The following is a 72089-nucleotide window of genomic DNA, read 5'->3' as shown; positions in this document are numbered from 1 at the left end:
AGCCATTAGTTATAGCTCACATCTAGTGTTACAACTTCCATGAAGACAACCTCTCTTAATTCTCACTCTAAAATTTGCTAATTACATGACATTTTTGCTCAATAAATTTTGGGATTTTGCTAAGTGAGAATGGCCAGAGACAATTTTTTCACTCAGTGAATTCAGGAATTCGCTTGACAAAAATACTCATCGAGACTTCTCTTCTTCTCTCCGTATACAAACTAATAGCTCGCTAATCTGCACAAAAAAAAACCTTTTCTTTTTCTCCAAGCTTCACCCTTTCAATTATTTTCGAACACAAAATCAAAACTTTGAACATTTCTCAACAATACTAGGTTGAGACCCTACACCCTATGAATCATTTGCAGCATACCTAAATTTATTAATGAAAAAATGCATTAAATAATTTTTAGCGCATAATAGCAGCAGGGTTTGAATTGAAAACCTTGTGCATAGTATCCAACCCGCTACCACTAAGCCAACTTCAAAGCTTTTAAAACTCATTAAAACCAATCGTTCACTAACTATTGTTTTTTTTTTAAAAAAAATTAATAAGTTACGATGATGATAAACAAAAAAAAAAAATAGTTCTTCAATAAAATAACATTTAGTATTTGAATGGTTTTAATATGTTTAAAATTTAATAACTATATTAAAAATTAAAATTTCAATTTAGTAGTAATATTTTAAATTAATCATTAGAGTCAATAATTATAATAGCTCTCAAATTAATATCATATTTTAATCTATTTCTTATTTTCATATAAAAGTACACTATTTCCTCTTAACTTAAATATAAGCAACAAAAAAAATTATAAGCAAATATTGACTATTTTCATCTTATTTGATGATATTATCTTAAAAGTACCCTTCAATTACTTGAAATTCTAGCTATTTCTAATGAAAGACATATTGGTAAAAAAAGATTATTTGTTAAATACAAATAGTAGATAAGTTATAAGTTCTGTAAAAAAAACTATCTTAATTAGCATAAAAGTGGGTTAATTTTGTTTATGTTCAAGTATGGAAGGATTATAATCTAGAGCCATTTGGATAAAAGTAAAATTAATAATAAGTAATTAAGTGCGAGCCTTATACTCTAAAGTAAGTAAATTTCCTCTCGTGTATGAAAAGTGTATACAATAAGATCAGGTCCACTGGGAAGCAGGGAGAGGTTGATATCGACATGGGTAGGGGTAACCTATACATTTTCTTCAAAAAAGTTTCACTAAGCAGATTATTTACTGCCTCTTTGCCAATGTCTTCCTCAAGCCTTTGATAATCTTTGCAAACCAAACCAAGTTCATAACCGATAGCACCAATGGCACAACAATTACTAATATCCGCCCAAAGGTGTGCATCTGCTCAACCTGTTGAATAATCCAACAAAGCCATGTGATCCTTACCTTTATCAACCACATCATTTTACCAGAAATAAGGTAAAAAAAAAATTATCCAACAGCCAAATTACCCCACACGTTATAAAGAAATTGTTAACACCTTTCTTGAGTGACAAATAAGTTATCCAACAAGGTCCCAATAAGGACTTATTTGGATAAACTTTTCCAGAAATACTTATAAAAGAAGAAAATAATGAGAAATGAAAAAAAAATCTCCATAAACTAAAATTCTCATGCATAAACTAATTTATAAAAGTTTCATCATATTAACTTCTATAAAAACTGATTTTTAACTTTTGCATAAGCTTCCAGTAAAAAAAAAAACAATTCTGCATAAGCTAATTATAGCTTACAGAAAAGTTTTTTTTTTCTTTTCATTATTCCTTTTAATTGTTTCTTCTGAATTTTTTTCTAGAAAAGTTTATCAAATAGGTCCTAAATCTAAATTCATTAGACCAACTTCACCAATTTGAGGCCTCATTAGTTATTATGTAGGCATAGTGATAGTGGTATGCTTGTACATGTGTCTATAGACACAATACAACCATAGTAAAATATCGATCCTTGCACCACAAACAACCTTCCTGCTCCCAAATTGGAAAGCATAAATTACAATTTTAGCTGATAAGAAGAAATACATAGATCCATGATCTAGGCCATTTATCATCCAAGAGAATAATGTGTAGACATCGTTTGAGTCATTAAAGGCCAAGAATTGAATGTCAAAATCTGCTACCTATATGGCACTACACCAAAAGACAACTTTTAAATTCAGGGTGCCATTACCTTATCAAAGTGCAAGTAGACATGGTAAAACATGTAAATGAACAGAAGTATTCTGGCAACCTGCAGATGTACCATTTTGGTAAGCAAACCCACACATGACAAAAACGAGTATTCTATATATTCAACATATCACATACGATATTTCAAAATAAGAACAGACACATATATCTTACACTATCAACTAATTAGAAATCACCTTAGATATGACATTAAAGTAATTAACTAATTATTAAAAAGTCAACACTTACCATACATGACAACAATCCATGATTGGATGACATCATAAAATTGTGAGTGCATTCTATTTTATATATGTGTATGTATTTCAAACGATTGACTCACCAGCCAAGAAATGAATATTACAACCCCATTGATGAGATAAGCTTTGGACTTTTTCATTCCAGCTACATCAAGATACCTTCACAAACACCACAACATTAACAAAGAAAAATATTATATGACATAATAGAATTCAACTATAAGAGAAAGATTACCATCTCAAATTGATTCCTGGAGTAGTTGTCTCGGAGATCAGGACCATGAACGTGTAAAGCTGTCCTTCCCCACTCAACATTGAATATGCTACTGCTACTAAAGAAAACAGATGATGAATCACCTGAACCAATGTTAATATGAAGTCAGGTTAAATCCCGACCATAATCATCTCCAGCTGGGTTCCTATCAAGTGAAATTTCTTAAAATTGATTAAGAGAGTTCAATTTCATAAGACAGGTTGGCTTAAACTCTGCAAGTTAAAAAGATATCATCCTTACATACTCATATCCACCAAGAGAAGGAAAAAACCATAATATCGTCCCTAGATCAGCAATGAAGTAACCAACAGAAACCTGTAGCAATAAATATCAAAACATAAGAAATAAAGACTTCAACAGATAAAACAAAGTGATGTAGAATGCAGATCAGAAAATGGTTGTTGAATGTATAAGGACAATGAAGAGGATAACAATTACCAAAGTTGATTTGAATCATTACAAGTAAAAAAAGAAATAGAATGAATTCCAGAAAAAGGAAATGCTAGCAGAATATGAACACCAAGAAAATCTTAAGAGCTATTACGTCAAAATGTGGCTAGGACATTGTTTCAATCACAAAACTGATTATGGAAAAGACAGCACTGTATATTAATAGAAGGATATGTATTTGAGGATTTGACAAAACTCTTAAATCTAGTCTCCATAACAACTAAAAAAGAAAAACTTGAAGGTGTCTTATAAAAGAACAAGCTCAACAAATTGATAAGCTCCACTAGATCCCAACCATCCAATATTACAAAACCATGTGATGTGATTTAAGAGACACAAAAGAAACATAACGTATAGAGAGTAAAGACTGCAGAGTTAGCAATCAATTTAAATGATATTGCAGAAATTGCCTCTCATAGTATCAATGCGATACAGAATAGAGACCCAACAGGGTACAATTCTCAAGATTACCTTCCAGGCAATTTTGAGACCTGAACCTCTGCCACGCCAATGAGTTCCCAAAATAGCTACTCTTCTCTCATGGTTTCCCTCCCTCCCTCCCTTTTTATAACAACCTCCCCTCTAGTTTGTTACGTAAATAACTATAGTTTATATGCTATTCAGTTACATTGAATAACGCCCATTGATTCCTTGCTGCCAACCTATTCCTCCTCCTATAGGTATTTATTGGAGATACTATCAGTATCAGTTTAATATGTTTATAAGACATTCTTTGACCATGTTCATTGAATGTCAAATAGAAAATGTAAGAAGTGGACTCCAAATTTCATATATGTGCAAGTCCCAAACCCCATCACAGGAAGAGTTGGAGGAGATATATCTATCATTGAAAGTCCAAATCCACAAAAACTTTAGCAATCAAACACGGCATTCCTGCCAGAGTTCTATAAATTTATTATTTAACAAGTCATACAATAATAAAAGCAGGGTACATCATTGGAAAACTTGATAAACAAACTGTGCTTGATTGTTGCTTCAATGATGCAACATGCATTATTTTCTAGTTTTGCATGCTCTGATTCCTTTGTCAGCTCTTAAATACAAGTTGTTTATTATCTCATTATGTGATTCTTTTTATTTTTGTCCCAATCCCAACATGTCATTTTACAATATTTGAAACTCCACTCATCAGTTACTAATCAAAATGCTAGACACAACTGTTTAAATTTCCATGAAAAAAAATGATGATCAAGGTGATGCTAATTATATACAAGGTTGCTTGTCATGTAGAATAATACAAAGTGACCTAACTTCAAGACCATATACATACTTTATCTCAAGTCAGAATTGTAGTGGTAAATTGCAAAGATTTAGTAGATAATCTACCATTAATCTTAAGAGATCCTTCTTTATTGGCTACACAGATTTTTCTTTTACTTTCACAATCAAGCTATATTTGATATTCACCAAGTCTAGTTCCTTTTTTTTTTCTTTTTTGGAGAAAACAGAAGTTGGTAACTTGCCTGCTTTTCACTTTACCAATTCTGTAACCTAGAAACTCAAAACCAAAAGCATAATTTCTTGCCGCAATGAACTCTAATACTTGTACATACAAAATTCACTTGAAATGATCTGATGCACTTAAAAACAAATATATAATTTCTAAACACAGCCTTTACTATCACATGCTCTGGAAATTGCATTTGAACAAGGAACTACTCAACCCCTTGTATGATATGACAGAGTGAGACTTTAGGTTCCATGGTTTATTTCAGATACCACAATAGTAATGGCAGGAATTCAAAGGAAGGGAGAATACAAACAATAGGAAAAACATCCAGATTAGTCTTACCCCCAGTGCAAAAGTCGACAATGAAGAGCTTCGCTCAGTAATAAGTTCAGTAGACTGGTAGTCAGAAAATAGATTTGAGCAAAACACCATGTACAACGACACAGTTGTTATGAAAATGGCATGTACAGTTGATATAGCACTGCCCAAAGAATAAAAATCTATAAACATCTTGTATCACAAGCAACAAAACAAGAGTTTTTCTACTCAATAGAAAGATCCAGTCACCGGTTGTTCCACTCAATACGTTGGAATTTGGAGAAGCTGGAATAGATCTTAAAGTAATTAGAACCAATAAGCTGAGTAAGCTCGTAGACCTGAAAAACAGGAAAGGAAATAATTAAAGAAAATGAAATCACAATAACTTTAATGTGTCTTATATGACATTCTTGAAGAAAATAGAATGATAACATATTACAATGAAGATACCATCTTGCAAGCTAACATGCCACTAATAACAGAAATATATGGAATCAGAGAGTCGGCTAGTAAATATTCCTTCACAAACAAATTAGCCCGGTTCTGGTAAGATTTGAATGACATAATTTCTTCAGAAGCGAACATTGCAACACTACCCCTTTGGTTGAGAATTCTCTTTATTTCCCCCTCCAGTCACCTATTACCTGAACACATACAGTTTCAAGACAAGATATTAAAAAATATAAACCCAATAGGATACATCGCAACATAGAATTTAAGGATAACAAAAAGCTGTATAAAAGTTACCCGTATCCATGGAAAAAGACAATTGAAAACAAGAGAGTGGTGCATAGTTAATTCTTTCAAAATATGAAAGCTTACAAAGAAAATATTTTTTTAATTCTTTACTTTTAAGGCACAGCCTCCCCAAAACTCGATAATAATATTTTTTTTTTTTGGGGGGGGCGGGGGTGCATGGTTTTTCCAGAGGAAATAAGGCATGCAAAGCAGGATAAGGTATCCTCGTTTTAGAAAACAACACAGAATATCATAACCAAAAAATTAGTATTATTGTCAAAGAGCTTTACAATATCTCTCAGCCTGCTTAACAAGGTAATTCCCAGGAAGAAACCACCCTGAAGCACATCAAAGAGATGACATGAAAACAATCTTTTCCTTTGATTTGATCCTGCCTCTGTGTGTGTACATAACAAATTTTTACCAAAAGCTCAAAAACCTATCCCAATTTCCAAATGTAGCTGCATAGCAATGCAAAAATAGATATCAAAAACAAACTAACAGTAGTATCACTGATCATCCAACCAACAGAAGCAAGGGACAACCATTAATATCGTGTTGAGATGATAAATTATTCAATTTGAGACGCTAGAATGAAAAGGAGACTCTAATATGCTTCAATCATGAATAGCTTATAAATTATGGGAATTATTATGGATAATAACACTAAAAAAATTAAAATCAAGCTACTATGCCCAGAAATGAATCAAGCTAGTCTTCTGCATACCAGTAACTAGTAAAGTCTGCAAAGCTGATTGGCAGAAAAAAAAAAAAAAAACAAAAATGGCCCAATCAAAATAACTGAGCCACAATAATGGGAAAAAAGAGAGAATAAATACATATGTAAGTTAACAAATCTCAAGGAAAAAACCATATTTAATAATTGAAGTTTAACATTTTTTTTGTCACTATGTTATTGGTGCAAATTATTTACAGATTTTGTCCATGACTAATATGTGCTGGGACCCGGCTGGTCACCCTTTAGCCGGTTCTCTCCTCCCAACACGCTTAACAAGACTCATTTTTGGAATTTTAGCATATTAAATTGACTTATTACAATCATTAAAAAATGTAAAAAAAAAAAAAATGCAAACAAGTTCGACAATGAATCCACTTTAAACAACAATTTTGCACTCCAATTTAAAACCTTTCATGATTCAACAATAACTATGAAACAAGAACGACTAGCATCATCTAAATGTCCCAATCAACAGAGCTGGAAACTTGAAATTTCTGCATTGTCAATAAGGATCAAGACACCGTACCCTGTGGAATGATGCTGTGCAGTGGAGGAATCGAAGCTATGGAAGAATCGTATTCTTATACTGCGTCGTTATGAGATTCATTCAGAAACACGTTAGTTGATTTGGGGAAATTCTGGAAACCCTAGTAGGATGAAGATGATCAGGTTAGTGGATTGAGATGCCCAACAGAATCGTTACGTAACCGCCAATCGATGTTTTTTCTTTTCTTTTTTCCAAGAATAATAATGGGATATTAAGGGCATTTTATTATTTCTGTTAATCCCTAATTATTGATTTTTACTATTTTAGAGTAAATTACCTATACCCAAATGAAAGGTTTATAGGGATAGCATGAATGTTTGCCTAAAAATGGGATTGCATGATGCAGCAGACTTGTAATCTATGCATTTATAATAAAAAAATTGTTGGTTTTGAAAAAAAAAACGAAAAAAAATGTTGGGACTTATTATTAGGTAAATGAATGCCTAGCTTAAGCATAAATAGATTATTTATCCTGTTTAATAATATAAAAAACAACTTCTATAAAAAAAATTTACAGCCATATAGGAAGCTAAAATTAACAGACATTATTTGTCAAATTCATATTGTGCAATTGAAAAATCTTAATATTTGTTAGGCTTTAATAGACTATGGTCTCTCTATTTTATTTAATCCATAAGTCTGGTTTCTTTATTTTAAAATTGAGATATTTAGTTTTTCTATTTTAAAAAATCCATAATTTTAATCTTTTTATTTTAAAATAAAAATATTTAGTTCTCTTATTTAGTCAATTTTGTTATATTTTATTTTTTTTCTTTTGATCCAATTGAATCCTAATCTTAACGTATTCATTTAAGGTATCATCAAGAAATAAATAATTAATTATAAAGTATCAAATAAAAGAAATAAAACATAGACAAAATTAAATATTAAATCAAAATTGTGGATTTTTTTTTAAAATAAATGACCAAAATTACGAATTTTCTAAAATATAAAAAATAAATGCCTTGTACTTTGAAATAAGGGGACCAAAATTACAAATTTTTTAAAATAGGAGAATCAAATGTCTCAATTTTAAAACAAAGAGATAAAAATTATGAATTGAATAAAATAGAAAGCCCAAAATCACATTTAAGTCTATTTGCTATCATCGTTGTCGTCAAAAGAGAACAAACAATTTTCCTCTTAAAAACTAAGTATTTTACTTTAATAAAAGATATTAGAGTATGTTTGATAAGGTTGTTGGAAAGCTTTTAAGCTTTTTCGATTAGCTTATAGAGAAAAATGTCACTGAAAAGAATCCTATTAATTTCAAGGTTGTTGGCAACTCAGTAATTTAAGTTCCTGTGGCAAAGTAGGAAGGTTACAAATAAATAGGTTGAATGGCAAACCCTCTTGATAATGAAGTTTTATTCAAACAAAACAACTCAAGGCATGAAAGTTGGCATATATAGTATATAATCCTAAAAAAATTAGATGCCTATGGACAAGAAAACCCTTGTTTATTAGTGCATGCAACAAGACCGCTATGGAAACTAATGAAATGATCTTGCACTTTGGAATTACATGCATTCACGTAGTTGGTTTATTGAAATTGTTGAATAGTAATAAATAGAGTGACCCAATTGTAATTTTTAATGCATCCAAATAGTTACAAATGGGTGTTGTCTTGGTGAAACAATAAATTAGGCCTCACATATGAACCACTTTTTTTTAACCAAAGAATATATTTTTATTTTAATTAATAAGTCAGATTGATGATTGGTTATTGAATAGTTATAACTTCGTTTGTTTAGATCAAGTGTAAATAATTATTATAGATTTTGGGACCAAGCACACAATCAGTTTTCCCCTACATTTTGGGACCCAAATGCCACCATAACAACATTCCTCAATGAAACACCAAAGCCAACAAACAAAAAAGGAAAATTATTAGTTAAAGAAAAATAAAGCATGACATTTGTTCCATCCAATAACTTCATTTTCTTTCCACCACCTCTTCCCCAAGGCAACAAAATATCTATTCACAAGAAAGATTCTATTGCTCCATAACAACATATGATATGGATCATAGGAATAAAGAAATCCAACTGGTTAGTAGGACCAGAAGGATATTGAAGGAAAATCGTGACATTGATTATGTATATTACTAACAGGAGAGAATATGCATTTGAGAAGGAGTAACTTTGTTAAGAGTATTATATTAGGAGAGTGTGAGTATTATGTTAGTATTGGGACCATGACTTGTGCTATTTATCCCTGTATTTCAGTTTATGATGGATGTTGAATATGATCTGGTTTCCTTTCCCTTATTCTTCTTCTTGGAGGTATGCCTGGCCTCAAATTCAGAGAACTATCTTTCATTTATCATTGGTAATTTCATTGAGAGTACCCACCTACCCATTCATGGCTGACAACACCAAATCTAAACATTCTTCCAATCAACCTGACCATTTTGGCGATATCATTCAACACCTAACCTAGTTGTAGACATCATTCATAGACCCTATGGATGATGTGGTTCTTTGTGCTTCCACATTGGAGGGTTGTTCCCCTTCCACACCCATTTCTAACGAGATAGGTTAATTGATTGGCAAGTGTACCAATTTTATCACAAGTAGTAAAGATTAAAACGAAAGATCGAGTGTCGAATCCACAGGGACTTTGTTTGTACTTGCGTTGGTAAACATCCAATTTGTAAGCAAGAGAAGAAGTATAAGAGAAAAGAAATTGTAAGTGTGAAATTTGAGGGTAAAAGGAAAAAGAAAAGATAACAAGAAAAATAAACAATAGCTTAAATGCAAAAGATGAGTTCAAAATGTGATAATGTTAGGGCCTAGCATGCCTGACTACCCTTGATGAATTATTAATGTTTTTCTCTATTAATTGCTTTCCCAATTTCCACCCACATCTACTAATATGCTCAACCTTGATCCCTCATGATGAAGAGCCTAGTTTATGTATTATCTCTCCTAAGTCCCTTTGCAAAGATGGAATCATAAACAACATTAAGTATAAAGATGTATGCAGAGACACAACAAAGTCACTCTATCCCTAGCAATATAATGTTGAGATGCTATTTTCCAGTTCTTTAGACATTACTGTGTCCCCATGAATAACCCCTAAAAATAGATGCATGGATGGACAAACCACACAATAACAATGAAAAGCAGAAAAGAATAATAGAAATTGAAATTGCATTAATAGATAGGAATAGCAGTTACATTACAAGGGGCTTTGGCTGCTAGCCTCCAATTGAGGGGGTTTAGCCTCTCATAGCAATGAGAGGCTTTACACTTCAGAGGCTAATGAAAGAAAGGGTTGGATGACAAGTAATAAGAAAAAAGGGAATGGCTAAGAAAGAGGGTTTCTCCTAAGGGATAGGCCCCAGGCTTTGGATAGCTTTGAGATTCGGTGTGTATTTCCCTTCTGCTTCCTCCTCCTTATATAGGCACTAGGTAGTTTAATTTTCACGCTGACTTCGCGATTAGTGCAGGCTTTCGCGCCAAGCGCACCTTTGGGTTTTGTTGTGGGCTTTTTCGTGCGCTAAGCCTGAGCTGCACGCTAAGCACGCTGTCCACTTCTTCAAGGTCTTTTCTTCCAATTTTTACATCAATTTTTCCTCTAAAACACTTGAAATCTTCTTCTTTTGAATTCTGCTAATAAAAAATTGGAAAGATGTTAATTTCTTCATTATTTCCTTAAAAACAATAATAAAGTAAAGAAATTACACCCATTTATTAGTCAAAATTGACTATCAAATTAGCTCATATTTCGCAGTTATCAATGATGTGGTTCTTCGTGTTTCCACATTGGAGGGTTGTTCCCCTTCCACACCCATTTCTAACGAGATAGGTTATTGACCTACCCAGAAGCATTTCTTGAAATTAGATGCCCCTTGCTTCAATGGAATTGACCCCCATGGGTGGATTTTTAAAATCTCCCAATTATTTGATTATCATGCTACAGCCAAAGAGGAACGCATCATGGTTGCCTTTTCCTTACCTTTATGGAGCAGCATTGTCTTGATTTCAGTGTATGTATCGCAATGCCCAAATTCACTAATGGCAACAATTCTTATAGGATCTAGAGATGTGGTTTGCTTTGACGGTGTTTAGTGACCCACAGGATAAAGTTTTTAAATTTACTCAAACCTCGTCAATTGTGGATTATTTGAGTGATTTTGAAGCCTTGGCCAATTGCATTGTGGGGTTACCTTCCTTATTTTTGTTGAGTTGCTTTGTGTTGGGATTGAAATTTGACATTAAACGAGAGGTTTTCATGGGGAACGACTTCACTAGTCCATATGTATGACAATTTGAATGTAGCATTCAAGCATAACACAAAACATCTTGTAGGATATGTCACTCTCTTGTGGGTAATTATATTGATTTTTGTTAATGTTATTTGTTTTAAACTTTATATGTACTATTGATTAGAATTGTTATTGATATTTTTTAATATCTGTAGTCTTGGATCTACGAGCATTTCCCTACAATTGCAAATATTATTGTTGATGAGGATTACCATAAGAGAAAACCACGTGCTTGCCACTAGAAGTGTCTGAAGACATTACCAGTGACGACCTATCGTAAGCGCTTCGATAGGTTGACGCCAGATGCTATATGCTGGATACCTTATGGTGATCACCATGCTTTCAAAGAATTTGAACTCATTTTACTATTTTTTGGACATATCAGATGGGCTTCATCTATTGTTAGATACTAACCAGAGAGGGTATTACAACAATTTGGGGAATGCTAAAACCTATAGACCCATTATACTATAAATTCTTGATTAGAGAATGCTAAAATGACTAGAAATAGGGTACCTAGAAGGTTGTTGCTTGGTCTCTACCATATGCATTAGATGGTGACACCCTTAAAGTTTTAATATAATTATTCTTCTATGTTTAAACATATTTTTCCCATAATAGCTAAAACTGCAAAGACCACAAGATGATTTGTTAATGTTATACCCTTGGATGACAAACTTAACTAAATTTTAATTTATTTTTGTCTGCTTATTCAAATCAAACTAAACTGTTGTGAGAGTAGAACTGAAGTTAGTCTATGAGTGGTGAAACAAACTAATGATTCAGTATCACTAAAAACCGGAGACACGTTCACAAACCATCAAGTTATATGTGAAAATTTAACTTCTATCATCAATTACAGTTAACTTTTCTGAATTTCCAAGTGTATAGTATTTCCAAATGATCAATTTGACTTTTGACCTTTATCTGCATCCAATAGCAGTGACACTTTTTTTTTCTAAAATTGGGTTACATATCTCCCTAAAAACATTTTCTCACTCATAGAAGCATATCTACTTATGAGTAAATCGCTCTTCATCAAACCCCTGGATTCAAAATTTAATAACAACACATCATGAACTTGAGTTTTGGTAAAAGGGTCTTATCTTGGTTTGACCCAAACACAAAAGGGGATTTCTTTACAAGGCTACTTAGCTGGGTATCAAAGAACCCTTAGTTTTTTAGAAGATCAATTACAACATCTGCCCCATCTAGGTTTTCAGTTCCAACCTTTTGGAGAGTTTCATGGCCTTTTCTACGAATTAACCACATAAGTTGATGAGGTTATATACATTAAAGATGCCACCTTTGTGGTGACTTGTGTTTGAAATAGATAAAGTACATGAATTGAAGAAAAGGAAAGTGTTGTGGAAGAGAACACCATAATAAGGAGTACTAGTTGTTAATTGTTCACTTTCCCATATGGTTCCTTTTTCTCCAATTTTTAACAAATATATGCAAGGGAAATGAAATACCGGCAAGCGCATCGGGTCATTAAGTATTTAAAATTTAAACGGATTGATCCGAGTATCGAACTCAGGGAACTTGCTTATTAGACAGAGTTTTATTTAGAAGTAAGGCATTGTTGGAACAAACATTGATAATTGATGGTTAAAAATAGAAATAAACTAATTCTATGGTAAAAACAGTAAATGCAAGTAAGTAAAAGTTGACAGCAATAGGTAAAAAGCGTTGGGTCTTTCTAACAAACAAGTTGATGCATATGAGGATATTTCTCTAATTAATCATGTTCTTGTGTTCTATGTTGTAGCCTAAAGTACTAAACCTCGATCCCTCGTAAGTTTAGACTAATTTAACCTAAGCTTAGTCCACAGATCCCTCTTGTAAGACTAGGCTTAACTTAAACAGCATTATCATCACAGCATATTCAGAAAACCAAAACCCCACAATCCATCCCTGGTAATGTAGTTATTTAGTCCTGCTTCTATCAAGTTCTAAGGCAACAATACATTTCCCAATGCTAAAGTCACCTAACAGTACCCACAAATGGGTGATCAGACCAAGAGCATGCAATAATTATGCATTGAAAAAAGCATTAAACACACAAAATATAATTAATTAGATATTAAAGATAATTACATCAACTGTTCCTTAGAAATCCCCAACTAGGGTGTTTAGCCAGCCATACATAGAAACCCTAACACAAATGAGATAGAGAGTACAGAATAATTGTTGCTTACACAAGAAGGGGGATCCCTCCTCCTCTTCTTAGTATCTCACAATCACTCTAACACTCACTAATCTCTCTAAAAAAATGTAGAACCCTAGGCTTCTCTGCACAGCTGCTCCTCTTTGATGCCTCCAGAGCACTATTCTCGAAGTCTGTGCAAAAATATGCAGCTCTGGTCTCTCAAAATCGTTACCCTAATTCTGACAATTCAAACTTAAATAGGCTCTGAAATCGCGACATCGCGCTTAGCGCCACCCTTGTGCTTAGCACGAGTAAGTGGATTTGGGCTTGGCGCTAGTCGTGGACTGAGCCTGCCAAGAGACAAACGTCTTGCTTAGCGAGCTGATCTCGCACTTAGCGCGCGACCTTGATTCTTATGCTTTTCCAAATTTCCTTGTCACGCTAAGCGCGCTGAAGCTGCGTTTAGCGTTGGATGCGCGCTGAGCCCAATGGTCTGCTGAGCTCGACTACTCCTTTTGCACTTCAAGACTTAGCCTCATTTAAACCTGAAATTATGCAAATTTTATCATTAAATCACACGAGAGATACTCTAAAGACAACTATTCAAACAAAACAAGATTTATATACAAATTCCTACAAAATAACTATAAATTGGGGAACTATACAAGTTTTAGAAAATGTTTTCTATACAAAAGTTAGTCGTATAAGATGACTAACAAACTCCCCCAAATTTACAGTTTTCCTTGTCCTCAAGCAAAGAAAGAACAGTTCACTTGTCCTCAGGTGACAAAATACAGTGGTCATTCAAAATGGTGTTTGTTTCACACAAAAATTTAATCATATGTAATGAATATCATGGAATGCTTCAATCAAATGCCCTTCACAAACATGCAACTTTTCAAAGATAGGAACGTATGCATTAGAGTCAAAACTGAAATAAGCTAGTAAGAATGACAGATATCAAGGAAGGATCATCAACCGAAGCCTCACAGTTATTATTTCGCTCAAGCACAAGTGCTTAGGCTCATTCCATCATAAACAACTAACACAAGTCCTAACCTTTACATTTCATCTCATACCATACAGAAATAAACACACAAAATGAATCCGAAGGACTTTCTAGGCTTGTAATGAGGTTGGGTTGCCAACAAATCATGGTTTTTCTAGGATTCAAAAACTTATGTTCTAGGAGAGCATTCATCCATAGATCAACCTTTACTTTTTTATTAATTCCCAACCCAATACTTGCCCCTTTTTAGGCACCTAGCTTTCATTTCATTGATTTGCAGCACACATACTTGAACACTTTTATTTGTACTTCCAGTTATATATATATATATATATATATATATATATGTATGTATGTATATATATATATATATATATATATATATATGTATGTATGTATGTACAAAAAACAATGTGTATATGCTGCTCTGTTTTGACCATTTCATTCTTTTACCCCATGTCTCCCCCAAATTTGGGACCAATTTTCTTTGACATATAACTCCCCCAAATGTGGGACAATTTTGCCTTGAACCAAGCTTTTATGTGGATGATGCTCTCATACAACCTAAGACAAGGTAGCGGGAGATAAAACTTTATAGGCTCAAGGTTCCATCAATCAAACATTCATTCAGCTCAAAATTGGGTGCAAGGGATAAATCATTCATGCACATGGTCAACTTTTTGGCTAAGTGGCTATCACAATCAAACATGGCCTTCATCATCCTCAATTTCATGCATTCAGTCCATACTTCAGAGATTCATGCAAAAATCAGTACTAAATGATAGTCGTTTCTCTCAAAATTTAAGGATCACACTCTCACTGAGTTACAGTTAATGCATTCCTTCACAATCAATCTGACAAACTGACTAACATTTTCATTCATAATTCTAATCACATGTTCTTTCTCTTCTAATGACTGAAAGCTTGCTCAAGACAAAATCTAACATTCCAATCCACTCAATTCATGCAATTTCTCATTCAAATCAATCACAACACTTCATTTCATACGAAATCAAACCACTGAATCATATTCAATCAATTCACTGTTTAATCATGGTTTTGTACAAGCTACTACTGCAAACAAAATAACTGAAATTTAAAGACTGAAATTTAAATAAATGAAACATAAACATAAAATAAACTAAAATAGAATAATAATAAATTGTTCACAATGCAAGACAAGAAAATAAAGATCCTGTCAATCCTCTTGTGGGTGATCCTCTGCATGCTCATTAAGATCCAACATTGGAGCAGTTGGTGGATCCTATGAAATGGGCTGCTCTTGCTCCAATGCTGGTGTGGATGGTAGGGTATCCTCAGAGATAGGTGCAGGAGATGGCTCTAGAATAAGCTCTGGTGAAGGTACTTCCTCCTGAGCCACAACTGAATCAGAAGCAAATGAAAAGGGCTCAAGAGAAGTAAGCTCATCTTCCGCTGCTGGTGTATGCTCCTCTGCGAGCTCAGGCTCTTGGGTTGTGGAGGTCTCACCCCTCCAGAAGGAAAAGGCTGGACTCTTGGCCAAGCCACCTGAGTGTGAAAGTCTTCCATGCTCATGATAGATGGTAGGCCCAAGGTATGGAAGCTTTGCATAATAATGACCTGCCCTCAGTGTAGGCTCTGCATCATGGCATGTGGCATCTCTGGTGTAAAACAAAAATTTGATGGTCCGGAAGAAGAAGGAGCTAAAACTGGTAGCTGAGCTAGTGATGGAGCAGAAGTAGCTGGGGTAGAAGAAATTGGTGCTGATGTGGAAGGAGTTGATGTGGTAGTGGGAAACTCAGAAGATGGGAGAGTCTCAGATTTCTTCCCCTTGGCCTTCCTAGGCCCTCTGAAAGTCACTGTTGGAACATCAAGATTCCAACAGTTCTTCTTCACATATGCCAAATTAATGGCGGGGCTGAGACTCTCCAGCGTCTTAGAATCAAAAGTGACTCCTCTAGCTTTACATAAAGCAGTGATTAAGGCTAGAAACCCAAGCCTAGAGGAGTCGTGCTGGGCGATCATAGAGATCCTATGAGAAATTAAGTAGCCCATATTCATGTCCATCCTCTGAATTATTTCATAAATCAACTTGGCCATATCCAGAGTGATATCTGATGTGTGTGAGGTAGGGACCAAGTTTGAGAAAGAAAGCAAGCTCCAAGTATGAGCAATGGTAGTCAGGTTCTTTCTGAGGATCTTCAATGGCAAGCCATTAGTATTAAGCTCATATCCCCTCCCTGGGATATAGAGCTTGGCTGCCAATTCCTGAGGATCAGGCCTCAGGAGTGTGAACCTGGAATAAACAGATAGTGTTTCCCACTACTCAATGATCACATGGGTCTTCAAGAATGTGTTGAGGGCGTCTTCGTCAAACTTCACTAGATGACCTCTGACCCTCAGCTGTTTTGGTGATTTATCCTCTGGATCATAGAGGTTAGCATAAAATTCTTTTTCAATGGCAACATTAATGCTACCTTCTACAAAGCTGGTCAACTCTTCATGCCAATTTCTTCTCTCAAGCTTTCCTTTGAAATCATCGAACTCAGTGTGGTATATCACCACATTTCTCTCTGGAAGTATCTTTCTAGGCACCACTATGTATGTGTACCTTTACTAAGCCTCTGGAGAAGTGAACCTTGATCTGTCATATCGGACTTGAGAAGGTGTAACAGGTGCCTTTCTCTTATTTGATGCCATTTGAAAGAAATAAGATCAAACCACAAGGTTAAACATGATTATTCAACAAAAATAGAAAAATAAAACTGAAAATAGGACTGGGCGCTTAGCGCAACATGCTGGGCTTAGTGCACCTTCTGCAAATTTACTCATGGGCTAAGCACGACAAACATGCGCTTAGCCTGAAGACACATAAAATGTTTTTTTGCAGATTAGGCTTAGCGCAACATGTTGGGCTTAGCCTAAATCTACAATTTTTAAAATAGTAGAGGACTTGAGCTTAGCACAGCCTCTCCAGAACTCAGGCTTAGCGCACAGGGAGCGCTTAGCTTGATTACCAAAGCTTAAAAACAGTAAGAGAATTGAGCTTAGTGCAGTAGGGTGCACTTAGCTCAACCTCCATGAAACATAACAAGGGCTTAGCACACCAGGGCGCGCTTAGCCTTATTCAAAGGTTGAAAAACATAAGCAAAGTGGCGCTTAGCCTGACAGATCAGGCTTAGCGCTGATCCAAAAAAAAAATTTCAATTGCGATGAATAGGCTAAGCACAGCAGGCACGCTTAGCGCGTTCATCGCAATTTCTAGCAACAACACAGGGGTCCTCACCCTTTTTACAAGCATTGCCCCTATTGGGCTCTAAAACCTAACTAAACCCTACATTGTAAACCCTAAACCTAAATACACTAAAGCCAAACAAAAATACAAACTAAAAAGCAATAAATCTTCTATCCTAAGGTTTAAGCTTTGAAAAGAAAATGAAACTAGAACAAGAAGCTTGCTTGGATTGAGATGAAGATGTAAAATAAGAGCAAGAAGAATGCAGGAGATAACTTGAAACACAAGCAGCAAAATGCACAAAGCACAGAGTAGGCACAAGCACAAGGGAGAGAATGCTTTGAAGTGTAAATGGTAACTGCCATTGGCAGTTCTATTTTATTTGAGCATTTTCATTTGGCACACTTAGCACATAGCTGCGCTTAGCGTGCCAACATGACGTTTGAGTTCTGAGTTACCCTGTGCTTAGCCTAACCTCTCGCTAAGCCCAACTTGAAGTTTCAAATTCCAGAGAGGATCTGGGGCTTAGCACCACAGGCTGCGCTTAGCGCTTTCTGCAACACAAAATTTTTCAGCAATATGCGCTTAGCCTGAGATGTAAGGCTTAGTGCACAATCAAGCTTCAACTTACCAAGAGTAGTTCAAGCTTAGCGCAACAAGTGCGCTAAGCGCACTTCTAAGAATTTCAAAAATAGTATGGGATTGGTGCTTAGCGCATCCTACCGCTAAGCCCAACTCGTGAAAGTTCAATTCCTGAATGGATATGGGGCTTAGCTCAGGATAGCACGCTTAGCATTGCTACATTACATTTTTCTAGAGAAGGAGTGGCGCTAAGCGCATCATCTCCGCTAAGCCCATTGCTTGAAGTTCAATTCCAATGAAGATGTTGGGCTTAGCGTAGTGATGTGCGCTTAGCTGAACTATTCAGCCAACTAGCCAAGGGTGTAAGCGCTTAGCGCGAGCAGGCTCAGGCTTAGTGCGTGAAGACATGGCACTTAGCGCAAGGGTTGCGCTTAGTGGATGGACAACTGAAAAATTTTTCTAGGTCTTTTCTGTCCATCTCTTCACCTAGGCTTAAAAATGCCTTGTTCACTACTAAATAAGCTGAAAAATTAATCACAAACACAAGCAACTATCCTAACTACATGAAAGAGATACATAATGAAAAAGAGAAATGGGAAAGAAAAGTTGGGTTGCCTCCCAATAAGCGCTCTCTTAACGTCATTAGCTTGACGCATCTTCCTGTTATCCAGGATCCAACAAGGTTCCTACTTCCAAAACCTTTTTCTCAGGTCTCCTCTCCTCCATCACATGAACCTTCAAACATACATTTTGGTTATGTGGATCTTTATCTTCATGGAACAGGTCAAAGCTGATTTTCTAATCTTCTATGCCCATTTGCAGCATCTTCTTTCCCATGTCTACCACACAACTTGCGGTAGACATGAATGGGCGTCCAAGAATAAGAGGAATGTTAGAGTCCTCTTCTATATCCATCACGATGAAATTAGCTTGAAAAGTTAGATACTTGACCTTCACCCAAACGTCTTCAATCACTCCATATGGCCTTGTGATGGAGCGATCAACTAACTGGAAGGTCATGTGGGTGGGCATTATCACAAGCTCTCTAAGTCACCGACACATGGAGAGAGACATTAAATTGATACTAGCTCCCAAGTCTATGAGAGCTTTACCCACAACAACCTCGCCAATGGAACACAATATAGTGACACTTCTAGGATCTTTGTGCTTCGAGGGAAGGATGTGTTGAATGACCGCACTACAGTTACCTTCCACTATAATAGTATCACTATGTATATACCGGTTCTTCTTGGTCATCATGTCTTTTAAAAATTTGGCATAGAGTGGCATCTATTGGAGAGCTTCTCCAAAAGGCAATGTGATCTCCAGCTTCTTGAAGATGTCAAGAAATCTGGCTAAGTGTCGCTCTTTATCCTTCTTGGAAGGTACCAATGGATATGGTACTTCCTTGCCTTCAGCTAAAGTAATCTTTCTCTCTTGCAGCCTCACTCTTGCCCTTCTTTTTCTCCTAATCAACCTTCTCTTTTTATTTTTCATTTTTTTGATTTTTTTCTTTTTCTACTTCTTCTTTTTCTTTTTCTTTTTCTTTATCTCCCTTCATCTTTATTTCTATTTCACTCTCTTTTATTGGTGTCTCTCTCTCCTGTTGGTCATCTTCATCTTCCACAACTTCCTCAAGTTCAATAAAATTAGAAACGGGTTCAAGTGTCAACTCAGTTGCCAGCTGTTGTTTATGTTCCTCAGTGCTGATTTTGACCCGCTCGCTAAGCAAATTCTCTGGCTTAGCGAGCCATCCACTAAGCGCAGCAGTTCATGGCTAAATGCGTAGAAGATCCTGGAAGCAAATGAGTTATCATGATGCACTCAGCGAGAATTAGTTAGCTAAGCACACCGCTTGAACCTCCAAGCTGAGCGAGCATGCCTGGCGCTAAGCGAGACTATCTTCTACTAAGCGTGCGATTCTCAATGAACTTGCCTATTTAAAGATGAATCTCGAAATGAAGGGGGGTTGTTGAGTTTTTTGGAGAGTTCTAGCTGAGGAAGAGACCGGAGAGAACCGAGCTTGAAGAGGAAGCAATCTTGCAGAGCATTCGATGAGATTTTGAGTGATTGTGAGGTTTCTAGAGGTGGAAGAGACATCCCCACTACCTGTAATTCTTCAATCTTTCACTTTCTCTTCTCTTTGTTGTAAAAGAAGCCTCCCTGTTATGGAGAGCTAAATCCTCAATTGGTTCTTCCTACGAGGTACTTGCTATAAATACTCTTATAGCTATCTAATGATGTTGCATGTGTTCTCTGTGATTTCAGTACTTCATTTTTAGTATGTTTTTGCCTTGATCACGTAGATGCATGCTCAGTTAAGGTCATTCAACATTGGGAAATGGTTTGATCCTTAGAACTTGAGAGGACGTGGCTATTTTATCATATTTTCACGAGGGATCAGGGTACGGTAACCTTGTTGGTATGTTTGTCTTAATGCACTTCTAGTCAAGTTTAGTCCAACAAGAGGGATCTGAGGATGATGCTTGATTAGGATTAGGCTAAACATGCACGAGACATCGGGGTTTAGCAGTCCAGGAGACAACATAGAACATGGAAACATTGTTAGATAGAGAACATCATTAATAACATCAGTCATCAAGTAGGAAGACCAACACGTTCTTTATCTGTCTTCACACACCACTACTCACGTGATTTTCTGTTGAATAGTTTAGTTTACATACCTGTCCATACCATGCACCAAACTTTCATCCAAAGACACTTATTTATTGAACCACAACTTTACCAAGTAAAACAAGTTCCCCAAGAGTTCGATACTCGGTTCTTACCATTTTATACTACTTGCACGATCCAGTGCACCTGCCGATCGTCGAACAAGTTTTTGGCGCCATTGCCGGGGAACTTCTTTCTATTTGGAAAGTTTGGTTCAGTTCTTTTAAGTATCTATTTATTATTCTTTGATTATTTGTGAATATTTGCTTTTGATTCATATTTGTTTTCTTCTTGAATTGGATAACTGTTGTCTCTGTCAGTATTTTGTATGCATAGATCTCCCACAGGCAACCTAATTCCTCTGGACTTGGAAATTGACGCTACCTTAAGAAGAAACAGAGCCGAGAGGAGAAGGAAGTTGTTGCATGATAGGACAATAGCTTCCATTCTAGAAGAAGAAGCTTAATCTTCTGATTCTACATCATCTGATTCATTATCATCAAGGGAATCAGCTATATACTTACCAGAAGCCTCTGTCATGGCTGAAGAAGACCAGCAAAGGGTTACCCTTGAGGATTATTCTAGTAGCTTAGTGCCATAATTCTTTATAAGTATTGCGTGTCCTGAAGTCCAAGCTCACAACATAAACTATCCTCATTCTTTGATTCATCTAATACAAGGGAACTTATTTCATGGATTACCAAATGAGAACCCTTATGCACATTTGGCAACGTACATAGAAATCTGTAACACTGTAAAGATTGCAGGAGTGCCAGATGAAGCCATTAGGCTCAATTTATTTTCATTTTCTTTGGTAGGAGAAGCCAAGAAGTGGCTCCATTCATTCAAAGGTAACAGTCTGAAGACGTGGGAGGAAGTTGTTGAGAAATTTCTAAAGAAATACTTCCCCGAGTCAAAGACTGCAGAAGGGAAAGCTGCTATTTCATCATTTCACCAGTTTCCTGATGAATCCTTGATTGAAGCATTGGAGAGGTTTCGGGGTTTGTTGAGAAAGACTCCCACACATGGATTCTCTGAGCCAATTCAATTGAACATGTTTATAGATGGGCTGAGACCACAAACCAAGCAATTGTTAGATGCTTCAGTAGGAAGAAAGATAAAGTTGAAGACCCCTGAGGAAGCAACTGAACTGATTGAGAATATGTCTACCAGTGATCATGCTATTCTACGTGATAGAGTGCATCAACCCACCAAGAAAAGCTTAATGGAGTTATCATCCCAAGACGCTGTGTTGGCACAAAATAAGTTGTTTTCTAAGCAACTTGAGATCTTAACAGAAACAATTGGTAAGTTGCCAACTAAATTGTCTACTGGTCAACCTTAACAATCTTCTGTTCTGTAGGTTACAAGTTGTACCATTTGTGGTGGTGCTCATGAATCCGACCATTGTATTCCTTTTGAAGAGCAAATGCAGGAAGTCAGTTACATGGGAAATCAACAATGGCAAGGATACAACCAAGGAGGATTCTCAGGTTTCCAGCAAGGTCCCTACAATCAGCAAGGACAGTGGAGATCACATGCTGGTAATCAATTCAATAAGGACTAGGGTAGACCTTCCAATAGGCCACCTCAACAAGGGCCTAATATTTTCCAGAAGACTACCAAACTGGAAGAAACTCTGGCTCAATTCATGCAAGTGACCATGTCTAATCATAAGAGTACTGAGTCAGCCCTGAAAAACCTTGAGATTTAGGTGGGTCAACTGGCCAAGCAATTAGCTGAGAAGTCATCCAACAGCTTTAGGGCAAATACTGAAAAGAATCCCAAAGAGTGTAAAGTTGTTGTAACAAGAAGCAGAGCTTGTGGCAGCTGAGGATGAGGATGTTGTTGCTTTGAAGGAGCAAACTGCTTTGAAGGACACCACTGTTAAAAAGAAGAATGAGGTAATAGATGAAATGAGTCAGAGGGGGGAAAAACAAGTAATGGTTGAAGAGAAAGAAATAAAAGACCAAGAAAACAAAATAGAGGTATGAAAATGTCATACCCTAATTTCGTCCGGGGACCATTGTTTGATGGCATGCGACCTTTGCTTGACCGCTTCGAGGAACTTGACACCCATCGTTAAGCATCTATGAAGTTCCGCGACATGTCGGGAGTTGGAAGGAAATATTATTGTGCAATCCGTAAAGTTCCGTAACATTCCAGAAGCCGAAGAAGGGATGGTTGCGTAATCCGTAAAGTTTCATAACATTATGGAAAGAAAACAAGTATCGTTACGTAATTCGTGAGGTTCCGTAATGTTACGGAAAAAGAATCAGCACAAAAGGGGGCAAATGGGGGTGTATTTAATAAAATGAGGGTGCAAATAGTAATTTTCAAATTTGGGCCCTTCCAGAGGTTTCTGGGCAATTTCTTGCTTAAGGTGGAAGCAACCTAGCTCGTCTGAGCGAGCTAGGTGGCAACCACCTCCCCCGTTTTGTTAAAAATGGGCTTCCGAGGCTTCCGGGACACCCGTAATGCATCCGTAAATTTCCCATAACCCTAAATAAACATATTTCACTTAATATGGGTGAGAATGAAGAGAAAAAATAAGAAAATCAAGTCCTATAGGCTTCCGTAACTTTTTCATAAATTACGAAAGAAGGGGGGTGAACTTATCAAAATGGGGGGGTGCAAATAGAAATTTTGAAATTTTGATTTGGGCCTTCCAGACTGTTTGTTGAAGCTGGATTGCTTCCGGAGGAAGCAACCCAGCTCGCCTGGGCGAGCTGGGCGGCAACCTCCTCCCCCTTTTTCCTATAAAAGGGCAAAAGGGGGTTGTTCTAAGGGTCCCTGATTTCCCTGACTATGCATTTCAGCTTTTTTTGGTGAAAAAAATTGTTTCCTTAAAGAAAATCCAAGCTGAGGTGCTTCCGTAACGCTTCCGTAAGCAAATCCGTGAAGATTTTCCTCAGTTCTTCACCGTTCTTCATCCGTTCTTCATTCTTCAACGGGTAAGTTTCCAAATCCGAGACTTTTAATTCATTTCTTATTTTTTGGCTTTCATCTTTATTTCATTCAATTTCGGTTTCTTTTTCTTCCGTTTTTAACGAGCTTTAACTGATCGTTTAAGCCGTTTTCTCGCCTAATAAATGATGAAATGAATTTCAACCGATTATTTGTGTTGTAATCTCGTTTAATCACTGTTAAAACAAAATCTAACCGATCGTTCACGCTGTAACCTCGGTTAAACCAAAAAAAGAAAGGCAAAATAATAATAAAATAATAAAAAATATCTTTAGATAAAATAATAAAAAAAAAATCGATCGGACGTTTTTCTTTGGAAGTTTCCTTGAATGAATTGACTAATAACCAAAGTGAAACTAAGGCTAAAATCAACTCACAAATCAAGCTTTGTCCGCAAAAATCACTGAAAACCGCTTTGGGGTCCAATGCCTTAAACGGTCCTCTTTGCTTTTATCGGTTAACATGGACCGTTCAAAAGCATAAAATCAACATGTAACTTTACCGCATTCTCGAGAACTACGTAGGTCTGATTTCCTCTTCGATGGAGGATACGTAGGAGCAAAAGCCCCACTTTTGTTGACCTCGTGAGATGGTTAGAGGTCCAACGCCTTAGCTTTCTCACCAAGTAAAATGGATCATTTTAAGGTCCAACATCTTAAATGACCACCTTCCAAGTAAAAAGAATCACTTGATTCGCCCTTTTTGAAAGAACTACGTAGGTATGATTTCCTCTTCGATGGAGGGTACGTAGGAGCAAAAGACCCGCTTTTGTCGACCTCAAAAATAAAAAAGAAATAAAAGTTTAGATACATAACTTCACACAATTCTAATCTAAGGTTGTTGTCCTTTGGGACAAACGTGAGAGGTGCTAATATCTTCCTCAAACGTAAAGATAACTCCCAAATCTGGAATATTCTTCATGACCAGTTTCCTTTGATTTTTCTAACGTTTTCCTCTCAATAAACGTTGGTGGCGACTCCGCGCATTTTCCTCCTATGGAAGACGCACCCGCGAGCCCCGCGTCACCCTCTCGCCGAAGGGTAGGTTGCGACAGTTGGCGACTCCACTGGGGAAAGTTTTTGTGAGTTAGGCCTATTTTAGGAAAGTGTGGAATTATGAAACTTTGTGTGTGCATTTTTTCTTGAACTGTGTAAAAATAATAAATGTTGTCTTTTCCACAGTTTTACACCGCATTCTAAGCACCCACGGGTTTGAGTAAAAAATGGGACCTATACCCAAGTTCATGGAAATCTAAGGAGTGGAGGTGGATCTATGGTCATGCTAGGTGTCCGACTTGCTTGATAATAGTGAAACCTCGTCTAGAGCTTTCTCTCTTTGTAATGTGTTGTCGCTGGTATTCCATACCGCCGCAATATTATTATCTTGAGTGATGATACCTCTAGAAAATAGCTATGTGAGATATGGATCGTTGGGAGTAGTTATTAGAGACCCCTAGATATTATACTATAGGTCCCTAAAATAGGGGCACAGAGCAAACACGCTACGTGCCGTTTTAAACACTACCATGCATGTAGTCCTAAATGTCATGTACGTCTTTGCTTGTAATTATTTATGGATATTGTCGTACTCTGTGCATCCCCGTGTTATGCTTTTACGCGTCTACATCATGTCGTCACGCACGCGTTGTATGTTGGTCTCATCTTTTGTCATGGGAAGCCGAAAGATCCATATCACCTTCTTAAATTGCACACATGGGGCACTGCACCCCCAAATGCGCAAGTAAGAAGAGATAATTTTCCAGGCCCTCGTGTCCGTAAATGCATTCATATCATGCATCACATAAGCATCTCTTCACGGCATCATAATGAACATATTATTCCTGCATTTGTCCGTTATCATATTCCAGCATCACATTTTGCATGAGTCATTGCATCATCATGCATATGCGTTCAACATACTTTTTGTTCTACAAACTGCATACCTTTTGTTTTCATGTTCGCTTATGCATGATCCTTGCATTTTCCTCTGCAAAACAAAAAAGGGGAAGCGTGAAAATTCACACTACATTCTTAGTTGCATGTGTTAGGTACCATGAGCCAACCATGTTAGGTTAACTAAGAAAAGATGTTTCTTCAGGCATCTCAATTTCATAATTACATTTTCCATGCATAGCATGTGTATTCCCGAGTCTTTCATCTCTATGAAATGTTGTCGAAGTATTGGCAGTCAGAATTGCATTCCTTGGATTACGGGGTTGAACCAAACTCATGCTTTTACGAAAAGGTTCATCAAGTCAAGTTGAAGCATGGAAGTAACCATCTTGCAAAAATTGGGGCAAAAGATGGATCGAGTTACATCCCTGCTTCGTCTACTACTAAACACATTTAGGATTGTTGATGTCCTTGTTACATCCAGTTTCATCTTGATAAAGATGTCATGGACCATATTGAAAATCTAAATTGATTCAACCCCATGTCTTGCGTAAAAATTCGCAATACTTCAACTGTGCATCATTCACATATATCCATGCTTTTCATTGGTTGCATTGTTCATTGCATTCTTTCCTTGAAAAAAAAACGAACTTAATCATTGTTATAAAAAAGAAAAGAACATGCTTTGCGGTGCCCTTACCGAACCCGTGCTAGAGCTAGAGTAATGGGTAAAGTAGAGGAGGTGCAAGAGCAGATGAAGGCCGACATGGAGGCCATGAAAGAGCAAATGGCCACAATGATGGAGGCCATGATGAGCATGAAAAAGATAATGGAAGCTAATGCGGTTGCAGTTGCCGTTACCAGGGCTGTTGCTAAGGTGAACTCGATGCCCCCATCTGATCTCAACCAAATGAATCATCCAACCTTAGCTATGGTAGGCAAAGATTTGGGAAGTACGGGCGGCCCCTATTATGTGCAAATTCAAAACAAGCACGCCTTCCCGCCATATGGCTTGGCTCCCAACTATACACCACCCAATGTGGCGTACACTCCCAGTGAGAATATCAATAACTCCACTCCCATACTCATTGAGAGCCGACAACCCCAAACTGATCATGCGCATGTCTCTTGACCCATTGGGGAGACACATGAAATGCCCCACCACAATCAAGCCGACTTCGAGCCTTGCCTCGGATATGCCACTGAAGGGTAAGCAGTTGGTGGTATACCCTTGCAAAACACTTTGGAGGGCCCTCAGTATCACCCACAACCACAGCCCTTGCATTCCACACCGGGTAAAAACCCTCATGCTATGGCAGAAATGGGAAAGTTAGATCATCTAGAGGAAAGGCTCAGGGCCATTGAAGGAGGTGAAGATTATGCCTTTTCTAACCTAGAAGAGTTGTTCCTAGTGCCCAATATCATCACCCCGCCCAAGTTCAAGGTGTCGGACTTTGACAAGTACAAGGGGACTACTTGCCCCCAGAACCATCTAAAGATGTATTGTCGGAAGATGGGGGCATATGCAAAAGATGAGGAACTGCTGATACATTTCTTCCAAGAAAGTCTTACTGGGGTAGCTGTTACCTGGTACACTAACATGGAACCTTCCCGAGTCCATTCTTGGAAGGACCTAATGGTTGCCTTCGTTAGGCAGTATCAGTACAATTTTGATATGGTTTCGGATAGGATGCAACTACAGAACATGTGCAAAAAGGGGCACGAATCTTTCAAAGAATACGCCCAAAGGTGGAGAGACCTGGCAGCTCAAGTGACACCTCAATAACGGAGAAAAAATGATAACAATGATAGTAGACACATTACCAGTATTCTACTATGAAAAGATGGTGGGCTACACACCTTCAAGCTTTGCTAATTTAGTTTTCACCGACGAAAGGATCAAAGTAGGTATGAAAAGAGGCAAATTTAATCATCTTGCTTGGACGAAAGAGAAAACTGGGGCAAATGAAGAGGGTGAGAATGAGGGAGAAACCCATGCTGTGACTGCCATTCCTATACGGCCAAGGTTCATCAACCTCCATTTCTCCGAGAATACAACTCGAACGCAATGTGTGCTTGTCATAGAGAAGCCCTGGGGCGTTCCATTGAGCATTGTAGGGCCCTGAAGCATAAGGTGCAAGGTCTAATTGATGCGGGCTGGCTAAAATTTGAGGAGAATCACGTGTAAATCCTGACATTGACAAGAGATGCCGCACATGGGGCAATTTTGAAAGCTGTTGTTAGATGTCTCTAATGACTCATCAGGATTTTCAAGTTTATGCCATTATTGTAAACCACAATTACAATGCTAAATAATATGGATAAATTTGACATCCTTGTCTCTCTTATCCTCTCATAAACACATCTTTTCTTATCCAACTTCTACCGGAATGTGAGTGCTAGCCATTGGTTTGTTTGCTCAAGCGACCTGCGCTCCTGAGTGTTGACTTCCAAGACCATTCAATCAGAGATTACTCGTCTTGCACGTTGGTGGGGGTGCCATAAAACAATGAGCAAAGTTCAAAACAAATAAGTTTCAAAATAAAAAAAAGCATTTGATTGACTGTGTTTTAAAGTAAACATATAGACATTCATGTGACCTCATGTTATCATTCCTGAAAGTTTGTCTTTTTGGGAGAGAAGTGAGTTATCAAGAATAGGAGTCATTTGACTTAATCCGTCAAAATCCTTTAACTATTTCTCGTCCTTGGAAAATTCTTTTTGCGAGAATCAAACCGCCTCTTTCATTCTTCCTTGCTACAAGGTTGTGAAAACAAAACAATGATGGGTACCTCAAAGCCTTACACTGGGGCAATGAAAGGCACCATGCATAAACCTCAAGCAAACCTAGGGGCAGATTAGAAGCTCTCACCCAATAGGTTCCCTGCTACAAGGTCATGACAAAGGACAACGATTGGTACCTCAAAGCCATATACTGGGGCAATGAGGGGCATCGCGCATGAGCCTCAAGTGAACATAGGGGCAGATAAAAAGTTCTCATCCATCCATGTTTTTTAAACAAAAAAAAGGGGGGGGACAAATCCTGGGATTTCAATGGATTGACTAAACATCAAACGACTCCATTGCCATCACTCCCAAATGGTCAAAATCAAAAAGAACATACACTCTGAGGGAGTTCCCGGAGAGATTAGCAAAAGATAGGATAAGGTTGCATGAATTATCACCTATTTCAAATGGACAGTCAATCTATGTTTTCCAAAAAAATAAAAAAATAAAGAAAAAAAATTAAATCAAAATAAAAATCACAAAATAGGGAAAGAATGTCATGAACATTGTACAACTTTCCAATACATTGCATTGTTGCATATGAAGTCCACATTTACCGCATTTCAAGACAAAGGTTACATGCATCTGCATCCCTAAAAATCATGTTAACTGCATAGATTTCTTACCTCTAATCTCCAATCTTGTGAATTTGGGATGATCGGCCCTCTCGATGAGCCGATCTCTTGCTTTCTCATAAGGGTGGACCCTTGGGTACTAGTACCCTCACTTTTAGAGGACTACACGTCCTCGCCATCAGAGGGCTACACGCCCTTTCCTTTAGAGGACTACACGTCCTCTCCTTCAGAGGGCTACACTTCCTCGCCTTCAGAGGACTGCATATCCTCACTTTCAGAGGACTACACGTTCTAACCTTCAGAGGACTGCATGCCCTCGCCTTCAGAGGACTAGACGTCCTCGCCGTCAAGGACTACACGTCCTCGCCTTCAGAGGGCTACATGCCCTCACCTTCAGAGGACTACACGTCCTCACCTTTAGAGGACTGCACTACTCATCTTCAAAGGGTTGCTTGCCCTCGCCTTCAGAGGACTACACGTCCTCGTCATTAGAGGACTACACGTCCTCCCTTTCTGAGGGCTACACGCCCTCGCCTTTAGAGGACTACATGTCCTCGCCTTCAAAGGGTTGCACGCCCTCGCCATCAGAGGGTTGCACGGCCTCACCTTCAGAGGACTGCACGTCCTCACCTTTAGAGGGCTGCACACCCTCGCCTTCAGAAGGCTGCATGCCCTCGCCTTCAAAGGGCGACACGTCCTGAACTTCAGAGGGCTGCACGCCCTCGCCTTCAGAGGGTTGCACACCCTCGCCTTCAAAGGGCGACACGTCCTAAACTTCAGAGGGCTGCACGCCCTCGCCTTTAGAGGGCTACGCATCCTCACTTTCATTGGGCTCCATATCCACACCTTAAGAGAATTTAAGGTCCTTTGCCCTTAAATGCTTAACCGAGACTTGAGCTCCCAGTTAAGGGGCCAGTAATTTCCTTTTATCAGTTCCTGGGCCACCCCCTGATATTGGAAGGCGACCAACTGTGCAAGCACAACCAGAGAGGGAGGCTATCGCCCAACTACTATGCATACCAGGGCATGATTTCACCCGTGCTGCTGCAAAGTGACGAGTGCGGATCATGCGCACCAACATGACCACTCTTACACAGATATGTATGACATTGCTACTTAGCAACATTCTGCCCAGCGACCGTAATGCCGATCTCCCCTTGCGGAAGTATCAGTTGGTCTGTGCCATCCCGACATAGGTAGGTATGCATTATGTCCAACCAATTTCTGATGCCATCTATTATTTGTAGGGATCGCGCTCGCAAGACATCCAGTGGACCCGGAGGAGCCCAACAGGGCCCTAGGGTTTCCGACTCTGGTTACGGGCCTCTGTTAGTCCTACAGGGTTCCCGTTCCCCCCAATAAGGTCACGCCATCATGACATAGGTAAGTATGCACATCACTCAACTGATTTCTGATGTCATCTATTGTTTGCAGGGATCGCGCTCGCAAGACACCCAGTGGGCCCGAAGAAGTCCAATAAGGTCTTGGAGTTGCCAGCTCTGATTACGGGCCTCTGTCAGTTCTACGGAGTGTTTGTCGCCCCCAACAAGGTCATCATGCCCCCTACTAATCGAGCTTTCATCAAGAAGTACTGTGCCCTCAGGCAGGCGTAGGGCGAAACACCACAGCAGCCTGGGGATGGCTGGCAGCGGGCAACAGACGCACCGCCACCACCTCTAGAGTTCACCTCAGCTCATCCACAAAAAGGTTAGAGCGTTGCCTACGACACATGGCCTACCAATAGGCGACCAAGTCCAAAGCCAAAGGTAAGCAAAGTACTAGGTCCGTGACCGACAAGTCATAAGGCGTCCAGCTCAAGACGTTAAAGAAGCGCTACTAGGAGGCAACCTAGTACCCTTTAAATTCCTGCTTGTTATTTGATCACCCTTTGTTTCTCAAGTCATAGTAGGACACACCTAGTTTCTCATGATCCTAGGAATTTAAATAAAACCCGCACAAGCTCGGAAGGTAGTCATACCTCACAAAATATATATGTGTATGTTTAGGTAGCAACATGTATATAGCAAAAATACCTCACAAAATATATATGTATGTTTAGGTAGCAAGATACCTTAGATATGCATGTATATAGCAAAAATACCTCACGAAATATATATATTTATGTTTAGGTACCAAGATACCTGGGATATGCATCTATATAGCAAGAATACCACACAAAAATATACATATGTTTAGGTAGCAAAATACCTCATGAAAAAAAAACAGAAAACAGAAAAATAAGTTGTCTAGTTGAAAAAAACCAACATGCTTTTGAAAAGAGATAACTTTCAGCTTTTCTTTGAAAAATTCACTGATTATAACCTGTTTTTGAAAGAAAATGTGTGTAATACACCTGAAGAGTGAATGCTGTGAAAATTTTCCCGAATGCCCAAAATGTACTCGGATGAATGCATAAATTGACAAAGGAACATATTTTGGAAACACTGGGTTGACTTAAATAGGGAAAATGAATCCTGAGCCCTAGTGTCACATGACCATAAAAACTTGATGCTTGAGTGTCCACATGGGTGCATGCATTACCAGTTTTGCATAAAATTTCCTAATCATCATTGTTGCATGTGTATCATGGAAATAATGTGGGGCATTCCCTTTATCCCCGAACCGCTGGCCAAACCCTGACATATATCATGTCCAGCCGTTCTACAAGCCTTGAGCCAAAATCCCAACTTACCATAAACCTTGACCCAGGGTGAGAATGTCAATCCTTGCCCTCGGAAGAAAACAAAAAAGAAAATTCCCAATAGAAGAGTGGGAGAAAGCAAAAAAGAAAGAAAATTCCCAATCAAAAAGTGGGAGAAAGCAAAAAAAGAAAGAAAATTCCCGATCAAGGATCGGAAGAAAACAGAAGAAATATGCAGAAAGGCCTTTGGACCAGACAATATCTGAACAAAACATAATTGTCACCAAGTAAAAACGAAAAAAAGAAAGGAAACCACGACCTAAAGTGGCCCTCTCCCTTTGATTGCCAACCAAAATCCTGTGCGTCGGTTACTTATTCGCCTCACACTAAAAAAAAACGAAAAAGGAAAAGGCCAAAAACACTCAAAGCCAAATTTCCCACCAAGAAAACAAACCATTCCCAAGAAAAAGTCCTATTGATCCATGATCACGCATGTAATCTTTGATTTGATAGGAAATGATTTGCCAAATCAAGTCATGACATATCTATGGTTCGGAATTAGGATAAATCACTTACCTGAGTGAGATTGATACACTTTGAGTGATTTTCTTCTATTTTTGTTGAACCCAGTGCTTCATCTAAATGGTCATTTAGAAACGAAATGCTAACATCCAAAATCTCATTACGGTTATGAGAAAATTTCATCAGCATACTCTCCTTCCCGGATAGACACATTGTTTTTCATCCAAAAAGCATATGTTGCTCTGATCAGTTGGAAGTTTTGTCTCTTTACTAAAGCATGTTCGCATTTTAGTGAAGAAAACACCGAGACTATTTTTAGTCTCACAGTTATCAAGAACTACGTAGGTCTGAGTTCCTCATCACAAATTGAGGATACGTAGGAGCAAAAGCCCTGCTTTTGTCGACCACCCCACTTTTTGTTACCGTGACCCAAGAGTCCGGTGGCATGCGGAGCCACATGACCGTGGGATCCCCAGATTCGTATTCTTTTCATGTTTCATCATTTAGCATTTGTATGTTATCTTATTTCTATGACTTGAGGGACTAACGTGTAGAAGCAAAGCTTCATGGTGAATCAAGAATGATTCAAAGATGTTTTGATGATAACAATGATTATAACAAAAGATGATGACAAAGGTAATGACAAAAAGCACAAAGGTCAATGAAAGAATGAGTTCAAAATGTTCAAGATGGAATCAAGAACAATTCAAGACTCAAGAGGAAAAGTTGAAGAACACTTCAAGATTCATGAGGAAAGTTGAATTCAAGAATCAAGATTCAAGGATCAAGCTTCAAGAATCAAGATCAAGATTCAAGAATCAAGATCAAGATTCAAGATTCAAGAATCAAGAGAAGGCTTAATCAAGATAAGTATGAAAAGTTTTTCTCAAAAATTGAGTAGCACATGATTTTTTCTCAAAACATGTTTACCAATGATTTTTCTCAAAACATGTTTACCAAAGAGTTTTTACTCTCTGGTAATCGATTACCAGATTGTTGTAATCGATTACCAGTAGCAAAATTGTTTTGAAAAAGTTTTCAAATTGAATTTACAACGTTCCAATTAATTTCAAAAAGCTGTAATCGATTACAATGTTTTTGGTAATCGATTACCAGTGCCTTTGAAGGTTGAAATTCAAATTCAAAAGTGAAGAGTCACATCTTTTCACATAAAAGCTTTGTGTAATCGATTACCAGTGACTGTTTCTGAATAAATCAAAAGATGTAACTCTTCAAAAGGTTTTTGACTTTTTCAAATTGGTTTTAAGTTTTTCTAAAAGTTATAACTCTTCTAAAAGGTCTTCTTGACCAGACATGAAGAGTCTATAAAAGCAAGGCTTTGTTTTGCATTTACAAAAAATTCATTCTTTCAATCTTGAATACTTTTCCAATCATTTCATTACAATCCTTTACAAGCCTTAAATCTCTTTGAACTTCTTCTTCTTCTTCTTTGTACCAAAAGCTTTCTGAAGTTTTCTGGTTTTCCAAACCTTGAAAACTTGTGTTATTCATCTTTTCATTCTCTTCTCCCTTTGCCAAAAAGAATTCGCCAAGGACTAACCACCTGAATTCTTTTTGTGTCTCTCTTCTCCCTTTTCCAAAAGAACAAAGGACTAATCGCCTGAACTCTTTTGTGTCTCCCTTCTCCCTTGTCAAAGAATTCAAAATGACACAGTCTGAGAATTCTTTTGATTCTTCCCTTTCCCTAATACAAAAGTGTTCAAAGGACTAACCACCTGAGAATTCTTTTGTATCCCCATTCACAAAGTATCAAAGGTTTAACAGCCTGAGATCTTTGTCTTAACACATTGGAGGGTACATCCTTTGTGGTACAAGTAGAGGGTACATCTACTTGGGTTTGACTGAGAACAAGAGAGGGTACATCTCTTATGGATCAGTTCTAGTGGAGGGTACATCCACTAGGTTCAAAGAGAACAAGGGAGGGTACATCCCTTGTGGATCTTTGCTTGTAAAAGGATTTTTATAAGGTTGAAAGAAATCTCAAGGACCGCAGGTTGCTTGGGGACTGGATGTAGGCACGGGTTGTTGCCGAACAAGTATAAAAACTCTTGTGTGTTTGTTTCCTTCTTCCCTACTCTTTTACTTTCCGCTGTGCATTTAATTTTCTCTTTTACTTTCTGTTAAGTTTCTCTTCTACTCCTCATTTTCTTAACAATTTAGTAAAAACCTTAGAAGAGTAATTTTTTAATTAGTAAAGGTTTAGGAATAATTAATTCAACCCCCCTTCTTAATTATTCTGAGGCCACTCGATCCAACATAATGTTTGTTTTTGTTGTTTCGATTGTCATTTGTTTTGTGCATACATTTTGTTTGGATTGTTGCATTAGTGCTTATTTCGTTATTGTCGATAATATTTGTTGTAGGAACGTCATCCTAAAATAAAACGAACAAACGTCGTGATAACACCAAGAATAGAGAAAGAAAGAGATGTTGTGGACAAAATGTCATATCTATATATAAAGAAATGAAAAGAAATTTTTGTATATAAACCATGTGTGAAAAGAAATTTTTATATGAAACAATGAATGTATATTGAAAAGGGGAAAAGAGATCTTTGAAAACGAATAGAGATTTTATATAGACCATGTTGGTATAGAGAGGAAGAGTTTTTCAATGCGTGTGTATATAGAGAAAAAAGTTTTTTCGTGTATAGGAACGTAGGTGTACAGAGAAAAAAGCTTTTCTCATAGATAACGATGGATGTATAGAGAAAGAAAGACCTCGAAGGTTGGCATGTTATGGTCAAAAGGAAGCACAAATCATTCGTAGAGAGCAAACATATCTTTTGGAAACAAGAAGTTGACGCTAAGAGTTTGTTTTCCAAAATAACCGAGATAAGAATAGATGGATTCGTTGAACCAATGGAAGAACATAATTTGGAAACGTTGGGTCTACTTGCGTAAATCCCAAGCCTTAGTATCATAATGCCATAAGTTGGATGCTTGAGTACCCACCTAGCTGTATGCATGACTAATTTTGCGCGTTGTTTCCAAATCATCATTGTTACGTTCGCCTCGTGGAAATAATATGGGAGTTTAACCCGAAACCGACACCCTGACACATGAATTTGTTTTGCCCCAAATTTCAGAATCGTGCACGCACGGTGAAAAGACCATGTTAAGACACAACCTTAACCTACCTTGAACCTTGGCCAATGAAGAGAATCCTCATCCTTCCCCCCAAAGAAGAGGACATCAGAATCTCCTCAAGGGAGAGTGAATAACGAATGCTAAAACTCGAATTCCCAATCAAAGATCAAAAAAGAGGAGAGAAAGAAATGAAAAGGAAGAAATGAAAAGAAAGAAATGAAAAGGAAGAAATGAAAAGAAAGAAAAGAAAAGGAAAAGAAGGATTCTCGATCGAAGATCGGAAGAAAGTAAAAAGGAAAAAGATCAGAGGAAAACAGAATAGTTCCCTACCAATAAAGGAAACCAAGAAAGAGAATAGAAGGTCTTCGGACCAAATAAATTTTCGGCGAAGTAAATGACCGCCAGCAAAGGGAAAACCCATTTTGAAGTGGTTCTTCCTTTGGGATTGCCATTCAAGGTCGCTCCCGACTGGCGATGTCCCGCCCCACATAAACAAAGAGGAAAAGACCGAAACACCCAGCTTCCTCTCCAAAAACACTACCCTCGAGAAAATCCTATTGATCCGTGATCGCGCGTGTAATCTTTTGGTTCGATAGGAAATCATGTGCAAAATAAAGTCATGGTACAACTATGGTTTGGAATTAGGGTAAAACACTTACCTGTGTGAGTTTTTATACACCATGAGTGATTTTATTCCTAGTTTCAGTTTGACCCGATGTTTCCCTTGAATGTTCATTTAAAAGCTAAACGTTGACATCCTACCCTTCATTTTCGGTTACAAGGAAAACTATTTTTGAATAAGCATATTGTTTCTCTAAAAATATGGTGCTCTCGTGAATGATTTATTTTTCCTTGCTAATGCATGTTCGCCTTTTAGGTGAAAGAACCCGGTGGACCATTCGGTCCTAAAATCATATCTTATTCGGAGCCCCATGAATTGATTGTCATTCATGCATCCTCCACTATCGAGTCCGAAGCCCCACGAATTGATTGCCTAGCGCTGTTCGTGCATCCTCCACCATCAAGTCTTATTCAGAGCCCCATGAATTGATTGTCATTCATGCATCCTCCACCATCGAGTCCGGAGCCCCACGAATTGATTGCCTAGCGCTGTTCGTGCATCCTCCACCGTCAAATCTTATTCGGAGCCCCATGAATTGATTGCCATTCATGCATCCTCCACCATCGAGTCCGGAGTCTCACGAATTGATTGCTTAGCGCTGTTCGTGCATCCTCCACCGTAAAATCTTATTCGGAGCCCCATGAATTGATTGCCATTCATGCATCCTCCACCATCGAGTCTGGAGCCCCACGAATTGATTGCCTAGCGCTGTTCGTGAATCCTCCACCATCAAATCTCATTCGGAGCCCCATGAATTTATTGTCATTCATGCATCCTCCACCATCGAGTCCAGAGCCCCACGAATTGATTGCCTAGCGTTGTTCGTGCATCCTCCACCATCAAATCTCATTCGGAACCCCATGAATTGATTGCCATTCATGCATCCTCCACCATCGAGTCCGGAGCCCCACGAATTGATTGCCTAACGCTGTGCGTGCATCCTCCACCATCAAATCTTATTCGGAGCCCCATGAATTGATTGTCATTCATGTATCCTCCGTTATCAAGTACGGAGCCTCCAGTGAGGGGAAAATATGGTTTTTTGTTATTTTCCCAATCGGTTCCTTCACCAAACATGTGTATACGTATGCATTATGTTATTTTTTGTTTGTTTGTTTGTTTGTTTTGTTTTGTGTTGTGCAGAGAAAGAAGAAGGAGAGACAGGAGTGACTTATTTCAAATCATTTTGGGTTGGGACTATTGTGATTGAGATCAATTAAATTCCCATGATGGGCAAAGGATGGCCTTCAGGGGTCATCATAGATTAATTACGGAAAAGGAATAAGACGGATGAAATCAGTGTTTTATCTTTGCTTTCCTCCTATCTCCGATAAAAGGTAAGTAAAGAGGGGCAACTGTCATACCCTAATTTTGTCCGGGGACCATTGTTTGATGGCATGCAACCTTTGCTTGACCGCTTCGAGGAACTTGACACCCATCGTTAAGCAATCCGTAAAGTTCCGTAACATTCCAGAAGCCGAAGAGGGGATGGTTGCATAATCCGTAAAGTTTCGTGACATTATGGAAAGAAAACAAGTATCGTTACGTAATTCGTCAGGTTCCGTAACGTTACGGAAAAAGAATTAGCAAAAAAGGGGCAAAGGGGGTGTATTTAGTAAAATGCTAGGTGCAAATAGTAATTTTCAAATCTGGTCCCTTCTAGAGGTTTCTGGGCAATTTCTTGCTTAAGGTGGAAGCAACCTAGCTCGCCTGGGTGAGCTAGGTGGCAACCACCTCCCCCGTTTTGTTAAAAAATGGGCTTCCCGGGCTTCTGGGACACCTGTAATGCTTCCGTAAAATTCCCATAACCCTAAATAAGCATATTTCACTTAATTTGGGTGAGAAGGAAGAGAAAAAGGAAGAAAATCAAGTCCTATAGGCTTCTGTAACTTTTCCGTATATTACGAAAGAAGGGGGTGAACTTATCAAAATGGGGGAGGTGCAAATAGCAATTTTCAAATTTTGATTTGAGCCTTCCAAACGGTTTTTCGTAGCTGGATTGCTTCTGGAGGAAGCAACCCAACTCGCCTGGCTTTGCATTTCAGCTGTTTTGGGTGAAAAAAATTGTTTACGTGAAGAAAATCCAAGCCGAGTTGCTTCCATAACGCTTCCGAGAGGTTTCCGTAAGCAAATCCGTGAGGATTTTCCTCCGTTCTTCACCGTTCTTCATCCGTTCTTCGTTCTTCAACTGGTAAGTTTCCAAATCCGAGACTTTTAATTAATTTCTTGTTTTTTGGCTTTCATCTTTATTTCGTTCAATTTCGGTTTCTTTTTCTTCCGTTTTTAACGAGCTTTAACCGATCGTTTAAGCCGTTTTCTCGCCTAATAAATGAGAAATGAATTTCAACCGATTATTTGTGTTGTAATCTTGTTTAATCACTGTTAAAACAAAATCTAACCGATCGTTCACGCTGTAACCTCGGTTAAACAAAAAACAAGGGCAAAATAATAATAAAATAATCAAAAATATCTTTAGATAAAATAATAAAAAAAATCAATTGGACATTTTTCTTTGGAAGTTTCCTTGAATGAATTGACTAATGACCAAAGTGAAACTAAGGCCAAAATCAACTCACAAATCAAGCTTTGTCCGCAAAAATCATTGAAAACCGCTTTGGGGTCCAACGCCTTAAACGGTCCTCTTTGCTTTTATCGGTTAACATGGGCCGTTCAAAAGCATAAAATCAACATGTAACTTTACTGCATTCGCGAGAACTACGTAGGCCTGATTTTCTCTTCGATGGAGGATACGTAGGAGCAAAAGCTCCGCTTTTGTCGACCTCGTGAGATGGTTAGAGGTCCAACGCATTAGCTTTCTCACCAAGTAAAATTGATCATTTTAAGGTCCAATGCCTTAAATGACCACCTTCCAAGTAAAAAGAATCACTTGATTCGCCCCTTTTGAAAGAACTACGTAGGTTTGATTTCCTCTTCGATGGAGGGTACATAGGAGCAAGAGCCCCGCTTTTGTCGACCTCAAAATAAAAAAGAAATAAAAGTTTAGATACATAACTTCACACAATTCTAATCTAAGGCTGTTGTCCTTTGGGACAAACGTGAGAGGTGCTAATACCTTCCTCAAACGTAAAGATAACTCCCGAATCTGGAATATTCTTCATGACCGGTTTCCTTTGGTTTTTCTAACGTTTTCCTCTCAATAAACGTTGGTGGCGACTCCGCGCATTTTCCTCCTATGGAAGACGCACCCGCGAGCCCCGCGTCGCCCTCCTGCTAAAGGGTAGGTTGCGACAGAAAAGAAAAAGAAAAAGAAGAAAAAGAAAAAGTTAAAAATAACGGTACGGAAGTGCCATATCCCATGGTACCGTCCAAGAAAGATAAGGACCGCCATCTGGCGAGATTCCTAGACATTTTCAGGAAACTGGAAATAACTATGCCTTTTGGAGAAGCTTTGCAGTAGATGCCACTCTACTCATAGTTTTTGAAAGATATGTTGACAAGGAAGCACAAATACATTCACCAGGAGAATATCGTTGTGGAAGGCAACTGTAGTGTTATGATACAGAAGATCCTTCCACCAAAACACAAGGACCCTGGAAGTGTGACTATTCCTTGTTCAATAGGTGAAGTCACAGTGGAAAAGGCTCTCATTGACCTGGGAGCCAGTATCAACTTAATGCCACTCTCCATGTGTAGAAGATTAGGAGAGTTGGAAATCATGTCCACCAGAATGACTTTACAGCTTACTGATCGATTCATCACAAGGCCTTACAGGGTAATTGAAGACGTTCTGATAAGAGTTAAGTAGATGGTCTTTCCAGCTGACTTCGTGGTCATGGACGTGGAGGAAGACCATGAGGTTCCCATCATTCTGGGATGGCCCTTTATGTTAACTGCAAGTTGTGTAGTTGACATGGGAAGAAAGACATTGGAAATGGGTTTTGAAGATTTGAAGATCAATTTTGATCTATTTGAAGAAGACAAGCCTATGTCAGATCAAAATGTTTGCTTGCAAGTGATGGAAGGTGGTAAGGAGGTCCTAAAGTTAACGGACAAAGGGGATATCATCCATTGAGGTAAAAGCGTCAAACTAATGACATTAAAGAAGCGCTTCCTGGGAGGCAACCCGGTTTTAATTATGTTCTTTTGTTTTTCTTGCATGGTAAAAGTTAGAACTTACTTCATAATCATTAGGCAGGGGTATATCAGCTTGTTTGAATAATAGATATATAGGTTTTTATTGAAGGAGGATTGAGTTTAACTTATAAATTTTTTTCTGAAAAATAGTCCTCTCACTAAGCTAAAGTGCTCTGGCTGAGCGCCTTGTTGTCATGCGCTAAGCGAGCCATAGGCCGCGCTGAGCGATTCAACCCCTACATCTATAGCTGACTGAGTGCGCTAAGTGGACCATCATTAAGCTAAACCCAATTCAGTTCGATTTGAGTTGGGCTAAGCCCAATATGTTTGCGACATGTATTTGGCTAAGCGAGTATCAACTCGCTAAGCCAAAGACCCCTGTTCTATAGGACGCATTTCATTTGCTGAGCCGACCCTGAGCCCGGCTAAGCGAAAGTTGCAGGAATTTTCATCTGCACACCTCGCTGAGCGCTACACTGTGCGTTAAGCCCAACCCAAAAAAAAAATTTGAATTTCAAAATTTGGGTCTGGGCTTAGCGAGAAGGCCCACTAAGCGAAGAGCGTGTTGAGAAACCAAACGTCTCACACATTCGCTTAGCGTGCCAGCTTGCTAAGTAAACATGTTGGTTTTGGCTAAAGTGAGTGTAAGTTTACCAAAAATCTGTAACTTCGTCCTGCTCTATCTCTCTACCTACAAAATCTTTCTTGCATTTTCAAGCATCCTTTAGCGCAATTCTTTTTCGATCATCAACAAACATCTCTGAATCAGGTAAGCTCCTTAACTTTACCTCTGTGTTTGCTTTTGTTGAACCTTAGGATAGAAAACCTTAGGTTAGAGACTTTGATTTTCTTTAGGTTAGACTTTAAGTAGATTAGGTAAAAATCAAGACTTTGTAAGGGCTTGTACTGTGTATGTAAATGTGATGGTTTTGCATGTTTGATAAGTGCCTTTTAGAGGCCTAAAAAGAGAAGGAAACGAAGTTCGTTTTCTGCATTTTTTCTAGAAAACGTGACAAACTCGCTAAGCGCGTCTGCTATGCTAAGCGAGTTCATCAAAAGTGTTTGAATGTATGTTTTCCAAGATGAACTCGTTAAGCCAGAATTGATGCACTAAGCGAGTTCATCTTTTTATGATGAATGTTCATCATCTGGTATGAACATGGCTAAGCGACAACTGTGCGCGCTAAGTCACCAGAGCCTTGCAAGAGACAAAACTTGAGGCTAAGCGAGTGTTGTCTCACTAAGCCCAAGTAACTTAGAGCATTTTCTAATCCATTGTTGTGCGCTAAGCCAAGGATATTTGAGCTAAGCACAATTTGTTGCGGCAATCATTGGGCTAAGCGCATCTGATGCGCTAAGCCACTTAAGTTAGAAGAATTTTGTAAAGTTTTGGGTGCGCTAAGTGCCACTATTATGGGCTAAGCGCTATTCAGTGCGGCCTTGATTCAGCTAAGCGTGACCCTGTTGCGCTAAGCCACTGTGTGAAATAACCTACTCTTGGCTAAGCGAGTGCCTACCTCGCTAAGCCAATTATGCAGAAACAAATTTTCTATCATAATTGGCTAAGTGTGCCCCTATCGAGCTAAGCCGTAGTGTTATACTTCTAAGGGCACGCTAAGCGAGCAGTATCCCGCTAAGCGCACATAGTAATTTCAGCTTTTATTTTCTGTTTTTGAACTTGAATAAATTTTGGTCTAATGTAAATTTTGGGTTCTTTTTACAGATGGCATCCAGGAAAAGGAAAAGCACCGCTACCAAGCCTCAAGCTCAGTATGATACCAGGAAGGATCCTTCCAGAAAGGAATGTTAAGATCTATCATACCGAATTTGGCGAGTTTAAGGCAGAGATGGAGAGGCGTAACTTACACAAATGTCTCGCCAATCTCCAAGATGGAAGCATAGATGTAGCTATGGTGAAGGAGTTCTATGCTAACTTATACAACCTAGAAGACCAGAGCCCTAATCAAGGGAGGGTAAGAGGGCATTTAATCAAGATTGATGCTAACAGCCTGAATACCTTCTTAGAGACCCTAGTAGTTTTCGAGGAGGGTGAGACACTGCCTACCTATTCCAGATTCACAAGGATGAGGATTGATCCTCAAGAGTTTGCTTCTCGTCTCTGCATCCCTGGTAGGGGTTTTGTTCTGAATGCAGAGGGCCATCCTTGGAAGCTTCCAAGGAAAGATCTCACCACTCTTGCATAGACATGGAGTGTCTTCTCCTACAACAACCTGACTCCCACTTCCCACACCTCTGATCTTAATATGGGCAGAGCCAGGTTGGTGTACGGCTTAGTCACAGGCATAGACATGAATATTGAATCCCTAATCTCGGGTCAGATTTCTACCATTGCCCAGAGTAACTCCTCTAGGCTAGGATTCCTAGCCTTGATCACTACTCTATGCAGAGCTAGAGGAGTTACCTATGACAGTCTGACCTATGAGAGCCTGAGCCTGACCATTAACTTGGCCTACATTAATAAGAACTGTTGGAATATGGATGATATGACAGTTAACTTCAGAGGGGCTAGGAAGGTAAGGGCTTGACCAGCAGATATTCCTACTACTTCCGCACCACCAGATCAGCCCACTTCTGCCACCCTTGCACCAACTGCCCAGGACTCTCAGCGCTTTGAAGCCATGCTTTAGAGTATTCATCAGGGGCAGATTTTATTACTACAGAGCCTGCAGGTGGTAGCTCCTCCAGGGTCCATTCTATCAGTAAAGTAGTTCATTGAGAAGGTATCCTAGCCTGGAACCTTACCTTCTGCTGTGAGAGATGGTGAAGGCCCTAGTGCTCAAGTACTTCAACAGGTACAGGATGCGTCTTCTGTGGCTACCATCCCTGGAGCTTTTGATTTTTCTGGTGCAGAAGTAGAGATGAGACCTGATGAGGTTGTTCTTCCTAAGCCAATTGTGCCACTTATACAAGAGACTGTTGAAACAGGTGAGTCAGAGTTGAGGCAGGAGGCTGCTACTCCTGAGAGGACATCACAGACCCCAGAAGGTCCACTCTTACTAGGGATAGACCTATCTTTTGCTCAACAGGTAGCGGATCCTCCTACACCAGTATGGGAGAGACAAGCAGATCCTCCTACACCCATCATGGAGATGCCAGAAGACCCTACCATGCCAATCCTGAGACTGTCATCCACTCCTCCAGCTATCCCAGTTTTACATCTGACAGATGAGGACGATATGCTGGACCAGGACACACAGGGCACACAGGACCAGTTCCAGGAATTCTAAATTCCTGATTTTTCCTTTTTGGGAATTATTATAATTATTATAATTTTAGTACATTGTTTTTGGTGATTATGGTTTATATTTATAATTATATATTTGTCTTTCCATCGATAATTAGTATGCATATTTTGAAGCATACTGAACAACTTAACTTGATTCTCTAAGTATGCAGTGCAAACACTTGATCTTTTTGTGGAATTATTGGTGTGGTGAATTGATTGTGAAATGAATGCATGATTGAAATGAAGATTGTGTTTTATCATGAGTTGAGCAAGTGTGTATGTTAGATGAGAAAGAACAAGAAAGTAGGCTCATAGTTAGAAATGTTAGTCAGTAGACAGGTTGATTGTGAAAGAAAAGCTTGATCATAAACCGGTGAGAGTGTGAACTTAATTGTTGAGAGAACAACTAGCACCCATCTTTGAGCTAAACTGTATTTGTATTGAACCGTGAGCCTTGAGTTGTAATTCTTATTTACCTTGCTTAGGTTTTAAGAGAGCACGTCGGTTTAGCACAATTTCACCCCAAATTTGGGGGAGTATGTTAAATGGTTAATGTTTAAAAGAATAAAAGAGTTCAAATAAGTGTGTGTTGTTAGAACAAGTCAAGTGAAAGGCTAATGAGTAAGCTACATATATTAAAAAGACTAATTGGTTAAGTCCAGGATTTGTGCTCTCTTAGAATTTAAGCCTTTGAATCCTAGAAAAACCAATATTTTTTGTAGCCCAGCCTCATTACAAGCCAATAAAAGTCCTTCTGATTCAATTTGTGCATTTCTGACTTTATGACATGAGATGAAGTTCAAAGATTGGACCTCTTGCTAGTTGTTATTGATAAAAAGCTTAAACACTTGTGCTTGAGTGAAACAGAAGCCGTGAGATTTTGGTTAAGCATCTTTCCTTGAAATTTGTCTCCTGCCTAGCTTTATTTAGTTGTGTTGCTTGCTAACATGCTCTTTTCTCTGAAATACTGCATGCCTTGTGAAAAGTAATTGATAAAGGCATTTTTGTTTCATTTGTTATCATGCAACTAATATCTTAGGAGTTACACACCTTTGTACATAATCACTGCATGTTTTGTCACTTGGGGACCAGTGGGTTGTTCTTTATTTGCTTGAGGAGAAGCAAAATTGTAAATTTGGGGGAGTTTGTTAGTCGGTTAATACGACTAACTTTTGTGTAAAAAAGCTGTGTAAATTGTATTTGACTCCTTCCATTTACAGTTCTTTTTGTAGAATTGTGAGTACTTTTTGTTAAATATAGATAATAAGTATTTAGTATCCCACTTTTGTGTATTTAATAACTTTTCCATTTCAATTTTAGGTAAAATAAGCAAGTTTGTGGAAGTGCTAATTTTGAGCCGCTCGCTAAGCCAATTCTCTGGCTTAGCGAGCCATCCGCTAAACGCAGTAGTTCATGGTGTAGAAGCAAGCTTCATGATGATGAATCAAATTGATTCAAGTAGTTTTGATAATGACAAAGATGATGACAAAAAGCCCAAAGAATGATTTCAAGATTAAGTCAACAAGAAGAAATCAAGAAGATTCAAGAATCAAGTGAAGTTTGATTTCAAGATTCAAGAAAAGACGAATTCAAGATTCAAGAGAAGAAATCAAGAAGACTTCAGAAGGGAAGTATTGAAAAGTTTTTTCAAAAAACAAACATAGCACAATTTTGTTTTTTCAAAAGAGTTTTCTCAAAATTTTCTAAGTTATCAGAGTTTTTACTCTCTGGTAATCGATTACCAGTTTCCTGTAATCGATTACCAGTGGCAAAGTTTGATTTCAAAAGCTTTCAATTGAATTTGCAATGTTCCAATTGATTTCAAAATGGTGTAATCGATTACAAGATATTGGTAATCGATTACCAATGTATCTGAACGTTGAAATTCAAAATCAATTGTGAAAAGTCATATCCTTTCATAAAAAGCTTTATGTAATCGATTACATGGTTTTGGTAATCAATTACCAGTGACAAGTTTTGAATAAAAATCAAAAGATATAACTCTTCCAATGGTTTTCAGTTTTTTTAAAAGGTTATAACTCTTCTAATGGTTTTCTTGACCAAACATGAAGAGTTTATAAAAGCAAGACTTTGACTTGCATTTTAAGAACTTTTACACAACTTTTTCATATATTCTTTTACAACCTTTGAATCTCTTTGAACATCTTCTTGAACTTCTTCTTCTTCTTCCTTTGCCAAAAGCTTTCTGAGTTTTCTGGTTTCCAAACTTTGTTCTTTCACAAAAAACAAAAGTGTGCTATTCATCTTTCTAATTCTCTTCTCCCTTTGCAAAAAAGAATTCGCCAAGGACTAATCTCCTGAATTATTTTTGTGTCTCTCTTCTCCCTTTTCCAAAAGAACAAAGGACTAACCGCCTGAATTCTTTTGTGTCTCCATTCTCCCTTGTCAAAGAATTCAAAACGATACAGTCTGAGAATTGTTTTGATTTTTCCCTTTCCCATAAACAAAAGATTCCTCCCTTTTGCTGTTGTCTTTATTTGGAAATAGAATTCTAGTATTAACGGTCCCTTTGATGAACCTTAGAATCCTCTTAACAGCTAGGAGATGACGGATTCTGGGTCTTTTCGTATATCTACTTACCAGTCCAACAACAAATTCCAAATAAGGTCTTGAATAACACAAGTACCTGAGAGAACCAACAATTTGTTTGAACTCAATTTCATCGACTTTGTCTTCCTTGCCCTCCCTTTCAAGTACAAGACCTGCCTCAGTTGGTGTTGCAGCCGAATTACATTTAACCATGTTGAATCTCTTCAATATTTCTGTTGCATACTTGCTCTGGTGCATCAAAATACCACTGTCAATCTTCTTGAATTCAAGTCCAAGGAAGTAGGATAGGACCCCCATATCAGTCATTTCAAACTCACTCATCAATTCCTTTTTCAGTTTTGCTATTTCACTTTCATTACCACCAGTGATCAACAAATCATCCACATAGAGGCATACAATAATGATATTACCTACTGATTTGGATCTTACATAGACTCCAAACTCACAACTACACTTATCAAAGCCGATCTTCATCATAAAACCATCAATTTTCTTATTCCAAGCTCTTGGGGCTTGCTTAAGTCCATAAAGAGCTTTTCTCAATCTGAGAACCTTTGACTCTTGGCCAGCTATAGAGAATTCAGGTGGCTGAGTCACATAGACCTCTTCATCAAGGGGACCATTTAAGAAAGCACACTTCACATCTTGTTGGTGCATTGTCCAATTCTTTAGGCTAGAAATTACCACTACTGTTCTAATAGTCTCAATTCTAGCAATTGGTGCAAACACATCTCTGTAGTCAATCCCAGCTTTCTGTAAAAATCCTCTAGCCACAAGTCTAGCTTTATACTTGACCACCTTGCCTTCTGGATTTGTCTTAATCTTATAGATCCATTTCACATCAATGGGCTTCTTCAATTTTGGTTGAGATACCAGCTCCCACACTTGATTTTTCTCAATAGATTTAAGCTCTTCTATCATAGCTTCAACCCACCTCTGATCAGTCATAGCATCTTCAAAGTTTATTGGTTTTGCTTCAGAAAATAGAGCAAAATGTACAAGATTTCCATCTGCACTTACATCAGCATCAGACAACATCTCAAAACCTTGAAATCTAGTTGATTTGGGTGCATTTCTCTGGGGTCTCACTTCTCTTTGAGTGGTTTTTTCATTCCCTTCACTTGTTTCTTCCTCTTCTGACCTTATCATTATTAAAGGTCCCTTCATTTCAGTATTCTGCTCCCAGTCCCAGCTTCTAGATTCATCAAATACCACATCCCTACTGATTATTATCTGCTTACTCTTCGGATCAAACAGCTTATAGCCTCCAGTTGAGTGATATTCGAGTAAGATCATTTGTTCACCTTTATCATCTAGCTTCCTTCTTAACTGATCTAGGATATTCCTATTCAGGTGTTATTCCTTCCAATCTCTTTGAAGGGCTCTTATTCAAGATGAAGACAGCTGTAGACACTGCCTCTCCCCACAAGTACTTGGGCAGACTCTTGCCTTTCAACATGCTCCTTACCATATTCATTATGGTTCTGTTTTTTCTTTCTGCAGCTCCATTGTGTTGAGGTGTGTAGGGAGGAGTCACTTCATGAATTATGCCTTCCTGATCACAAAATTCTTAAAATTCTGCAGAAACATATTCACCACCACCATCTGTTCTCAATATTTTGATCAATGAGCCACTTTTCTTTTCTGCCATATTTTTGAACTTCTCAAAGACTTCAAAGACATCACTCTTCCTTCGTATTAGATAAACCCATACTTTCCTGGTCAATTCATCAATAAAAGATATGAAGTATTTGTTTCAACCAAGAGATTCAGTCTGCATAAGGCAACACACATAAGAGTAAATCACTTCAAGTTTCTCCATTGCCCTGATTGGTACATTTTGTTTGAAAGTGCTTCTTGATTGCTTACACTATAAACAACCATCACATACTTCACTAGGAGGCTTGATCTGAGGCAAACCCAACACCATTTCTCTTGAGTTTAGCTGAATCGGATCCCTAAAATTTAAATGGCCAAATCTGTAATGCCATAACCACTCTTCATTGTTTACTGTAGTGGCAAAACACTTTTGTTTTATCACATCAATCTCAATTTTAAATGTTCTGTTTTTTGAAAGAGGGGACTTCAAAATGAGCTTGTGATTTCTGTCAAACACTCTCAACATCTTGTTTTCAAGCTTAGTCATAAAGCCCTTTTCTTGTAATTGACCTAAGCTGAGGAGATTACTTTTCATACCTGGTACAAAGAGTACATCAGTGATGCAAGACTGACCTCTATCCTTTGTTTTGATAAGGACCTTCCCAATTCCTTCAGCACTCAAAGTTCTATCATCAGCAAATTTGACTTGGCTCTTCACAGATTAATCAAGGTTGAGAAACCACTTTCTTCTTCCTGTCATATGAGTTAAGCAACATGTGTCTAGGTACCAACAATTATCACTTGCCCCTTCAATTTGAGTAGTTACCATTAGTAGTACCTGTTCAGTGTCATCATCTTCTTCCTGAGCCAATTTTGCATCATCGCCTTTAGGTTCTCTTTTGTTATTGGGTTTGCTGTAACACTCATCAGCAAAGTGCCCAAACTTTTGACAGTTAAAGCTGTCATACCCTAATTTCGTTCAGGGACCATTGTTTGATGGCATGCAACCTTTGCTTGACCGCTTCGAGGTACTTGGCACCCATCGTTAGGAAATCCGTGAAGTTTCGTGACATGCCGAAAGTCAAAAGAAAGCATTGTTGCACAATCCGTGAAGTTTCGTGACATGCCGAAAGTCAAAAGGAAGCATTGTTGCACAATCCGTGAAGTTCCGTAACATTCCGGAAGCCAAAAAAGGGATGATTATGTAATCTGTAAGGTTTGGTGACATTACGGAAAGGAAACAAGTATCGTTACGTAATTCGTAAAGTTCCGTAATGTTACGGAAAAAGAATCAGCAAAAAAGGCAGGGGGCGTATTTAGTAAACAAGGGGGTGCAAATAGAAACCATACCCACTTGGGCCTTCCAGGAAGTTCCACCAGAAGGCAGTGCCTTCTGGAGGAAGCAACCTAGCTCTCCTGGGCGAGCTGGGTGGCATGCTTCTCCCTCTTTTCCCTATAAATAGGGGGAGGAGGGAAGAACAAAAATGTTCAACCCTCCTAGTATCTGAGAATCACTTAAAATTAGTGAGAAAAATTGTTTCCGTGAAGAAAATCCAAGCCGAGGCGCTTCCGTAACGCTTCCGAGACGTTTCCATGGGTGATTTCGCGAAGATTTTCCACCGTTCTTCATCGTTCTTCGTTCGTTCTTCATCGTTCTTCGGTCTTCAACCGGTAAGTTCCTGAAATCGAACTTTTCAATTCATCCTATGTACCCTTAGTGGTCCCCACTTGTTTCGCGTGCTTTTATTTTCATTTCATTTACTTTCCGTACCCCCTTTTGACATGCTTTAGTCATTTATTTAAGTCATTTTCTCGCCTAATCAAAAAATAAAATAAATTTCCACCGATCATTTGAATTGTAACATATTTTAATTTCTGTTAAAATGAAATCCGACCGTTCGATCATGTCGTAACCACATTTAAAACCAAAAAAAGAAGCAAAATAATAATATAATAATCAAAAAAATATCTTTTAGGAAAATAAACAAAAAAATCAATCGGACATTTTTTCTTTGGGATTTTTCTTTCTTAATTGAATTGACTATTAACTAAAGTGAAACTAAGGCTAAAATCAACTCACAAAATCAAGCTTCGTCCGCAAAAATCACTGAAAACCATTTTAAGGTCCAACGCCTTAAACGATCCTCTTTGCTTTTATCGGTTAACATGGACCGTTCAAAAGCGTAAGATCAACACATCACTTCACTGCCTTTGGGAAGAACTACGTAGGTCTGATTTCCTCTTCGATGGAGGATAAGTAGGAGCAAAAGCCCCGCTTTTGTCGACCTCGTGAGATGGTTAGAGGTCCAACGCCTTAGCTATCTCACCAAGTAAAATGGATCATTTTAAGGTCCAACGCCTTAAATGACCCCCTTCCGAGTAAAAAGAATCACTTGATTCGCCCCTTTTGAAAGAACTACTTAGGTCTGATTTCCTTATCACAATTGAGGAATATGTAGGAGCAAGGGAAACACCCTTGTCGACCACAAAAAGATAAAAAATACAAAAGGCATAAAAAGACATAAAAAACGTAAAAGGGAAAATAAAACAAATTGAAGTCATATTTGCACACTTGATTGAAGGCTGTCGTCCCTTGTGACGGACGCGTGGGGTGCTAATACCTTTCCTGTCCGTAAATAAAACTCCCGAACCTTTCACACTTAAAGTTCATAGACCACGTCTTTTCCGGTTTTTCCAACGTTTTCCTCGAATAAACATTGGTGGCGACTCCGCGCATTTTCCTTTCTTGGAAAACGCACCCGTGAGCCCTCGCATCACCCTCCCGCCGAAGGGTAGGTTACGAAAAAAGCATTGAATACTTATTTTGTCGAACTTCTTTCTATTTGAAGAGTTTTGGGAATTGGATCCCCCTTCTTTCTTGTGGTCCTTATCATTATTCTGATTTCCCCTCCATTTATTGCCCTTCCCTTCAGTTTTCTCTTTCTTCCATCTATCACCATGCTTCTTTGGATTAGACCGTGCTTTCAAGGCTTGTTCACTTTTCTTCTCATTTATCCTTTCATTCATTCACTGTTCATGATATTCCAAAGATCCTTGCAATTCCTCTAGGCTAAGCTCTTCAAGATTTTTGGATTCCTCGATGGCTACCACAATATGGTCGAACTTGGGTGGCATGGTTCTAAGCACCTTCTCTACAACTGATTGCACAATTATCTTTTCTCCATAGCCCTTCATTGAATTCACCACTGATTGCACTTTTGTGATGTACTCAGCAATTGATTCATTCTTTTCCATTTGTAGTAGTTCATATTGTCTCCTCAGAGTTTGCAGCTTGATCTTCTTGGTTTTTGTGGCTCCATCATGAGATTTTTGTAGAATGTCCCATGCTTCTTTGGAGGTTTGAGCCATTGATATCTTTTCAAAGTTAGCAGCATCTACACTTTGGTGCAAAATGAAAAGTGTCTTGCAATCTTTCTTTTCCTTTTCTCTGTCAACAACCTTTTGTTCATCTGTTGCTCTCTCCCCCACTGGTATATAACCTTCTTCTATGAACTCCCAAACCCCTTGGAATCGCATCACCACCCTGATCTGAATCTTCCAATTTTCATGGTTCTTTCTGTGGAAGCAAAGCTTCATGATGAATCAACAATGATTCAAAGGTGTTTTGATGATAACAATGATGACAACAAAAGATGATGACAAAAGTGATGAACAAAAAGCTCAAAAGGTCAAAGAACAACTCAAGTGAATCAAAGAACATTTCAAGTGAATCAAGAACAAGTCAAGAGTTCAAGAATCAAGAAGAGTTCAAGACTCAAGAAGAAAGCCTACAAACAAGAATCAAGATTCAAGATTCAAGATCTCAAGAATCAAGATCAAGATTCAAGACTTAAGATTCAAGAATAAAGAAAGGACTCAATCAAGATAAGTATTAAAAAGTTTTTCAAAACTTTGAATAGCACATGAGTTTTTGACAAAACCTTTACCAAATAGTTTTTACTCTCTGGTAATCGATTACCATATTGTTGTAATCGATTACCAGTAGCAAAATGAGTTTGAAAATGTTTTCAAACTGAATTTACAACGTTCCAAATATTTTCAAAAGGCTGTAATCGATTACCAGTGTCCTTGAACATTGAAATTCAAATTTAAAAGTGAAGAGTCACATTGTTTCACTCAAAAGCTTTGTGTAATCGATTACACATATTTTGTAATCGATTACTAGTGTTTGTTTCTGAAAAATCTAAAGATGTAACTCTTCAAAAAGGTTTTGACTTTTTCAAATGGGTTTTAAGTTTTTCTAAAAAGTTATAACTCTTCTGAATGGCCTTCTTGACCAGACATGAAGAGTCTATAAAAGCAAGGCTTTGTTTTGTATTCTAAATAAAGTTTTCTAACAACAATCTTGAATACTTTACTTTTCCAATCAATCCTTTACAAGCCTTGACTCTCTTTGAACTTCTTCTTCTTCTTTGTACAAAAAGCTTTCTGAAGTTTTCTGGTTTTCTAAACCTTGAAAACTTGTGCTATTCATCTTTTCATTCTCTTCTCCCTTTGCTAAAAAGAATTCGCCAAGGACTAACTGCCTGAATTCTTTTTGTGTCTCTCTTCTCTCTTTTCCAAAAGAACAAGGGACTAACCGCCTGAATTCTTTTGTGTCTCCTTTCTCCCTTGTCAAAGAATTCAAAACGACACAGTCTGAGAAATCTTTTGATTCTTCCCATTCGCTAATACAAAAGCGTTCAAAGGTTTAACCGCCTGAGAATTCTTTTGTATCCCCATTCACAAAGTATCAAAGGTGTAACAGCTTGAGATCTTTGTCTTAACACATTGGAGGGTACATCCTTTGTGGCACAAGTAGAGGGTACATCTACTTGGGTTTAACTGAGAACAAGAGAGGGTACATCTCTTGTGGATCAGTTCTAGTGGAGGATACATCCACTAGGTTCAAAGAGAACAAGGGAGGGTACATCCCTTGTGGATCATTGCTTGTAAAAGGTTTTTTACAAGGTTGAAAGAAATCTCAAGGACCGCAGGTCGCTTGGGGACTGGAGGTAGGCACGGGTTGTTGCCGAACCAGTATAAAAACTCTTGTGTGTTTGTTTCCTTCTTCCCTACTCTTTTACTTTCCGCTGTGCATTTAATTTCCGCTTTTACTTTCCGTTAAGTTTCTCTTCTACTCCATATTCTCTTAACAACATAAGTAAAAGCCTTAAAAGAGTAATTTTTAATTGGTAATGTTTTAGGAATAATTAATTCAACCCCCCCTTCTTAATTATTCTGAGGCCACTCGATCCAACACTTTCCTGTGAGAATTGGTAGATTTGCAGGAATAGAGCCAGATATTGCAGCCATCAAAGAACTCCTTCAAGAACACCTCCAAGAACCTTTCTTTCTTTTCTTGTTAGCGATTCTTTTCCCTTCTATCGAAACCAATGCTCTAGATACCAATTGTTGGAACACACATTGTTCCTCACTCAATTGCAAGAGATGCAATTCACTCCCTCACCCATTCACTCGTGTATCACTCACTATTTTTCAAGCAAAGAATTGCACACCTACACACTAGAAATAGCACTAGAGACTGAGAAAATGATAGAATGAATAATCCTCATTATTAAGATGTATGTATGTCCTTTTATACAAGCAAAACAGAGCAACAACCCTTCACACTTAGGCTAGGCACTTATTACAGAATTTTAAACTTCTGTTACTCTCTTATATTCAATGTACAAACAAATCTACGCCACACAAAACAGAATTAAACTCTCACAATTTTGGGTAGGTAAGTGGAAAAAGTTTTCATAACAATGTATTATGGATCCAATGAATTTGACGAGTGATATAGATTGGAAACCTACTACTTTAACAAGCATGCATTACTAGAAAATATACTTTAAACATCAGTTCAAGAAGACATTTAACATCAAGCGAGTCAGAGACTCAGTATGACCACAGATCAACCTCTACTTCCTATGTTCCCCTGGATCCGGGTATAGGGCCCTAATAACTCACCGTGTGTGCAAAAGTGTAGGTGCCATGTGTGTATGAACAAATATTGATAAACATGCATATGATAAAGAAACAGATACACCAAATACAAAAAAACATCCAAAGAGTTATATGAATACAAGAACATAAACTAAAGAAAGGGAAACAAAACAAAGAGGAAATCATGATAAATATGCACACAGATTGAATGACTTAACTCTCTAAACAAAAGTTTCCAGTGGAGTCACCAACTACCGTAACCTACCCTTCGGCGGGAGGGCGAGCGAGACTCAAGGGTGTTTCTTCCAAGAAAGGGGTCTACGAATTTTAAGAATAAGGGTTCGAGAGTTGTTTACGTGCGGGGAAGGTATTAGCACCCCACGTGTCCCTTACAAGGGACGACAACCTTTAATCAAGTGTGCAAAATCATGACTTCAATATTTATTTATTTTTCCCCTTTTTATGATTTTTACCTTTTGGGGTCAACAAGAGTGTGGCTTTTGCTCCTACGTATCCTCAAGTGCGATGAAGAGCTCAGACCTACGTAGTTCTTTAAAAGTGAGAAAGTTACGCGTAGGGTTGATTTTAAACTTTCTGAAAGGTTCATTTTAACTGATAAAAGTAAAAGAGACCGTTAAGGCATTCGACTTTTGAACGGATTCAGGTGATTTTCATGGATAAAAGCTTGTTTATGTGTTGATTTTAACTTTGGTTTTAGTTATTTACTTTCAAACTCATTAAAAGATGACTTGCAAAGTAAATGATCGGTTCAAACTTTATTTTACATTGGTAAACCGAGATTATGGCACAAATGATCGATTGAAATTTTAGTTTACAGTGATAAGGTGAGATTACGGCACAAACGATCGGTTGAAATCGCTTTACACAAAGAAATGAGATCAGTGATGGTAGAGGAATGAGATGAAGATGTGAAAAGCAACAAGAGGGACCCCTAAGGGTGCATAGAGTGAATTCAAAGCTTCAAAATAAAAACTAACCGGTCGATGAACAAAGAAGGAATGAAGAACAGACGAAGAATAGTGAAGAGCGGTGTAGGAATCGATCACGGAAGCGATTCGGAAGCGCCTTGGCCTCGTTTTTTCTTCTTCTATCTCCTTCTTCTCACCAATTTCAATAAAATGCTCTCAATGTAAGAAGCTGAACCCATTACCTCAGCCCCCTCACGCCTATTTATAGGAAATGATGGGAGGAGGTTGAACAGCAGCTCGCCCAGACGAGCTGTTGCTTCAACCTGAAGCAACCTTACTCGCCCAGTCCTAAGTTTTCTGGTGGGCCTAGGGGTCTGAAAAAAGTCCCAAAATGACCCTTTTTCCCTCCTTTTTTGGGTATTTTCCGCATTCTCTTCCAAAATGTCGGAAAACCTTACAGATTGCACGAAAATTAGTGTTAAGTAGCTCAATTCGGCTAGCAAGAATCCAAACTTTAGCAAATGATCGTCCCCAGACGAAATTAGGGCCTGACAGAAGGTAAACAACTAATTTTTGGATTGTAGATTAATAAGTTGCTGATATTTTTTGGATTATTTTGATGAGTTGCTTTATGTCCAGGGATTGCAACAAGTTTTTCTAGAATTTCCAAGATAGATAGAGAACACAGGTTCTGCCTGTGACATCTTTAGAACAATTCTAAGAAAAAAAAGTTGGTGGTGGGATAATGCTCAAAGATCTGATGATGGGGGCTGCTAAAGCTACTTATGAACAGTTGTGGAAACATAAAATGCAACAGATTAAGGACATCAATGAAGCTGCATATCATTGGTTGTATAACCTTGAGAGGACAACATGGTGTAAGTATGCTTTCTCACATTACCCAAAGTGTGATATTTTGATGAACAACTTGAGTAAGTCCTTTAACATTACAATACTAGTAGCTAGGGGTAAGCCTATCATAACCATGTGTCAATGGATTAGAATGTATCTCATGAATAAGTTTGCAACCCATAGAGACAAATTGAAAGACTACATAGGTGAAGTTATGCCTAAGCCCCTGAAAAGCTTGGACTACGAGGTTGAAAAGTCTAGGAATTGGGTAGCTACTTGGGGAGGAGATCGACATTTTGAAGCCACAGATATTGCTTCGGTGGAGGAGGTGGAGTTTAAACTGGTCTTATTCAGCATCAAAAGAATGACATCACCCAAATCAAATGTACAAACAAAAACAATAAGGTAAATTTTTTATGCATGCTTAATTTTGTCTATAAGAAAAGCTTTTTGTCCTCATCAAAAGCAACAGGCCAAGCCTAGAAATAGGCACACAATGTTACTAATTGCTTCAATGTCAATGCATTAATTTTGTACATATTGACATCAACTTCATGCATTAATTTTCAGAAATTTCAATTTTGTAGGGGCACCATGGGCACAACATATCTGCCAATGAAACACTTAAGAAACTTGCTCCTAAACGCAAGGCACCAACAACAAGCAAGGCACCAATAACAAATATTAGAAATTCAAGCAAAATAATTAAAGGGTGTCAACTACCAACTATTGAGAATAAGGTTGAGTTAGGAATTGGATTCCTACTTCACAATACCAATTAAACAAGCAACACAAGAAAATAAAATCCAAAACAAAACACAAAATCAACATTTGCTTACGTTCTAGCATGGCCATCTCCAAAGCCTTCTCCCCAGATGGTTCACATTGCACGACGTGAACATAATAGTGGGACATTTGCACTTCACCATACAGGAGATGAGGACGACGATGATGACCTACCCTTTTCATTCATTCCTTCACCCATCAACCAAAAATAGTGTCCGGGTTCAAAATTTCCAAGAGCCTCCTTTAGGGTTCGAAATTTGCAACAACAACTAAAGGCATGGGGGCTTCGAAAATGAAAATCAATTTTTTTTATTTTATTTTTTAAATAAATGAATAATAAATAATGACATGCTTGGATATACTTACTTGTTAAGTGATTAGGCTTAATGACGTGACATTCTGTCTACCATGTTTATCACTTAACAGAATGAGACTAACGACAGATGCTACGTTGAAACATAAATTTTTTTCAGATACGTAATTGACTGTAAGTAAATTTAAGATTGTAATCTGAAAATGACCTATTTTTCAGGTATGAAAAAAATATATATTTAAGCATATATATAATATGTATTTGTAAATACTTATATAACTATATATATAAATTTACTAATATATATTCTTAAATATCATTTTCTTGGTGAATGAAAATGTCATTTATTCATTTCAGGCCTTAGTTAGCAAAATTACTTATCAAATTAACAAACTTCAGTGATATACTCATATATCTTTGAGCACATACTTATCATGGAAGTGGCCAGCTACAGTTTTGAAAAAGGGACATCTATCCTTTATCTACTTGGATAAATAATCAAATTCATTGTATATCTAAGGCCTCGAGAAGATGATGGTGGTAAATGGTTTCAGTTGTGTTATTGGATATGAGCAAGCTTGGAGTTGGAGCATTGATTATGCTGTTGTGATGTTATTGGAGCATTTGCTTGACAGATCAAAGTGTCTTTAGTTATGATCTTCTTCTGGGTATCTGTTAAGAGTCTATGAAGCTGTACCAAATTTCCTAGTAGCTTTTAGTTTGTTTAATTCAGCTGAAGGGTTGTTTATTGTTGTACTGTTGCTTCTTGGTACGCCTTGTACCTTGATACTTTTCTTATTAATGAAAAGTATTTTGCTTTGTTAAAAAAAATTAACAATGTTTTAAACGAGCATATAAAATTAAAAATAAATGTTTATTTAATTACTCAATAAGTATTTTGATTTGATTTTCTTAATTTATCATTTAAATAAAAGATATTTCAACTTTTTATTTAAATAATTAAATTTCTTTGAATGATATTAAATACAATTAATTATTTTTAAATTAATCAAACGATTTAACACAAGTGGTTAACGTGCTGAAATTAAGGTTGAATTGTTTAAATAATACTTGAGTTTGATCTTTGGTGGCAATAATTCTTGATTAGCTTTTACTTACCTCAATATTGTATTTCAAATTAATCTGGATAAAAAAAACCCTTAATTATAAAAATTTATTAATTTTACATTAATTATTATTTTGATTATTAATTTTAAATTTTATATTTACTTTATGTTAAAATAATCTTAATATAAGATACCATAAATATTAATTTCCTCGTGTGCCATATATAATTTCTCATAAATATTGAATGATAAGCAAATGAATTTCAGGTTGACACGTAAGCAAAAGACAAAGGAAAATGTGCTGGTGTTGCTGGATAAGCCAAATTCCACGTAGAATTGCTCGAGAATGAGACAAGTAACTTTTTACTCTCTCTACTCCTTATTATAATGTCCAAATTAAAAATGTATATCGATCCTTATTATAATGTCCAATATACAATTTCATATGTATTAATTATTTTTTTACAAAAATATTCTTCATTAACATAGTTCTAAAATAACATGATAGTAGAGAAACATAACTCATTAATGTTTATTATATTTTGTTAAAAACGATAAATGTAAAAAAATATTAATTTAAGACAAATTTAATGTTTTAATTAAATTAACCAAATTCTTTTATTGCGCGAATTTGTTAATCGAACCTTAAAATAAGGACCGGAGCAAGTATATAGTATAGATAGAGAGATTTAATTTAACTTAATTTAATATTTAAATAGCTTAATAAAAAAACATATACTTAGATATTAAATTTTTTAATATTACTTTCATTTAATATTATATTTGAAATAGTTATTTTTGTCAATAAAAATACATTTAATGTTAGGAATATAAACACAAAAGTTGGAAAGGGAAGATAATAAAAAACATAGTGTTGGTGTATGAAGACTGAAACTACTACAGTTTATATAGAGTGCATTTTGTCAATTCTGTCCATTGGAGAAAAATTAAGAAAGAGTTTTAATCCTTTTAAAACCAAAATAAGGAGTTATAGAATGGCTAATAAAGTCACTGAATAACAAAACCAACGTACAAAAAAGTTGCCGATATATATCAAATTATGAATTAACCATGTGTCAACCGATTCAACTTTAGAATAAGAGTTATATAAGAGATATTGAATTCACATGAAATAATTCAATTGTCATTATTTTCAAAATTTAATGTTTACCATACAAAGGAAGGAAACTGAAAATTTACATGTAACAAAAAGGAAACCGAAAGATATTGCAAAAGGATTTAGAATTATTCTTAAACTTAATATCAAGTCTATAAATAAGTAATATTGTGCTACGAGTTGTTCATCAAAACTCCATAATACTGAAAACTAAGTTGTATACATATTCAAGATAAGATGGGAGAAAAGACATTTTTGGCTCTAGTCATGTTTGTTATGACATATGGTTTGGCAGCAACAACATTCACTGTATCTCAAATCCCTCCTTCATGCAATGGGGATGAATCATTACTCACCTTTTGTGGGCCTTATATGGGGAATATCCAACCCAATCCAACTTCTGATTGTTGTAAAGCTGCAACTTCTGTGTTTGACAAAGCCATGGCCACGGGTCAAGGTATAAGAGATCTTTGCAATTGCCTGCGGGTTGCTGGACCAGTTTTGAGGTTTCAAAAAGAAAAAATGCTAAGCCTCCCGATGTTTGTCGGATTAAGCTTTCTTTTTCTATGGAGTTATGTATTGAGGGCTAATAAATGTCCCTTCCCCTAACCAAAAAAATAATTGATTTATGTATTTGTTTAGACGGACTGATGGTTATTGAATGAGAGAAAGCATAATTCATGATACAAGAAATCCAACCATGCTCATTGAGATTGATTCAAGTGAAAGTTTGACTAGTGTTTTAATATTAAATAATATAATTAAATATGGTTTTAGTTTTTGTTAAATGAGGTAATTTTGATTTTGGCCTTCAAATTATTCTCTTATTTTTATCCATCTGAAATTTAAAATGATTATTCTTGATCTTTGTAAGATCACTAAATTTAGTTGAAGCTTTTAAAAAACACGTCGTTGGTTTCTTTCATTTTAATTTTTTTTATCCATCTGAAATTTAAAATGATTATTCTTGATCTGTGTAAGATCAGCTAAATTTAGTTTTAATAGCTTTTAAAAAACACGTCATTGGTTTCTTTCATTTTAATTTTTTCATCCATTTGAAATTTGAAATGATTATTCTTTATCTTTGTAAGATAAGCTAAATTTAGTTGTAATAGCTTTTAACAAATACCTTCATTGCTTTCTTTCATTTTAATTTTAATTTTATTTTTACCCTGGGTTAGAAACCTTACCACAAGTGTCTACTTGGTCATTAATCTCACTCACGTTTTTTTACTACGGTAGCTCAAGTCAATTTTACAAATTAATGTAAATGTAGTGAAGCCTTATACTACTTCCCTTAAAAACTTGAAATTATTTATTTTGTGTCTCATTATTACTTTTATGCATGTTATTGATATATAAATAGTTTACTTATTTTACGGTTCAACAAATTTTTTTAGAGACATATTGACATCATATACTGCATATCGTATTTATCTATCTATATACTATATTTAAAAGAAACTTGGACTTCAGTAAGTCATTGGATCGAATTTCTAATTTGTAAAAAATTATTGATTTGATATACTATATGTAAATAAAGCTAGATGCTTTTTCAGCCGGTGGATCAAAATTTTAATTTGCCAACAACTATTAATTTGATATACTATATGTAACAAAAGCTTGAAGTTTTCTTAGTTGTTTGATTGAAATTTAAATTTGCCAAGAACCATTGATTTGATATATTATATGTAAAGGAAGTTTCAACTTCCATTAATTGTTGGATATAATATACGTAAAGAAATCAAAATTTCTAATTTTTCAATAGCTGTTGATTTGATGTACTATAGGTACAGACATATATAATAATTTATTATTTAATTTCTAAAACAAAAAATTTATTTTAAAAAATATAATAAATGAAATGTTACTACTCATTACTATTATGATTAAAATTAATATTTAATTTAGTATTCGAGATTTGAATAAACTTAAAATCTTAAAATTTTTAGAAAAAAACATTGTACAAAACATGCTTACATTTTTCAAATAATAATAATAATAATGTAGACATATTATAATTTATTATTTAATTTATATTCTAAAATATTAATTTAAAATATTATAATAAATAAAGCGTTAGTATTTAATATTATTATTATTATCATTAAAATTAATTTTTGATTTAGTATTTGAGATTTGAATAAATATGAACAAAAAAGTTATGAAATAGCATCCTTCATTATTGTTTTTTTTTTAAAAATTAAATGATTCCCAAAAGAGTTAAATAATCAAATTGTTAATTGTTAACAATTTTGGTTAAAACAACCCAAAGTGAAACTGACAAAATATTAATAAGAAACAAATTTATTGAATTTGAAGGTCTTAAAAGGAAAGAATGCACATCGGTCATAAAGTTAAGATAAAGACTTTTTAAAATTCTTTAATTAACATTTAAACCATTTATATTGAAACAAATGTTTCAAAAAAAATTATTACAGAATCCTTTATACTATTTTAGCCGTGCTGGAAAAAAAAAAACCCACAACTCTTGATTTTTATTTCTAATGCACATTTCTTATTTATAAAGAAGTAGAAGGGGTTTGGTGCATTTTCTTATTCCCTTGCAGATGGATAAAAAAGAAAAGAAAATGGAAAATACATGAAAGCGCAACTCGATCATGCCGTTGATAATTGGTTTTTTATTACAATACATGATTCAAATTACCAAGTACCCATTATATGCTTAAAACTATAATTATAAATATTTCCTCTGCATGTGTTTTTTCTTAAGTCAATGATGTCGATAATTTGTTATTAAAGAAACGTTATGTTATATCATAATAAGTTAGCTAGAGAAAAAGATACATGAATGTTAAGTTATTATTACTGGAGTGTCTATTTTTTTTAGTTAATTACTTCACAAACATTATAAATATCAAAATCACTTTTCCCCAAGAAATTGTTTCTTTCTAGTATTTTGCATACTTTTTATATAAGTTTTTTTTTCCTTCTTAAACATTTTTATCAATGATTACTTCCCATAATAATAAGAAAATCATGGAAACTCTCACCATTAATCAATATAAAAAAACAATGCTTACTTTGAACATAGCGGTAGCTACTACCGAAATGGTTAGCAAAAAGTAAGTAGTAATCTTTTATCGTTTACAAGATCATATTTTATAAAGTTAACATTTCTTTAACCCTTTTGACATCTATACTTTACACAAGAACCTTTCTCCAACATTGGATGGAAAAATCTTTAAGGTTCAAGCTTCAAGAATGTAGGACACTCATTGCATTGAATTTATAAGAGGAAAACTTTGATTAGCACCGATATGGTGTTGATTGGTGAAAAGGTTTCAAATCCTATTTTAATGTTTGGTTACACTACGAACATGTGATATTATTTACAATGTAATTTTTTATAATGTTTGTTGCAAAACAATTACATACATGCTATTATAGGGAAGCACCAGTAAACAAAATTAACACTTTCACAAATGTTTCATTTGCTCGTTGTTTCTCTTCTTGGCTTATCATTTTCTTTCTTTTCCTAAATTTAGTTGAGTGACAATTAATGATGACATATTTTGGGTAGGTAAGTGGAGAAAGTTTTATAACAATGCATTATGGATCCAATGAATTTGACGAGTGATATAGATTGGAAACCTACTACTTTAACAAGCATGCATTACTAGAAAATATACTTTTAACATTGATTCAAGAAGACATTTAACATCAAGCGAGTCGAAGACTCAGTATGACCACAGATCAACCCCCACTTCCTATGTTCCCAAGGACCTGGGTATAGGGCCCTAATAGCTCACCGTTGTAGAAGCAAGCTTCATGATGAATCAAGATTGATTCAAAGAAGTTTTGATGATAACAAAGGTGATGACAAAAAGCTCAAAGGTCAAGAACACTTCATGATAACAAAGATGATGATCTCATGAATCAAAGAATGAGTTCAAGATGTTCAAGATTGAATCAAGAACATTTCAAGGTTCAAGAGGAAATTTGATTTCAAGCATCAAGAATCAAGATTCAAAGGTTCAAGCTTCCAAGAATCAAGATCAAGATTCAAGACTCAAGATTCAAGAATCAAGAGAAGACTTAATCAAGATAAGTATGAAAAAGTTTTTTCAAAAACTGAGTAGCACATGGATTTTTCTCAAAATTTGTTTACCAAAGAGTTTTTACTCTCTGGTAATCGATTACCAGATTATTGTAATCGATTACCAGTATCAAAATGGATTTGAAAAAGTTTTCAACAAAATTTACAACGTTCCAATTGATTTCAAAATGTTGTAATCGATTACAGTGCTTGAACATTGAAATTCAAATTCAAATGTGAAGAGTCACATCCATTCACAAAAAAGCTTTGTGCAATCGATTACACTGATTTGGTAATCGATTACCAGTGATAGTTTTTGAACAAATCAAAAGATATAACTCTTCAAATAGTTTTTTTCTTTTTCAAATTGGTTTTAAGGTTTTCTAAAGGTCATAACTCTTCTAATGGTTCTCTTGACCAGACATGAAGAGTCTATAAAAGCAAGACTTTGATTTGCATTTTAAAAGATCTTGAATAACCTTTACAATACAATCCTTTACAATCTTTGAATCTCTTTGAACTTCTTCTTCTTTCTTTTGCCGAAAGCTTTCCAAACTTTTCTGGTTTTCCAAACCTTGAAAACTTGTGCTATACATCCTTTTCATTCTCTTCTCCCTTTGCCAAAAAGAATTCGCCAAGGACTAACCACCTGAGTTCTTTTTGTGTCTCTCTTCTCCCTCTTCCAAAAGAACAAAGGACTAACCGCCTGAATTCTTTTATGTCTCCCTTCTCCCTTGTCAAAGATTTCAAAACGACACAGTCTAAGAATTCTTTTGATTCTTTCCTTTCCCATATACAAAAGATTTCAAAGGACTAACTGCCTGAGAATTCTTTTGTATCCCCATTCACAAAGTTTCAAAGGTTTAACCACCTGAGATCTTTGTCTTAACACATTGGAGGGTACATCCTTTGTGGTACAAGTAGAGCGTACATCTACTTGGGTTTGACTGAGAACAAGAGAGGGTACATCTCTTGTGGATCAGTTCTAGTGGAGGGTACATCCACTAGGTTGTTCAAAGAGAACAAGGGAGGGTACATCCCTTGTGGATCTTTGCTTGTAAAAGGATTTTTACAAGGTTGGAAAAGAAATCTCAAGGACCGCAAGTCGCTTGGGGACTGGATGTAGGCACGGGTTGTTGTCGAACCAGCATAAAAACCCTTGTGTGTTTCTCTTCTTTTTCCCTACTCTTTTAATTTCCGCTGTGCATTTTAATTCTTGCTTTTACTTTTGGTTAAGTTTCTCTTCTACTCTTTATTCACTTAACAACATAGTAAAAGCCTTAGAAGAGTAATTTTTTAATTAGTAAAGGTTTAGGAATAATTAATTCAACCCCCCCTTCTTAATTATTCTGAGGCCTCTCAATCCAACAATTGGTATCAGAGCATATATCTTGTAGAAAGTTTAACAACTTCAAGATTCATGGCCTCTTTAAATTCTTTGTTTTTCAAAAGCATTTTCAGGAATAGGTTATTTCAAGATCATGATGAAGACCAAGTCAACTTGTGTCTCATGACAAAATCTCATGACCACAACAAAGAAGAATCTGTAAGGAAAAAGTGGTACATCGACAGTGGATGTTCCAAGCATATGACGGGAGATGTATCCAAATTCGCAACCATTTTCTCCAAGAAAAGTGGACATGTTACATACGGCGACAACAATATTAGTAAAATCTCAAAAGAGGTAACATCTAAGCCATCTCTATAAATTAAGGTATGATTAGTATTTTCAGTTAAGTTATTTTTGTGGATAATAGAAAATAATTGTTGAAATTGTTTGATTGTGTTTACAATGTTTAATTAACTATATTTAGTTTAAAAGAATTTCAATATACATGATTGATTTTTTTTGTCTTTGGTAATTGTGTCCAACTTTTTAGAAGTTTGAAAATTAAAATTTGGAAGTTATTGGAAGTTGAAATTTGAAATCTAAAATTTAATAGTTGAAATTTAAAAATTTGAAATTTGAAATTTTTTTAGAAAGTATTGTGCATAGTTAGTTAATTGTTAATTAAATTTAATTAATTTGAAATGTTTGATGATTAATTGTGCTTGAAAGTTATTATGATTTTTTATATTTAAAAAGTTATGTTGATTATTTTGATAATACATATTTTTAAAATGATTGTGCATGATTTTTGATGTGATATGTGATTAGTCATTTATGAATGGTTATGTATGGTTTTATATCTCTTGTATGATTCTTGCATAATTTTTAATATGACATGTGAGTTACTTGCTTAAGGTTCATTCATAAAGTTTTTCAAAATCCATTATGTTATATTTATTTTTTTATAAGAATTTTCAGATATAAAGTACTTTTTTATTCTGAAAAGTGTGTTATCAAGCATGAGCATGATAAAGATATTGAGCATATAGGTTTCAGAGAAAATAATGTTTACATGATTGCTTGAGTTCTTTGAACTTTCTAAGTTTTAAATTACCTTTAACAAATCTGAATGTTTGATGATGCCTATAATCTATATCCTTCAATCCTTGAATAATTCGTGTTTGATATGTTTGAATTACTTGATTGATGGTTTAAAATATTTTTTATGCTTTTCAAAATTATTACATTTTATTTCAAATAAAATTATTTTGATATGATAAAACCTTCTATGTTAATAAAAACTCATCTTGGTAAGTGTTGATAGTCAATTAGCACTTAGTCTTAGGAAAAAGGTGACTGTGTTTTAAATTTTGTAGATACTAAAAACCAACTTGTAGACATCTTCACAAAACCACTAACCAAAGACTCTTTCTACATCATAGTAAAAGCCTTAGAAAAGTAATTTTTTAATTAGTAAAGGTTTAGGAATAATTAATTCAACCCCCCCTTCTTAATTATTCTGAGGCCACTCGATCCAACAACCGTGTGTGCAAAAGTGTAGGTGCCATGTGTGTATGAACAAATATTGATAAACATGCATATGATAAAGAAACAGATACACCAAATACAAAAAAACATCCAAAGAGTTATATGAATACAAGAACATAAACTAAAGAAAGGGAAACAAAACAAAGAGGAAATCATGATAAATATGCACACAGATTGAATGACTTAACTCTCTAAACAAAAGTTTCCAGTGGAGTCACCAACTACCGTAACCTACCCTTCGGCGGGAGGGCGAGCGAGACTCAAGGGTTGTTTCTTCCAAGAAAGGGGTCTACGAATTTTAAGAATAAGGGTTCGAGAGTTGTTTACGTGCGGGGAAGGTATTAGCACCCCACGTGTCCCTTACAAGGGACGACAACCTTTAATCAAGTGTGCAAAATCATGACTTCAATATTTATTTATTTTTCCCCTTTTTATGATTTTTACCTTTTGGGGTCAACAAGAGTGTGGCTTTTGCTCCTACGTATCCTCAAGTGCGATGAAGAGCTCAGACCTACGTAGTTCTTTAAAAGTGAGAAAGTTACGCGTAGGGTTGATTTTAAACTTTCTGAAAGGTTCATTTTAACTGATAAAAGTAAAAGAGACCGTTAAGGCATTCGACTTTTGAACGGATTCAGGTGATTTTCATGGATAAAAGCTTGTTTATGTGTTGATTTTAACTTTGGTTTTAGTTATTTACTTTCAAACTCATTAAAAGATGACTTGCGAAGTAAATGATCGGTTCAAACTTTATTTTACATTGATAAACCGAGATTACGGCACAAACGATCGATTGAAATTTTATTTTACAATGATAAGGTGAGATTACGACACAAACGATCGGTTGAAATCGCTTTACACAAAGAAATGAGATCACTGATGGTAGAGGAATGAGATGAAGATGTGAAAAGCAACAAGAGGGACCCCTAAGGGTGCATAGAGTGAATTCAAAGCTTCAAAATAAAAACTAACCGATTGACGAACGAAGAAGGGACGAAGAACGATGAAGAACGGTGTAGGAATTGATCACAGAAGCGATTCGGAAGTGCCTCGGCCTCATTTTTTCTTCTTCTTTCTCCTTCTTCTCACCAATTTCACTAAAATGCTCTTAATGTAAGAAGCTGGACCCATTACCTCAGCCCCCTCACGCCTATTTATAAGAAATGAAGGGAGGAGGTTGAACAGCAGCTCGCCCAGACGAGTTGTTGCTTCAACCTGAAGCAACCTTACTCGCCGAGTCCTATGTTTTCTGGTGGGCCTAGGGGTCTGAAAAAAGTCCCAAAATGACCCTTTTGCCCTCCTTTTTTTGGGTATTTTCTGCATTCTCTTCCAAAATGTTGAAAAACCTTACAGATTGCACGTCAATTAGTGTTAAGTAGCTCAATTCGGCTCGTAAGAATCCAAACTTTAGCAAATGATCATCCTCGAACGAAATTAGGGCTTGACAGAAGGTAAACAACTAATTTTTGGATTGTAGATTAATAAGTTGCTGATATTTTTTGGATTATTTTGATGAGTTTCTTTATGTGCAGGGATTGCAACAAGTTTTTCTAGAATTTCCAAGATAGATAGAGAACACAGGTTTGGCCTGTGAAATCTTTAGAACAATTTTAAGAAAAAAAAGTTGGTGGTGGGGTAATGCTCAAAGATCTGATGATGGGGGCTGCTAAAGCTACTTATGAACAGTTATGGAAACATAAAATGCAACAGATTAAGGACATCAATGAAGCTGCATATCATTGGTTGTATAACCTTGAGAGGACAACATGGTGTAAGTATGCTTTCTCACATTACCCAAAGTGTGATATTTTTATGAACAACTTGAGTAAGTCCTTTAACATTACAATACTAGTAGCTAGGGATAAGCCTATCAATACCATGTGCCAATGGATTTGAATGTATCTCATGAATAAGTTTTCAACCCTTAGAGACAAATTGAAAAACTACATAGGTGAAGTTATGCCTAAGCCCTTGAAAAGCTTGGACTACAAGGTTGAAAAGTCTGGGAATTGGGTAGCTACTTGGGGAGGAGATCGACATTTTGAAGTCACACATATTGCTTCGGTGGAGGAGGTGGAGTTTAAACTTGTCTTATTCAGCATCAAAAGAATGACATCACACAAATCAAATGTACAAACAAAAACAATAAGGTAAATTTTTTATGCATGCTTAATTTTGTCTATAAGAAAAGCTTTTTGTCCTCATCAAAAGCAACACGCCAAGCCTAGAAATAGGTACACAATGGTACTAATTGCATCAATGTCAATGCATTAATTTTGTACATATTGACATCAACTTCATGCATTAATTTTCAGAAATTTCAATTTTGTAGGGGCACCATGGGCACAACATATCTGCCAATGAAACACTTAAGAAACTTGCTCCTAAATGCAAGGCACCAATAACAAATATTAGAAATTCAAGCAAAAGAATTAAAGGGTGTCAACTACCAACTATTGACAAGAAGGTTGAGCTGGGAATTGGATTCCTACTTCACAATACCAATTAAACAAGCAACACAAGAAAATAAAATCCAAAACAAAACACAAAATCAACATTTGCTTACGTTCTAGTGTGGCCATCTCTAAAGCTTTCTCCCAAGATGGTTCACATTGCATGTTGGATCGAGTGGCCTCAGAATAATTAAGAAGGGGGGGTTCAATTAATTATTCCTAAACCCTTACTAATTAAAAATTTACTCTTCTAAGGCTTTTACTATGTTGTTAGGTGAATAAGGAGTGGAAGAGAAACTTAACCAAAAGTAAAAGCGAAAATTAAAATGCACAGCAGAAAGTAAAAGACTAGGGAAGAAGGAGACAAACACGCAAGAGTTTTTATACTGGTTCGGTAATAACCCGTGCCTACATCCAGTCCCCAAGCGACCTGCGGTCCTTGAGATTTCTTTTCCAACCTTGTAAAAATCCTTTTACAAGCAAAGATCCACAAGGGATGTACCCTCCCTTGTTCTTTTTGAACCTAGTGGATGTACCCTCGACTAGAACTGATCCACAAGAGATGTACCCTCTCTTGTTCTCAGTCAAACCCAAGTAGATGTACCCTTGACTTGTACCACAAAGGATGTATCCTCCAATGTGTTAAGACAGAGATCTCAGGCGGTTAAACCTTTGATACTTTGTGAATGGGGATACAAAAGAATTCACAGGCGGTTAGTCCTTTGAAAACTTTTGTGTAAGGGAAAGGGAAGAATCAAAAGAATTCTCACACTGTGTCGTTTTGAATTCTTTGACAAGGGAGAAGGGAGACAGAAAAGAATTCAGGCGCTTAGTCCTTTGTTCTTTTGGAAAAGGGAGAAGAGAGACACAAAAAGAATTCAGGCGGTTAGACCTTGGCGAATTATTTTTGGCAAAGGGAGAAGAGAATGAATAACACAAGTTTTCAAGGTTTGGAAAACCAGAAAACTTTGGAAAGCTTTTGGCAAAAGGAAGAAGAAGAAGTTCAAAGAGACTCAGAAATCAATTGGCAAAAGTTAGTTGTCTAAAGAATGAGAAATGGAAAGATCGATGAAATGCAAAACATAGCCTTGCTTTTATAGACTCTTCATGCCTGGTCAAGAGAACCATTAGAAGAGTTATGACCTTTAGAAAAACTTAAAACCAATTTGAAAAAGTCAAAAACTATTTCAAGAGTTACATCTTTTGATTTGTTCAGAAACTATCACTGGTAATCGATTACCAAATCAGTGTAATCGATTACACAAAGCTTTTTTGTGAAAGGATGTGACTCTTCACATTTGAATTTGAATTTCAACGTTCAAACACACTGGTAATCGATTACCAAAACATTGTAATCAATTACAACATTTTGAAATCAATTGGAACGCTGTAAATTAAGTTGAAAGCTTTTTTAAAACCATTATGCTACTGGTAATCGATTACAATAATCTGGTAATTGATTACCAGAGAGTAAAAACTCTTTGGTAAAAGGTTTTGAGAAAAATTCATGTGCTACTCAGTTTTTGAAAAAACTTTTTAATACTTATCTTGATTAAGTATTTTCTTGATTCCTGAATCTTGAGTCTTGAATCTTGATCTTGATTCTTGGAAGCTTGAATCTTGAAACTTTATTCTTGATTTTTGAAATCAAATTTGCTCTTGAACCTTGAAGTGTTCTTGATTCAATCTTGAACTCATTCTTTGATTCTTGAGATCATCATCTTTGTTATCATGAAGTGTTCTTGACCTTTGAGCTTTTTGTCATCACCTTTGTGATCATTAAAACTTTTTTGAATCAATCTTGATTCATCATGAAGCTTGCTTCTACAATCTCCATGTTTTTGATGATGACAACTTCTGAAATCAAGAAACACACACACACACTATTTCCTAGTCGATCACTCACATAAATTTCCATTCTCCCCCTTTATTTTTGAATTTATGCTTCTCTTAAAATTAAGTTGATTACTCATGTGAGTTCTTGATTTAATCCCTATTTCTCTCCCCCTTTGGCATCAACAAAAAGCCAAAGTGCGTAACGAGTTTGAAGCATACAAATACAACTAAGCATCCATAGAACATTCATGGAAAAATATAAACCAAATCATGAAGCAAGAACTATGAATAGATCAAATATATAATAACCATAGTCATATAGCATAATTCATAATTGTTCAGTCATACTAAGCAAATATTAAAAAGAAATAATAAGTGCTCAAATGTCATAAAAACATAACCAAATACAAGGATTAAAATCAAAATATAATAATTAAACAAGAAAAGAGAAACTTATAGAAATCAAACAAGATAATAAATTATCCTCACATTATAATAGAAGCATATGTGCATAAACAACAAATAAGTCATAAGTTATCAAAACATAAATCATTTGTCTAAGACTATGTGGTTTTGTGAAGATGTCTACAGGTTGGTTTTTAGTATCTACAAATTTTAAAACATAGTCACCTTTTTCCTAAGACTAAGTGCTAATTGACTATCAACACTTACCAAAATGAGTTTTTTTTTTATTAACATAGAAGGTTTCACCATATTAAAATAATTTTATTTGAAATAAAATATAATAATTTTGAAAAGCATAAAAAAATTTTGAACACTCAATCAAGTAATTCAAACTTATCAAACAAGAATTATACAAGGATTGAAGGATATAGATCACAGGCATCATTAAACATTCAGATTTGTTAAAGATAATTAAAAAAACTTAGAAAGTTCAAAGAACTCAGTTAATCATGTAAACATTATTTTCTCTGAAACCTATATGCTCAATATCTTTATCATGCTCATGCTTTCAATATCTTTATCATGCTCATGCTTGATAACACATTTTTCAGAATAAAAAAGTACTTTATATATGAAAATTCATATAAAAAAATATAACATAATGGATTTTGAAAAACTTTATGAATGAACCTTAAGCAAGTAACTCACATGTCATATTAAAAATTATGCAAGAATCATACAAGAGATATAAAATCATACATAACCATTCATAAATGACTAATCACATATCACATCAAAAATCATGCATAATCATTTTGAAAATATATATTATCAAAATAATCAACATAAATTTTTAAATATAAAAAATTATAATAACTTTCAAGCACAGTCAATCATCAAACATTTCAAATTAATTAAATTTAATTAACAATCAACTAACTATGCACAATACTTTGTAAAAAAAATTCAAATTTTAAATTTTTAAATTTCAACTTCCAACTTCCAATAACTTTTACTTCCAACTTTCAACTTCCATTTTCAACTTTCAACTTCTAGTAACTTCCATTTTCAACTTCCAACTTCTATTTTCAACTTTCAACTTCCAATAACTTCCAAATTTTAATTTTCAAACTTCCAATAACTTCCAAATTTTAATTGTCAAGCTTCTAAAAAGTTGGACACAATTACCAAAGACAAAAAATAATCATGTATATTGAAATTATTTTAAACTAAATATAGTTAATTAATCATAATAAATTTTAACATAATCAAATAATTTTGAACTTATCTTCAATTTATAGAACTAAGTATATTCTATTGTAATCGATTACACATAGTGATAATCGATTACCAGAGAATTAAACACTGAAATTTAAGTATCAAATAACAATTATCAACACATATCATGGTAATTATTTACTTAATTCAATTATCCTATCATGTCAAAACAAACAAAACATAAGCAATTAAAGCATTAAAAAAAATTCAATTAATCATATATATTCAAAATTAAAACTAAATATAGTTAATTAAACATTGTAAACACAATCAAACAATTTCAACAATTATTTTCTATTATCCACTAAAATAACTTAACTGAAAATACTAATCATACCTTAATTCATAGAGATGGCTTAGATGTTACCTCTTTTGAGATTTTACTAATATTGTTTTCGCCGCATGTAACATGTCCACTTTACTTGGGGGAAATGCTTGTAAATATGGATACATCTCCTGTCATGCTTGGAACATCCACTATCGATATACCACTTCTTCCTTACAGATTCTTCTTCGTTGTTATCATGGGATTTTGTCATGAGACAAAAATTGACTTGGTCTTCATCATGATCTTGGAATCACCTGTTCCTGAAAATACTTTTGAAAGACAAAGAATCTAAAGAGGCCATTAATCTTGAAGTTGTTAAACTTTC

The 72089-nt window shown here is 36.3% G+C and overlaps 2 protein-coding genes across 3 annotated transcripts; one reads left to right on the top strand and one right to left on the bottom strand.

Annotated features, from left to right (window-relative positions):
* Positions 1-1024: 1024 nt before the first annotated feature.
* LOC100779164 (TLC domain-containing protein 4-B) lies at positions 1025-7213 on the bottom strand. Of its 2 annotated transcripts, none has more exons than XM_003551890.5 (9): positions 6962-7213; positions 5409-5602; positions 5208-5296; positions 4983-5121; positions 2960-3034; positions 2681-2802; positions 2529-2604; positions 2187-2246; positions 1025-1370 (listed from the first exon to the last, which is right to left on the bottom strand). In XM_003551890.5, exons 2-9 carry the CDS (start codon positions 5541-5543, stop codon positions 1242-1244), a joined length of 825 nt encoding a protein of 274 aa, XP_003551938.1. In that variant the 5' UTR covers positions 5544-5602; positions 6962-7213; the 3' UTR covers positions 1025-1241. The 2 variants fall into 2 exon arrangements, with proteins under 2 accessions (XP_003551938.1, XP_040867861.1); XM_041011927.1 differs by lacking the exon at positions 6962-7213 and adding an exon at positions 6424-6954.
* Positions 7214-39449: 32236 nt separating this feature from the next.
* Positions 39450-39767, top strand: LOC102668604 (uncharacterized). Its single transcript, XM_006603180.1, has one exon. It carries the CDS (start codon positions 39450-39452, stop codon positions 39765-39767), a length of 318 nt encoding a protein of 105 aa, XP_006603243.1.
* The last annotated feature ends 32322 nt before the right edge of the window (positions 39768-72089 follow it).

Source organism: Glycine max, chromosome 18, assembly GCF_000004515.6.
Source record: "Glycine max cultivar Williams 82 chromosome 18, Glycine_max_v4.0, whole genome shotgun sequence".
In the NCBI taxonomy this organism is placed as follows: Eukaryota; Viridiplantae; Streptophyta; class Magnoliopsida; order Fabales; family Fabaceae; genus Glycine; species Glycine max.
The sequence above is the reverse complement of the archived record's forward strand: the minus strand, read 5'-3'. Positions and strand labels throughout refer to the sequence as shown.

Coding starts and splice junctions, on each gene's coding strand:
- LOC100779164 (XM_003551890.5), bottom strand. CDS start 5,543: ATGTTCGCTTCTGAAGAAATTATGTCATTCAAATCTTACCAGAACCGG. Junction 5,122..5,207: donor CGTATTGAGTGGAACAACCG/GTGACTGGATCT, acceptor TTCTTTGGGCAG/TGCTATATCAACTGTACATG. Junction 2,247..2,528: donor TAATATTCATTTCTTGGCTG/GTGAGTCAATCG, acceptor GTACATCTGCAG/GTTGCCAGAATACTTCTGTT.
- LOC102668604 (XM_006603180.1), top strand. CDS start 39,450: ATGTTGACAAGGAAGCACAAATACATTCACCAGGAGAATATCGTTGTG.